This window comes from Salvia splendens, chromosome 22, assembly GCF_004379255.2.
Source record: "Salvia splendens isolate huo1 chromosome 22, SspV2, whole genome shotgun sequence".
Lineage (NCBI taxonomy): Eukaryota > Viridiplantae > Streptophyta > Magnoliopsida > Lamiales > Lamiaceae > Salvia > Salvia splendens.
The window spans coordinates 6,870,775-6,942,696 of record NC_056053.1 but is presented as its reverse complement, the minus strand read 5'-3'; the positions used below and the strand labels follow the sequence as shown (position 1 = coordinate 6,942,696).

At 39.3% G+C, this 71,922-nt stretch overlaps 4 protein-coding genes and 1 pseudogene across 8 annotated transcripts; 2 read left to right on the top strand and 3 right to left on the bottom strand.

The window, feature by feature from the left end:
• Positions 1–19,966: 19,966 nt before the first annotated feature.
• Positions 19,967–24,982, bottom strand: LOC121786656. Its single transcript, XM_042185291.1, has 4 exons — positions 24,813–24,982; positions 24,159–24,231; positions 22,223–22,566; positions 19,967–20,383 (listed from the first exon to the last, which is right to left on the bottom strand). Exons 1-4 carry the CDS (start codon positions 24,980–24,982, stop codon positions 20,134–20,136), a joined length of 837 nt encoding a protein of 278 aa, XP_042041225.1. The 3' UTR covers positions 19,967–20,133.
• A 7,280-nt stretch (positions 24,983–32,262) lies between these two features.
• LOC121787259 (putative E3 ubiquitin-protein ligase RING1a) lies at positions 32,263–42,767 on the top strand. 4 transcript variants are annotated; one of them, XM_042185940.1, is made up of 10 exons: positions 32,270–32,623; positions 32,784–32,826; positions 38,727–38,785; positions 39,643–39,724; positions 39,800–39,920; positions 40,013–40,057; positions 40,298–40,804; positions 40,968–41,075; positions 41,958–42,152; positions 42,404–42,767. In XM_042185940.1, exons 1-10 carry the CDS (start codon positions 32,497–32,499, stop codon positions 42,443–42,445), a joined length of 1,329 nt encoding a protein of 442 aa, XP_042041874.1. In that variant the 5' UTR covers positions 32,270–32,496; the 3' UTR covers positions 42,446–42,767. The 4 variants fall into 4 exon arrangements, with proteins under 4 accessions (XP_042041876.1, XP_042041872.1, XP_042041873.1 ...); XM_042185942.1 differs by lacking the exon at positions 42,404–42,767 and having other exon boundaries at positions 32,263–32,623; positions 41,811–42,096; XM_042185938.1 differs by lacking the exon at positions 42,404–42,767 and having other exon boundaries at positions 32,265–32,623; positions 41,958–42,297.
• A 756-nt stretch (positions 42,768–43,523) lies between these two features.
• Positions 43,524–44,296, bottom strand: LOC121787260 (auxin-repressed 12.5 kDa protein-like). The gene is made up of 3 exons (XM_042185943.1): positions 44,127–44,296; positions 43,837–44,044; positions 43,524–43,738 (listed from the first exon to the last, which is right to left on the bottom strand). Exons 1-3 carry the CDS (start codon positions 44,230–44,232, stop codon positions 43,693–43,695), a joined length of 360 nt encoding a protein of 119 aa, XP_042041877.1. The 5' UTR covers positions 44,233–44,296; the 3' UTR covers positions 43,524–43,692.
• Positions 44,297–48,983: 4,687 nt separating this feature from the next.
• LOC121786554 lies at positions 48,984–55,263 on the top strand (annotated as a pseudogene).
• A 462-nt stretch (positions 55,264–55,725) lies between these two features.
• On the bottom strand, positions 55,726–57,533 carry LOC121785746 (protein NUCLEAR FUSION DEFECTIVE 6, mitochondrial-like). 2 transcript variants are annotated; one of them, XM_042184164.1, is made up of 3 exons: positions 57,302–57,516; positions 57,080–57,204; positions 55,726–56,180 (listed from the first exon to the last, which is right to left on the bottom strand). In XM_042184164.1, the coding sequence occupies exons 1-3, from the start codon at positions 57,442–57,444 to the stop codon at positions 56,173–56,175; spliced, it is 276 nt and encodes a 91-aa protein (XP_042040098.1). In that variant the 5' UTR covers positions 57,445–57,516; the 3' UTR covers positions 55,726–56,172. The 2 variants fall into 2 exon arrangements, with proteins under 2 accessions (XP_042040098.1, XP_042040097.1); XM_042184163.1 differs by lacking the exon at positions 55,726–56,180 and adding an exon at positions 56,476–56,719 and having other exon boundaries at positions 57,302–57,533.
• Between the last annotated feature and the right edge of the window lie 14,389 nt (positions 57,534–71,922).

Below are 71,922 nucleotides of genomic sequence, written 5' to 3'. Positions count from 1 at the left end.
AATAAAACTGTGTTGATATTTTCGTGTACTTGTGTTGAAATACTCATGTCATTGTGTTGATATTTGTAAAACACTCTGTTGATATAAAAAAAACACGAAAATTATGATATGATAATAGAATGACGATCTTACCCTTTTGTTGATATTTTATCTACTATTTATTGAAATTCGTAAGATTTAATCTCATCCACTCATTTTGAAATCTAATGGTAGAAATTTGGTCTTGATTTTGGATTATGAGGCTATAAGCAATAGAAGATGACCCTTATATTATATATATATATATATATATATATATATTCTATTAATTTAATACTCCATATTATATTAGTATATAACATACATATATATATATTCTTTTAATATATTTTATATAATATGTATTATATTTATATTCTATTAATTTTGTATTTTATAGACGTATATATAGAATATATAAAATATTATATATATATATATATATATTAATTTCAATTTTTTTTCGGTTATTTCATAAAATTTTGGTTTTTTTGGTTTAGTTCGATTTTTGAAGTTTGGTTTTCGGTTTTTCGGGTTCGGTTCGGTTTGGATTTTTAACTAAATTAGGTTTTTTGGTTTTGGTTTGTTTAGGCAAAAAACCGAACCGGAACCCCAATACTCACCCCTAGGATTCTGTGAACCATGTATAGCGAAAAATTTTGCATACACAAATAAATCAGATACCGATCTATTTGGTCGATTACGGGATTAATAAATTCACATGTTAAATTGATAATTGCTTATAAGAATGCACATAATTCACGAAAAATGAATTAAACCCTAAATCATGATTACTACTGTTTAGGATTATCGATTTGAATCTGCAAAGAATCGACGATTGTTTGCTACGTCTCACGTGATTATGTAGTACTCAACCATAAATCTTCTAATATGGTTTTCGAACTCAATTTATAATCTTTGGGTGTGCAAAGTTTATCAAAATCAAAAGGACTTGACTAGAAACAAGACTCAAGTTGTCTCGGGAAAGAGAAAAATTTCCTCCAACCCTAGAGAGGGATAGTGTGAAATTTATGAATGATTGATTCTCATGTCTTCTATCTAGTCTCCTTTTATAAAGTTATACTATGCTAGATTAGGGATCTATGGAGGTTGAACTTGAGTCAAGCCTGTTTGATTCTCACTAATTAAATTGAACCTCTATTTAATTCAAGTCCATAGAGAATACTCCCTCCGTCCCAGCTCAAGTGATTAATTTCTTTTTTTTGCCGTTGTTTTGTGAAGATGATAATACATAGTTAGAGTGAAGAGAAAGTAAAGTAAGAGAGAGAGTAATATAGAAGAGAGTCTGATGCACTATTTATTACCACTAAAAATACCTGCAAACATACATGATAGATCTAGTATAGATAAAGGTCAGTACCAGGATATTGAACACATAGAATAAAATTGCAACTGACTATCATATACTAAGCGTCATATATTATTTAGAGACACAAGATTTTTGGGTTGATTTTATAAACAAGACATAAATAAATAAATAAATAAATAAATAAATAAAAGAAAAGAAAACATAAAAACAAAATAATACAAAGCAGGCTAAAGAATGTAGAGTTTTAGGATCCAACTACCTCGACCCTAGTAATGATTAATCTCACAGAACCTTTACATTTATGTGTCTCTAAGATTATTAGGAAAGTCACGATTCTAGGATAGGCCCTCTCTCGAGTGCACCTAGATTAGGCTCTAACTATCAAAGTCTCCTTCCAATAGATTAGATTCTAACTCCTTAAGCTCCTAAGACTCAAGCCCCCACAAAGGATCCACTCTCTCGAGTGCAGATAAACCTACGTGTTGTACTCGTTCCTTTTACCACGTAAAACTAGCTATCCCTCGATTAATCTAGTTAAACGGACAAAATTCTAAAGTTGGCCAGACAAAAGAACAATAAAAGCACAAGAACAAGCAAAACAATCTCAAGAGCTAGGAAAAGGTTCAATCAATAAATCAAAATATGTTCATAATAATCTTCATCAAAATTTTTACAAATGATGTTTAACTACTCATAGAGAAGTAGTAAAAACAATAATAAAGTACGAGACATGAAAGAAATTGATAAAACCCAAAGTTGAATCCTCAATCTTCAGTCTCCTCTTGCCTGGATCTGCAGAGCTCCGCTCCAATGGGAGGTGGAAGTATTTTAGTGTGGAAGATGGGAAGGAAGAATGTGTACATAGGGGAAGGATTGAAGGCTCCAAGATGGAGAAGGATTGAAGGTTCTGAGATAGAGATTATGAATTAGGCTTGAATATTTATAGGCCGGAGAAAAGTTAATTTTTAATGTTTTTCGTGCCATACAAGAAATGTGAGAGATTTGAGCAACACATTTTATTCCTTGAATTTCCGCCTAAATTTCCGTCAGCTTTGACCGCACTGCGCAACGTTCATAGAATGGTCATAACTTTCTCCACAGAACTCCGATTGAGACGTTCAAGGTATCCACATGAAGCACTTTCAAAGGGGAAGAGAATGGTATGCATTAATCACTGACTGAACTCCAAAACTGCCGAGAAACTTGGCTTGAACTGAGGCTGCTGCACCTTGGACTTTTTGCACCTTTTCTGTCTTTTTCTATCTTTTATCAACAAACACATCAAAAATATCTAATGTATAACATATGCAATTTAAGAACATACTTTTCAAGATTGACATTTAAAACGAATCAAATCTAGCCCTTAAAAACATGCAAAATCTGTGTTTGTCAAAGTCATATCTACATTATTATCTTACTTTACTTTCTCTCAACTTTAACTATTTATTATCATTTTCTCCAAACACGTGTCAAAAAGCAGTCAATCACTTGAGATGGGGCGGAGGGAGTATTATTATCAGTCACTACAGTAAACTAATAATGATTGTAGTCCAATATCAAACTATGAGTAATTCGGGCTTTTCTATTTAATTTATTTTTTCTTGTGTTTAATATTTAAATATCCATTAACTAATTTATGTCTGTCATTTTATTTTAATTAATTAATATCTTTTTTCAAGAGTTGTCTAGTTTTCTGAATAATAAAACATTTTTTCGAACAACTCAAACTGGACTCTCTATGTATATGATTAATTGCAATAACAATACTATCACCTCTAGATACTGATCACACTACCGAAGATCAAGATTCTTGGATTACGAGTGACCAACACTTTTTGATTGAGTAAAGTAGTACACAATCAATATTGTATGCTCAATGTTATGTCAACAATAATTAAGAGAAATAACTATCACCGAGACCTTGTTTCTAAATAGTCAAGAAAGACTTATCTCACTGTTAGATCTATTCAGTGTTATACCACACCACTGTGGTTAGTTTCCAAAGGTACAAAAACGTGTGTACTGACACTAGAAACTTTCAGGATGGTTTGCGAAAGCCTATCTAGGTTGTGATACATTATTTCTTTTCTATAAAGAACCGACTGTGTTACTTACTGTGAACATCATTATGTCACGACCGTCATTAGGGCATTCACAATAAGAGCCTATTTCCATTTTTTCATTCAACGTCAGTAGGCCCATCCCAGAGTCTATCTCCCTACAATGAGAGTCCATCCCATAGCCTATCTCAGAGCCTATCTCATGTCTACATCATCACTATTTTATTTCACTCTTTTAATTTTTGTTGATGTAATAATAATTAAAGACAACGTAAAATATAGGACAAAAAACATATTTCATTTTAAAAACTAAATAAAGCATAAATGTCTAAATAATATAAGTAAAATTACATAACAAATTCATTCTTTGATGTATTACAATATTGGAAAATATAATACAACGAGAAACGAATTTAAATAAAACGTTAGCCCCTCTGTGACCAAAGTTCTTCAAGAAGGAAATGGGTGTGTGAAATGAAGGAGATGAGATTGAGGTATTTATAATAGGAGAAGAAAATAAAAAAAATAATAAAAAAATTGAAAATCGGCTCCGCCATCTGCCCGAGCCTCCGTAATGGAAGCCTATCGAGGGCCGATGTGGAGCCGATGGTGGCATCGGCTGAGCCCATTGATCGGCGAAAGGGCGGAGGCGTTGGAGAAGGCCGATCGGCCCTCCCTCCGCAATCGAGGCCGATCGGCTGTGGCGATCAGCCACCATTGCCAATGCTCTTACTAATGATAGTAAACACTGTGGAATCATGTCTGAGGAAAAGTTAGAAGTGGAGAAGAAATAGGAGAAAGGAACATACGACATGAATCAACTCAAAAAGACTTTATATTAACTCAAAAACCTCTAAAGGAATATTCGAACTATAAGAGAAACGAATCAATGTCTTAAAGGAAATAATGTCGCCAGGGTACTAATATTTCCAAACCAAAGACTTAGAATACAAACGAAACATGACAGCAGAATATAGTCTATCTAGAGTCAAGGTGTAACGCTCATGTATGAAGACACGATGCATTCGAAAGTCATCAAAGTTCATCTCAACATCCGTCGATCCATCACTCTCAACTTGCACATAAAGAAAACATATGCAGGGTTGAGTATTTAATATATTCAATAGACATACTGACAAAATATTTTATCAATAGTTATGTCACCTATACCATAGTGAACTCGAGTTTTACTTTTAAGAAATATCAACGAAAATCACAAAATATTTTCAACGACTGATTAGTCAATAGAAAATCTTCTCATTCTCATCCTCTTTCCATAGTGCGACGAAAGTGTTTCCACACTTTTCATCCACAAGACCGGACAACTACTAAGGACGGCTTATAATCCTATCTATACGCAAGCCTAGTAGGGGTTGCAGCCCATACTCAGACTCGAATTCCTTTCACATAGTCGTATAACCTAACAGAGACAAACTCAACGTACTAGGCATCAAACCTTCAATCTCATAATCAAAACAAGCAATGACATGACATAACATTTAAATCACCCTTATATCGCCATAAAAGCATTTTTTGGAAGTTTCTATTGGATTGGATTACTCTCTAATTATATCTTGGTTATCATAATATATCGTTGTATGCTTGATCTTTAATTATTTAATTTTATCATCTTGTGTTTACCTCGAGTTAGCCAATTTATTAGACTAATTATGACAAAATGTAATACTCTCAGTCACGGTCAAAACAAACTAATGAAATAAGCTCAAGATCTTGCACACCTCTTCTTTATCGACTTTCCCCATTGTTATGTTGTCAACTTCACTTATGCACTAAATATTACTCCTACTAGTATTTGATATAGAAACCCATATACTAAGTCAACCGAAACAAAAAAATTGTGTCATCTATCTTGATCAAATTTCATGGAAAGAACTACCTCCTTCCTATATTAAATGGCAGATTTAGTGTGGGCACATATTTTAAGAAATATAAAAAAATAAGTTGAATAAGTTAGTGAGCTATAGGTCTCACTTATATATTAGTTTTATAATAAAATGTGAGTAGAATTGGTTGGTGGAATGTAGAGTCTACTCACCATTTATGGTAAAAATGAAAGATGACTCTTATTGTGGGACATATTAAAATGACAAAAATGTGACACTTATTGTGGGACGGAGGTAGTATAATTAGTGCTACATAGAAATTCCAAATTATTTCGGGACACGTAAATTTACTAATGTGAAATATATAATGATCAAAACAAAATTTGACACGTTGATGCTCTAAAATAGTACCCCTTCTGTCCATAATAAATGGCTCACTTGGATAATGACATGTGATTTTAAGAGATATTGTTTTGTGTGTTGAGTGGAGATAGAAAATATTATTCCCTCTGTGCCACTTTATAAGTCTCATTTTGAATTCGGCACGGGTTTTAAAAAATATAAACAAAAGTTTGTGAAATAAGATAATGGAGTACAAATTCTACTTTCATATATTGATTTTATAATAAAATGTGAGAGGAAAGATGTTACTAGAATGTGAGGCCTACTATCATTAATGGAATATTCCAGCCGGGATTGCTAAAATGGGACGAATGGAGTATATTTATATTACTATGAGTGAAAACTTTTTTCAAAGAAATGAGACATATTTTGTGGGGCAAACTATAAAGAAAATGAGACATTTATTATAAGACGGAGGTAGTATATCTCTTAAATTCTAGCCTATGAGGAAATTTATGTAAAATCCCGAACTGCCAAGATTCAGCGATATTATTATTTACATATTTTTGTTAGGGAAGAATCCATCAAATGGTAAAAGAGAATCATTTCTTTATGGTGGGAACAATATGTTGCATTCACTCTTATTTAAATTGCAGCATAAATTCTTGTTCCATTTTTCAGTGGTTTGTGACTAATATTCAATTAATTCGGACATCTCTTCTCACATGTCCTTTCACATATATACCATATGGCAATCTTTAATAATATTACACTGAACGGCTACTTCCATTTTCATGTTTCACTTTATACTTTCTGTAACAATGTTTAATTTTGGTCACCTTTTGGAAAAAGTTGGGTATGATTCCGCAAATCCATTTTCCTACTTAATGTATATAAGTACCTATCTAGGTAGGTACGTAGAAATGACCTATCCTATTTGTAAACACAATCTTGCAACTAATTACAATATACTTTATTCGTCACCCCGTTAACCACCAATTTCCTTTTTCGTTTGTCCTCAATTAATTGACATCCTTACATTTTACTAATTTTGATAATGAACCTCACATTCCATTAACTCAATCTACTCATGTTTTATTATAAAATTACTACATAAAAATAGGATTCATGTACCATTAACTTTTTCTACCCACTTTTCACTATATTTTTTAAAACTCATGCCAAGTCAACCGTGCTAATTAATGGGGAACGGATGAAGCATTTATGATTATCGAAAGTCAGCAATAGAAAGTAACAAAATTATACTTCTTATACAACTAGTCTAATAAAAAGAATTACGTAAATAGTACTCCCTCCGTTCCTTGTTAATAGATGCGCTTTTTTTGCACGGAATTTTAGAGTAGTGTGTTAAGTGGATAGTGAAAAAAGTAAGAGAGATAAATAGAAAATAAAGTAAAAGAGATGGTTACTTTTTGATAAAAATAGAAATGACTTAATTAACTTGGAACTTCCCAAAATAGTAAAATGACTCTATTAACATGGAACGGATGGAGTAATAAGCTAGCCATTGACTCGACTTAAGCAACTGCATAACAAAAGCACTAATCAGATCACTGAATGACCTTCAATAAACTTAGTAACATATTCTCCTGGGTCTGGCAGATATTTCACGCACTTGAACTTACAAACACTTATTAGTTCACTGAAATCATAGAATTTAACCCCATAACCAATGCATGAAATGAGCCTTATCAAACTGTTTTTGCTCTCTGAAAATAGGATCTTTTAGAATTTGCTCCTCGTTCATTTTTGCTTCCTGCCAGCATTTTCATCATTTCCTCGGTCAAGTAAATTGCTAGTGCTTTTTCACTTCACTTTCCTCATTTTTATTTGCCCGGTTGATTTTATGCATTTCCTGGGTCTGGCAGATATTTCACGCACCTGAACTTACAAACACTTATTAGTTCACTGAAATCATAGAATTTAACCCCATAACCAATGCATGAAATGAGTCTTATCAAACTGTTTTTGCTCTCTGAAAATAGGATCTTTTAGAATTTGCTCATCTTGCACTTTTGCTTCCTGCCAGCGTTTTCATCATTTCCTCGGTCAAGTAAATTGTTGGCGCTTTTTCACTTCACTTTCCTCATTTTCGTCTGCCCGGTTGATTTGTGTGCATTTCCTGGGTCTATCAGATATTTCACGCACCTGAACTTACAAACACTTATTAGTTCACGAAAATCATATAATTTAACCCCATAACTAATGCATGAAATGAGCCTTATCAGCCACTCGGCTTCCTCACAACTTTATCTAAAACTATGAATTCTGATTCCATGGTCGATCGGGCTATACATGTCTGTTTCGTGGATTTCCACAAGATAGTGCCACCACCAATAGTAAAGACGTATCCACTTGTTGAAAGTGAGTCTTTATTGTCGGATATCCAATTTGCATCACAGTAACCTTCAAGTACCAGGGGGTATCTCGAGAAGTGTAGCTCATGATTTTGAGTATGTTTTAAGTATCTCAAAACCCTTCCAAGAGCTCTCCAATGCCCTCTGCTTGGATTGCTCGTGTAACGACTCAACTTGTTCACTGCACAAGCAATGTCTTGTCGAGTACAATTAGTCAAGTACATAATGCACCCTATGACCCGTGCATATTCTTCTTGTGCAACGGCCTCGCCTTTGTTCTTGCTCAAGTGAACGTCGAGTTCAATAGGAGTCTTAACCGGTGCGCCATCATAGGCATTGAATTTCTTCAATATTTTCTCAACATAATGTGATTGTGTTAAGATGATTCTGTCAGGTGTTCTTAGAATCTTCATTCCAAGAATTACATCGGCTAGACCCATATCTTTCATGTCAAAATTTCTCTTTAGCATGGTCTTTGTATCGTTAATCACTTGAGTGTTACTACCCAAGATTAACATATCATCAATGTATAGACACACTATAACATGACCATTATCAGTGCTCTTAATGTAGACACATTTGTCACATTCGTTGATTTTAAACCCATTTGATAACATCATATTATCAAACTTCAAGTGTCATTGCAACGGCGCTTGTTTCAATCCATATAGGAACTTTACGAGTTTGCATACCTTTTTCTCTTGTTCGGGTACTACAAACCCTTCGGGTTGTTCCATATAGATTTCATCTTCTAATTCACCATTTAGAAACGCAGTCTTTACATCCATTTGATGAATCTCAAGATTGTGCAGTGCAGCAATCGCAAGAAGCACTCGGATGGATGTAATCCTAATTACAGGTGAATAGGTATCGAAGAAGTCGTGTCCTTCCTTTTGTTTAAAACCCTTCACTACTAGTCGGGCCTTATATTTATCAACTGTTCCATCGGCCTTAAATTTCCTTTTAAGGACACATTTGCATCCTAAAGGTTTCGCACCTTTAGGAAGATCAACTAACACCCAAGTGTGGTTTAGCAAAATTGAATCAATTTCGCTTTGAACAACTTCTCTCCAATGTAGCCCGTTTGGGCCACCAAAGGCTACTTTTTTAGATGTTGGTTCTTCATCTAACATAAAAGCAATGTAGTCAGGACCAAATGTTTTTGGTGTTCTGACCCTACTACCACGTCTTAGTACTGTATCATTTGGATCGGGCCTTGCACTCTTGCGTGGTTCTGGTTCTTCATCCACTGGTTTAGAACTAGTGGCTTCCTCTTCAATTCTCATCTCAGAATTGGTCAACCTCTTCTTTATCTTTGCAAGGAAATGTATTTTCAAGAAACACGGCATTCCTTGACTCGATTGTTGTTCCTACTGTTATGATCGATATTTCAGACTTGTGAACAACGAATCTATATGCACTACTGTTAAGTGCATATCGAATGAAGATACAATCAACTGTTTTAGGGTCAATTGTAACTACTTTGGGCGGGGGAATCATCACCTTCACCAAACACCCCCACGCTTTGAGGTATTTGTAGGATGGTATCCTTCCTTTCCACAACTCATAAGAAGTGATGTCCTCTCCTTTGAGTGGGATTTTGTTTAAGATATAGTTGGATGTCAAGATAGTCTCCCCTCACATGTTATGGGGCAATCCTGAACTAAATAATAGTGCATTCATCACCTCTTTTAGAGTTTGATTTTTGCGTTCTGCAACCCCGTTAGATTGTGGTGAGTACGGAGCAGTTGTTTGATGAATTATACTACTTGCGTTGCATAACTCCTCAAACGGAGCTACATATTCGTCTCATCTATCACTTCGAATCGTTTTGATTTTACAACCAAGTTGATTCTCAACTTCGTTCTTATAATTTTTAAAAGCTTCAATTGCTTCATCTTTACTTCTTAAAAGATAAATGTAGCAATACCTTGTGCAATCATCTATAAAAGTGATAAAGTACTTTTTACCACCTTTAGTTTGCACCAACTTTAAATCGCATACATCCATGTGAATTAATTCAAGGGGTTTTGTGCTCTGTTCAACCGAGTGAAAAGATAACTTAGTCATTTTAGCTTCAAGACATATTTCACATTTGTCTTGGGTATCCACTTCATTAGCCTTTAGTAAATCTAAAATTTCTAATCTTTTAATGGCTTCTGAATTTACATGTCCCAATCTACAACGCCACCAATTTGAACACTCAGGTAAGAGGAAGTAGATGCTTTATTATTATTAGCCAATGGCTTTGGGACAAGGCGTGTATCCACACTAAGGTTGAAAAGTCCATCGGTTACATAACCTTTTCCGAGTGACTTTCCATACTCGTACAATGTAAACCTATCAGACTCAAATACAAGTTTAAACCCCCTATTCACTAGTATTGATCCTGACACTAGGTTCTTGCGGATGTCCGGGACGTGCAGCACATCCTTCAAAGTGATTGAGACCCCGGACATCATCATAAGAATCACGTTGCCAATGCCAAGGACTTCAGACGATGCTTGATTCCTCATGTTGATCTTCATCCCTTCAACAGCAGTGTAGGAGGCAAACTTGTTTTTGTCCGAGCATACATGAGCAGTAGCGCCAGTGTCAATGTACCAGCCACTCTTGTTATCAACAAGGTTCACTTCTTCGGTGACCACAGCAACGAGGTCATTCTCATCCCAGTCCTTGAACTCCTTCTCAACGACGTGGGCAGCAGGCTCCTTCTTCTTGCTGCGGCAGTCTTTGGCAAAGTGGCCAGGTTTGCCAAATTTGTAGGAGTCGCCTTCAAACTTCTTTGCAGGTTGTTTCCCCTTCCATTTGTCCTTCTGATTTGGGCGAGGGCGTTTGCTGGGACCACCCCGTTCCAACAAGTTGGCTTTTGCCTCAAATGGGTCTTGGCTCTTAGCCTTCTGATCACTTTTGGGCACGTCGGCCTCGATGCGCAGTTTCACAATCAAGTCTTCAAGAGTCATTCTCTTTCGATTGTGCTTGAGGTAGCTCTTGAAGTCCTTCCAACCACGAGGAAGCTTCTCAATGATCATGTACCTTGTGAAGTTGTCAAGCAAGACCATCCCTTCAGCCACGAGTGCGTGGATGCGCATTTGGAACTCTTGAACTTGTTCCATGATGGGTCGGGAGTCGACCATTTTGTAGTCCAAAAATTTGGCTACTACAACATTTTCAGTACCTGCTGCATTGTCGATACTATACATTGTACAAACTATCATCTAAAGCACTTAGAATGAAATTTTTACAAAGATAATCTCCTTTTCGCCAAGCTTCATAGTCCGCAATGACTTCGATCCTTGTCTCTTGATCACTTGGCGCAGGCGGCTCGTCTTCCATAAGGAAATTTGCGATGCCTAATGTCGTTAAATAAAAACACATCTTTTGGTGCCACCTTTTGAAGTCAGAGCCTCCAAACTTTGGTGGCTTCTCGGCAGGTGGCATTATTCTTGGTGCCAAAGGCGCCGCAGTTGGTCCATGAAAGGAACTAATCTCGTTGCCCCCGAAGGAGCCAACAACTTGGTTGGCCCCCCACCATTCATGTTGGGCATAGAGCCCGCCATGGTCATATCGGACCTGAAGGAACCAGCACCCGTGTTGAACCCGAAGGTCCCAACACTCAATCCAAAACAAGATCCGATGGAACCACTAAAAGTGGAACCAACCGACACACCCTAGGTGGATTCACCAGTGTGCCCAAAGGGGAACGTAAACCCCGATGAGGTTGTTGATGAAGAGGTAGTGAATCCGGAGGTAGTGAACCCAGAGGTGGAAATCATCTTCGAATTCGACTACATATTGACCGATGCAGTGGTCGACATGGTGGATGGAGTTGCGGCGGCTGTGGTGGCGCGACAGTGTTAGATTCAGTCGACATCTCCAGCAAAAGTGTTAAGTTTCGAAAGTTTTTAGGTCCAGTTATGTCCAAATTCCTTCAAAGGCAAGTTATATCTCGTCTTGCGATTGTTGGTTTCTGGGATTACAAGATATAAAAATCGGGCGTAAGAGCACCCACAATGGGGCTCCCGATGGCACGCCCGATGCGTGCCATTGTCCTCGGGCGCGCCCGATGGCTCCATTGTGGGTGCCCGTACGATGGTACGCCCTACGCCCACACCCTAAGCTTCGGGCACGGAAGAAGCGCGGACGATAGGCCATCGTCCGCGCCATCGGGCACCATTATGGGCTCCGCGGATGATAGGCACGGACGATGGCACACGTTTTTTATTTTTTTTCCGAATCTTGTCTATTTAAACCTCGTTTCTCATTCACTTGTTCATACGAACATCTCGCCTCTCTTATTTCTCTCATCTCTCACATTTCTACCTCTCTTACATACCAAAATGAACCACGACGACAACACCACTAGTTCCTCGGAGGAAGGTAGTCCGACCGGGGATGCCTTAGATGCAGCCGTTGAAGAGGCCATGGCGGAATGCTAAGCCAGACTGCAGCGCGAGGAGGCGGTGGCGGCGGCAGAACGGATCCACATGCATATTCGACGTCGGACGGTTGTCCGACGCGACCACGAGGCAGCTCACCAACGTCTGGTTGCAGACTATTTTGCCGAGCAACCACGGTGGGGCCTGACTGTTTTCCGCCGCCGGTTTAGAATGCCGCATTACATTTTTCTCAGCATTGTCCGGACGTTAGATTCACGTGATGAATACATGACGTATCGGGGAGATGGCGTCGGCAGACCCGGCCTTATACCGTTGCAAAAGTGCACGACTGCACTCCGTCAGTTGGCCTACGGCACCACGACGGACATTTTCGACGAGTACCTCCACGTCGGGGAGACAACAGGCCGGGAGTGCCTGAAGAGATTTTGTAGGGGAATTGTGGGGGCCTTCGGGGACACATATTTGCGCAGGCCGACTGCTATTGATTGCCACGGCCTGATGAAGATGCACGAGACGGTGCACGGCTTTCCTGAGATGCTAGGGAGCATCGACTGTATGCACTGGGAGTGGAAGAATTGTCCGAAGGTGTGGAGAGGCCAATTCACTAGTGGATACAAGGGCAGCCACCCGACGATGATCCTCGAAGCCGTCGCTGACTATCGGCTCTGGATCTGGCATGTTTACTTCGGTGTAGCCGGGTCGAACAACGACATCAACGTCCTCAACTCATCCACCCTCTTCACCGAGCAATGCAATGGCAACGGCCCAGCCATCGAGTTCACTGCCAACAGGCGCCAATACCACATGGGGTACTACTTGGCCGATGGCATATACGCACGGTGGCCTGTTTTTGTAAAGAAGATCAGCTGCCCAATTGGTGAGAAGAGGGTTTTATTTGCGCACAAGCAGGAGGCGGCGCGGAAGGATGTCAAGCGGGCATTTGGTGTACTCCAAGCACGGTGGGCAATAGTGAAAGGGCCGGCTCGTCTCTGGTTCAAGGAAGTCATCGCCGATATCATGTATGCGTGCATAATCATGCACAACATGATAGTCGAGCATGAAGGTGGGAGCATCACCGACTGGAACGATGATGAAGGTGCATCTAGCTCGTCCGGCACGGCGACTGCGCCCACCGCTAGAGGATTACCGACGGGCTTCAATGAGGTTCTATCTAGACAGGCCTCAATGCGCAACCAACAAGACCATGCTCAGCTCATAAACTACATGATTGAAGAAGTTTGCGTATTTTTTTAATTCGTATTGTAATGTATTAATATTTATAAATGAAATGAAGTTTTTTCCCAATTTTTGTAGTTATTTAAATATTAAAATAAAAGAAAATGCATAGGGCGCGCCTTAGGGCGCCCCATTGCAGGTGGGAGGGTAGGAGGATAAAAATGATGAAGTGGAGGTGCATAGGGCGCGCCTAAGGGCGCCCCATTGCTAATGCTCTAATACAACCCAATGAAGAATGGAGAAATTAAACGAATATAAACTGAATTGAAATTTCAAAGAAGAATTCGAAACAATAAACCGTAAAGATGTAAGCCGAGTCGAGGAGTCCTCTTTACGCAAGACGAGATACGTCCCGGTAGTGCTCTCGGATTGGCGTGTCGTCCCCAAAGATAAAACGGCTTCGTCTTGTTCGTTGTAGCAGCGCAAACAGAACAAGCTCCGGTGAACTGGATGATGGCGAGGGCAAAGCTTCGACGGAAGACTATGCAGAGAGAGGGAGAGAGCTTTGCAATGCTATGCTTGGTGTAGTGTGTAGTATGCAATGCATGGAGTGCCTGCCTATTTATAGGCCAAGTCCACCCATTGGACATTGATGGAGTCAACAGCCATTATGTGTGCCATGATGGCTTGACTGTAACCGTCAGGGTTACAAGCCGTTCGGGAGTTAGAGAGACATGATGCATCTGGACACGCTACATGACGGGATTCATCGTGGACCTTTTGGCACACGGTCCGTCGGGGTCTATCGGGGACCTTTTGTCACCCGCTATGCGTCGGCGTCCATCGTGGACCGTTTGGGACCCGCTATACGTCGGGGTCCGTCGTGGACCTTTTAGCACCCGTTGTGCGTCGGGTCCATTGTGAACCTTTTGACACATGGCACCCGGCAGACGGGGCACCGGGCACGGGTCACGGGACACGGTGCACTGAGCATGGCTCGCGGCTCGTGACGAGGCAGCGTGCACGCGTGGGCTCTACTGCCCATCTTAGTCCACTATAACTATTACACGTAATAATTTATCTTACTAAATACATATTTAATAAGGTTTTCTCCAACAATGTGGGATAATTAACTCTTTTAATTTATCCTTTGGTTTTATCTCATAGCTCCTTTATAGCTCACAATTGTGACAAACTTTAATTCATAATTTCTCACTCACCGGGAATCGGTTTGGAGAAAATGAATATACCACGATCATCACTCCGAAAGTAGATCGTCGATATTGCATTTAATTTTAAAAAATTAAATATCTCGTCACATTTATTATTGGTCAAAGTTAATTGACCAAACACGATTCCAATATATTATTGCTATGTAAAATTGAAAATATTGATTTCAGTTTGATAAAGTTTCGACAAATGCTGTGTTAAATTGAAAAAGTAAAGTTATTGCTATTTCAATATTTGGACAGATTGATTATTTTTCATGAATACTCACAAGTCATAACAGATTGATTATTTTTCATGACAAAGTTTGATTATTTTTCATGACAGATTGTGATTATTTATTTTTCACAATTCTTTTTTTTTAGGTATTGCATTGATGTCTGCTCAAGATTTAACAAATTAATCAATCTCCATTACTTGTTGAAACTTTGGAAAATATTGAAGACTTTGTTATGGAACTTCAATTTAGATTTATTTTGTTATAATATTTGAAACTATTGAAGACTTTAGAGCGGTTTATTTTGCTATAATATGTTGTGGATGTAGTAACTATCATGGAACTTCATTACTTCATTTTGGTTGACATTTGTTATTATAGAATGTGGATTGAATATACTTTTTTGTTGGTTGATGATCATGGATTGAATGTCATGTAATCATGTTATATTATGGTTTCTAAGTTATAACTTTGTATGGCTTTTTTTTCGGTTTTTCGCTTTTGTTTTTTAAATTTCTATAATTTCGGTTTAGTTCGGTTTTTCAATTTTTCGGTTTTCGGTTTTTCGGTTCGGTGTCAAATTTAGTCTAAATTCGATTTTTCGGGTTCGATTCGGTTTGGGCAAAAAACCGAACGGAAACCCGAATGCTCACGCCTATATCCTACTTTATGTCTTAATTTCTGAATTAAGTTTATGTTAAACGAATCTTATTGTGAGTGATGATATTGAAAGATATGAAATTTACTCCATTTATGAGATTTTATATTAAGTCGAATTAAGTTGTTAATGTGTTATGTTGGAAATAAATATTGATATGAAAATATATTTGAATGATCGTGTTTATGTCATGTGGTTGAGTATGTTAGGTGGGTACAATTGGCATGCCATATAACAGTAGTGTTGCACTATGTGTGATCACTAATATTTTAGATAACTACAGTGTGGATCCTCTATTATATATTCTCCATGTCCCACTGAAGATGATCCACTTTCCTTTTTAGTTTGTCTTATCCAAGATGATTCATCACTAAAAATAGAAACTCATTTATCTCTAGTTTATTACATCTCTCTTACTTTATTCTTTCCGCCTAACACACAAAATAAAACTTCAAAAAATCTCGTGTTGCCCAAGGAATGGGTCATCTTCCTTGGGACGGATGGAGTAATATGTCTGATATACACTCTATAGGTAGTATAATTTATTCCCGGAATTATCTGTCTACACCCTTAATGGATAGTATGTCTGGCGTCCTCTCTTAGGGAATCGTCAGGTATGTGTGTGCTTCTAGTCTGGTCAGCCGACCATAGTCTATGACTAAGCAATTATTGGGATTATATGTGTTTCATGTATGATATTGTTAGAGATTTATGCATGCGCGAGTATGTTGATAAGAATATGATATATTCCATCCATCAGCCATTAGGAGTTCCAGTTCACTTTTAAAATAAACGGTAGGTAGGCTACATTCCACTTACTCATTTTACCCACATTTTATTACTATAAAACTAATACACCCTCTGTCCCACATTAAAAATCATGTTTCACTTTTACCATAAATAGTAAGTAGACCCTACATTCCACTAATTTATTCCACTCACATTTTACCATAAAATTAATACTCACTCCGTCGGTTATTAAATGTCTCATTTTTCCTTTTTCGTCTGTCAGCCAATAAATGTCTCATTTCACTTTTACCATATTTGGTAAGTGGACCCTACATTCCACTAACTCATTGCACTCACATTTTATTATAAAACCAATATATAAAAGTAGGTCCCACATTCCACCAACTTTTCTACCCACTTTACTCCATAAAGTCAAACAATTTATTAAAACCCGTGCTGGTCAAATATGGGATATTTAATGGCGGACGGATGGAGTATATATAAGTGAGACTCATATTCTAATACCTTATTAAACCCACTTTTCTTTGCAATTCTTAAAACTCGTGTCCTAATTAAATAGGACTCCTATTGCGGGCGGAGGGAGCATATAAAAATGGATCTCATATTTCACTATCTTTTTTCACTCGTTTTTCTTTATATTTCTTAAAATCGGTGCCGAACTCAAATACAACTTCTATTGTCGGACAGAGAAAGTATATGTTTGGTACTCAACATGATGACCTGTGTGGTTAACTATTGATCAAGTTTTGATTTTGACTTCGTATTTTATAATAGTTCCTTCGTCCTAAGAGCATCCACAATAGTGGAAGAGCTGGTGGACGAGCGATCGGCGAGCCGCTCGTCCGTCGCGCTCATCCACTATTGCGACCGGCGTCCCGCTCACGGACGAGCGGTCGTCCGTCGTATAATGCGCTCGTCCGTCACGGTATCCGTCGGCTCGTCCACTATTGTGGCTCCCGACTGACACCGCGACGGATGATCGGTTTTTTTTATTTAAAAAACACTATATATACGGCTCGTTTCGGTTCATTTTCATTTGCACCACTTGTATTAATGAGTTTCTCTCTCTCTACTATCATTTATATTCAAGATAAATGGAGCACCACAACTGCGACTCCCCAGTCACTAGTGAAACGCAAACTACCACGTTCCCAGTTGGAAGTGGAATGGGCGTGATGCCCCAGATGATGCCACAGTACTACAACATGTACTCTTGGCCCCAGATGGCAGGAATAATGCCCCAAATAGCGGGCATGAGTGCCGGCACGACCCAGATGAGTCGGATGATGCCCCAAATGATGACCCAGATGAGCGGGATGATGTAGCAGGGGTCGCCCGGGGACAATGTCTATCGCCCCACTATTGATTTTTTGACGGGGGCTTCCCAGACCTGTACTCCACTGGAGTCTCAGTATACTGCTGCTGGGACTTTCTCACTGGAGGAGTTGGGTCTATATTCGGTTAGGGTGCCTCCCACTCAGAGTCCACCGGCTGCAAGACGTCGGGGTGGTTCGAAGAAGAGGGGCAGGGGCAGGGGCAGGGGCAACGGCAAGGGCAAGGGGGTGGTGGGTGAGTCCTCGCAGGCAAGGGCTGGGGCAGAGAAGGTGGATGACGATGAGTGAGGAGGAATGTGTGGCTTTGTCAAAAGCTTGGATTAATGTCTGCGGTGATCCCATTCGCTCGAGCAACCAGAGAATCGACAACATGTGGAACCGCATCTCCCAAGCCTACTGTGCGTTTAAATCGGCGGGTGCAAGGTTTCACACGGCTGAAGAGTGCCGGAAGACATGGGACAGACTGAAGATCGTTGTCTCCCGATTTTCCAGCCTATACGAGAACAACGACCGCATGCTTACCAGCGGCCAGACCATGGAGGATGCGAAGAGGATGGCGATGCAAGAGTTCCGCGAGCGTGGCAAACACGGCACGTTTAACCACTAGGACTCCTATGTGGTGTTGATAGAGTCGGCAAAGTTTCAAGCGGGTGTTGTCGCTGGATGGCCGAAACGATAGAAGATCAACATCAACGGCGACTACAACAGCAGTGCCGGTTCCACCGACCTCCCCGATGATGACGAAGATATCCCGACCCCTCCCTCGTTTAACCGCTGTCGTCGCTCGATTGGGCAAAAGACGGCAATGCTGATGTCTAGGGGAGGCGCCAGCAGCGGGTCCCAGGAGGTCCAATCGGCAGCCCCTACAGCAGTCCAGCCGACCCCGAGTTCTCCCGTATTATATCCAATATCATACGAACATGATAGAAACCACAAAGGAGTGGAGAGCGACCGATAACCCCATACACAAGAAGATGTTGCAGGGGGTCATCGACTTGATGAGGCGTGATATTGGGCTCCCACCCATCGGCGGTGGGGGAGCATCTGGGGACTCCGATGTCGCCGCGACTAGCCTAGGGGACGATGAGGAGAGAGAGGGGTTGGGGCGTGTGTCGAAGCTTTGGGAAGGTTTTTTTTCTCTTTGAACTATGTATTTTGTTTATTTCACTATGTAGTTTTTTTTATTATGTATGTTTTTTTATTTATAAAATGTTCGCATTTTGTCCATATTCGTGTCGAAATTTTAATTCCGTATATAAAATGTGAATTTGTTTGTTGGGAAGTCCTAGTGACGTGGCAGAAAGTGTTTTTGGGAAGTCCTAGTGCTAATCCGTGGGGAAGTCCTTTCTATTGTGGATGCTCTAAACTACTTATTCTATATTCCATTTTGGGTCGTTTTAAACTACTTGCATTATTTCCTTTTCAGTCAGAAACTTTAGTATCCCTTCTATTTTGCTCTCTTTTTTTATATCCTATTTTATCTTTTTCTACTTTATTTTCTCTATTTAATTGCTAAATATTTAATTTGTAAACTTCATGTTAAAAAAATGTTTAGCTTGGGATGGGGGAAGTATGAATTATGATAAATGATATATCAGCGATTAAGGTAAATTCTTTGAGAACAAAAGGTGATTATATCATTGTTAGATGTAAATGGTTGTTAATATTGATGACAAATAAATGTTTGTAGGTATGATAAGCATATATGTGTGCAAATGTTGATTTGGAATACAAAGATTAGTTAGTTGATAATATCAAATGCACATAGGTTGCATAAATCTTCTATAACCAATAGTCACTTAATTTATGTAACTTTTGAAAATTTTGTCATTTATTTTAATTTTATAAATCTTCTACTACTAGTAATCACTTATCAATTTTTGAAAACACCTACAAAAATTAGTCTCTTTTCAATTTTTAGTAAAATGGTCTACTATTGCCTTACTTTCTATTAATATAATATTTAAATCATTTTTTCTTTCTCATAATTTTTCATTAAAAATCGAATATTGTGAATATATAGTATTTTGAATTGCAAATTCAGGAAAAAGTAATGTAATAGAAAAACTAGTTATAACACTGTGAATTATTAAAGTCTTAGTACTTATATGTGGTCTGAGAACTGAGGAGTGAGGGTGTTTATGGTATGACCAGATCGGCAATACTTTACCATTATTGCATATTTAAGCTCGTGTCATATACAAGTTTGTCTATTTTCGAAAGACGGGGGAGTATAATTCATATATCTGGATATACACGAGTGAAATATCGAAACAAGAACAATCCATTTAACAAGATTACATAAACACAAGACAAGAAGAAAGTGTGATGAAAATGCACCTACATACACAAAATTAATGATCACTTGAACAACAATTCTTTCCTCCTAATCATCCAAATCACTTCCACAATTCTTCCATGGGGATGCCACGTTCCTCAGCGACTTCACTGAACTGCCTCATCTTCTGCACGGCTACTACCGTGGCCCGGGCGTTGTTCAGCGCATTGTTACTCCCGAGTTGCTTCCCCAACGCATTCTCAACACCAGCCAGCTCCAGAACGATCCTCACTGCACCCCCAGCGATCACACCCGTACCAGGGGAGGCCGGTCTTAGCATCACCCTAGCTGCACCGTAGTCTGCCTCCGATCTGCCGCCCATATTAAGCCAAGAATAAGATGCGTCACACCACAGAAACGAGAAGCTAGTGTCACTTAATGGAATCAAGATATTTCTGCACTAACAACAGGCAACCAAACTCGAGCTATCTGCTTTGAGCTAATCTCATTCTACAAGCAAATGAGTGATACGCTACAAGATTTAACAAGAGCATTTCGACGGGCTAAATCAACAGTAGGACTAATAAGGCATTCATTCTATTCTCTGGTTTTGTTACAATCTTTCTACTTAGTGCCATGAAGCATTGATTGTGTTTGTTCAACATGGTAATGCTTGAATAATTGTATTACAACTTTTCCCAAGAGACGGACTGTAATCCTGTATGTCCCAAAACGAAAAACAAAATTGAAAGAAATGAGCACGACAGAATAAATACATCCCTAAAAAATAAAAACAACTAAGCTACACCAACACAGTTGTCCCGATTAACTTCTTATGAAAATCGGTAAGCAAAAACTATATCTACATACATTAATCTTGTGAAAACTGCAAGGAAGCATCCACACGACCCTTCAAACACTCGCACCTATATAATGAAACACCGTTTTATAAAGCACTGAATCAACTAGCACATGTTCCATTTGCTTACATCAACCTATCAACATTGTATATAAGCTAATCTATAGTAAGGTCGATGTATGTCAGTTATATTTCACCATGTAGCGACTAAGGGCCATTCAAGCACTCATATGAAGCACCGAATCAGTATATCTAAGTATCAACTAGTACATGTTCACACAAACAAACTATCCATTTACGAACATCAATTTGCTATACCACGAAGGATATATGGTGTAGTTCACTAATGTAGCATCTACGAGATGCTTCAAACACCATAGGAACTCCATCAATCCCCATCATCACCACCAAACTCTCAACTTATAAACTCATTAAGCAATCCTATTTACATCATCAGATCAAGAAATCAAACAATGCAAATCCTTACCAAATTAAGAAACCAAATCAAACAATGCAAATCCAACAAATAAATAGAAATAAACACACTCCAGTGTTTGCCTCCTCGTTAAATCCTATATGTGATCAATAAACCATAAGGCCATCCGCAACGCTGTCTCTTAACCGTCTCATCTCTTAACTATTCATGTGCTCCATTGTACTTTTTACTCCATCTCTTAACTAAGAGACAGCACCTGCAACCCTCCATCTTTTATCCGTCTTTTAATCATCTTCTCCCTTAACTATTCATTCAATTTCATTTTTTATTTTTATTTCCAACAAATTCAATTAATAAAAACACACTTCATTAAATAAAATAAAATTACAACTTAAAATTCTAAAAAAATTAAAAACCTCACTAATAAAATCCTAAAAAATTAAAAAAAATACATAATTTAAATAAAAAAACATATTTTTTTTATGGTGGATTAATTTGTGGGAATGATTTGATATTTTAAAAGCAAATTTTAAAATTAAAATTTGCAAAAAAACGCCTATAAACGGCTAGCATATTTTTTGGGATTTTTTTAAAATTTTTGAATTTTTCATGAATTTTAAAAAAAAAAACCAAAAAAACATTTTTTCGAATAAAAACAACGCCCACTCGCGAGCCGGCGAGTGGGCGTCACGGACGAACCGGAGCTCGCCACGTCGCCAACGCGCGTGGCGAGACGTCTCGCGAGCTGTCCCTCCGGGACGGGGATGGAGACGGAAGGCTGCAACGCCGTCTCGTCTCTCCGGGACGAGATAAGAGACGGCTAACGGCAAAGGGATGCATTGCGGATGGCCTAATAAACTGTAATTGGGGAATTCATGAACCCTAATTTTGGCAAAGTTAAATTAGACGCACTACCTGTGAGGAAACGTCTTGTATTTGGTCATCGGCACGGCGAAGATATTCCTCCTCGCATTGACGGCCGATTTTTGCCTTCCAGGAAGGGGATCTCGAAATCGCCGGAGGCTACCTTTGCCGGCGGGAGGGGATGGGGGGATTTGAGGAGGAGAGAGAGGGGGGTTTTGGAAGCGGAGAATAGGAGGGGTTGGCTGTGGCGGTGGGGATTGAGGGAGAGAGCGGAGAATGTGGCGGAGAGAGAGGAGGCAGCCATTGAAATTGTTGGAATGTGAATTGGGAATTGCAGTTGCAGTTGAGAAAGGGGATAAGAAGCTCGAAGATAACAGAGAAGATGATATTAATTTTTTTTATTATTTAATTATTATGGACTTGGTGAATAATGTTAATTGGCCACTGATGCTCAGTATCTTTAATGGGCTTATTGGATAATTATGATAGGTTAAGTTATAAATGCACAAGATTTGTAAAAATATCGACTTTCATAGGAAGTAGGGATGTCAATCGGCCGGCCCATCGGGTTTCGGGTCAACCTTACTCGGGTTGTGGGTCAATCGGGTGCGGGCTTGCGGGGGTGTGATTTCTTTCGGGTTATAAAAGTTCGACTCTAACACTAAAAGCTCGAGTTTCGGGCTAGCCCAGCGGGTTAATTGTGTTGCTACCGATAAGATTAAGAAGCGAACAATCCAATAAATCATTATGAAAATTAGTTATATTAATATAAACTATTTAATGATGATAAATTTGAGATATATGCTTAAACTCAATCATAAACATGATCAAATAATAATATTTGAGATATTTCGTGAAATTTTAATGCATGTTAAAAATTTAAATATTCTTTTAGTGAGTTTAATTTATTTAATAATTATTATATTAATACAAATTCAATATATAATTTATATATTTAATATAAAATTGAAAATTATTTTTTTTAGTTATCTATGTCATAAAATTGGTCAATGTAGTGTCGAATTAGGAGTAAAAAATAGAACAATAGAAATTTTACCGGGTTTTTGGGCCAGCCCATCGGGTTAATCGGGCCCGGGCTTATAGGTTTTTTATTTTATCGGGCCAGAAATTTCCGACCCTAAAATAAGAGGAATGATATGCTACATACTTTATGTGGGCTCCTTACATGAGCATCACTCTCGTTTGACGCATGTTTAGCTTTGTTCGTTTCGATTTATATTTTAGTTTGATTCTAATACATTAAAAAATGTTATTGCAATTTTTAATTTCACAAAATTCATAAATATCAAAGCTCGATTTGCTCGTTTTCTCTATAATTTCAAATAAATTAATAAAACAACAAATTAAGCTTTGATTTTTAGGAAATTTGTGAAATTAAAAATTGCAATAACATTTTTTAATGTATTAGAATCAAGCTAAATATATATATCGTAACGAACAAAGCTAAACGTGCGTCAAACGAGAGTAGTGCTCATATAAGGGATGTAGCACATCATACCTCCATAAAATAATACTTTCTCTATTCTAAAATAATGTATACTTGTCATTTTAGAATATCTTAGAAAATAGTGCAAACTTCTTATTTGGGAATTTGGTCCTTGAACTATTTATTATTGCTTTACATTGGCATCAAAAACATGTTTCAAAGGGTTTGTAACCACACTATATTCAGTCTAGTCTAGATCAAGAAACATTGCTAAAATAAAGGCATTATTTTTACTATAAATTAATATGCTACTGAAGCCTGAAGGAATTATCGATTGGGAATGGTAGAACACACATAAGCAATTAATTGAAGAACACAATAGCTAGAACAAGAAATGTAATGTGAATTCTTTTGTTAATGCAGAGAGAATGAATCAAAATACAACTGCTACAAACTACTTCATTTATACAACTCACTTGAGCAAAATAAACGATTCTCTTAACAACCGAACGGCTAGTCATCCAACGACACTCAGCTTACTCTCGAAGCCCTTTTCTTGTGGTTGCACCGATCAAGCCATGTTGTATTCTCTCTTCGTTCCTCAAACCACTCCCTATGAGAACACAAATGGAAAGAACATTCAAAATCCATGATCAATATCCTGACCATCTTTGTCCATCGCATTCAACTTTCTGGAATTTCATCATCTTCATTGCTGATAGCATTGTTGTGTGAACCAAACTCACTTCGTTGCTTTCTTTTCTAGACATAGCAATCTCTTTTAAGGTGCCCTGGCTTCTTGAACCAGTGGCAAGAACGTGATTCATTTGCTTCTTTACCCTCACATTTGATATCAGAGAGCTTTTTCTTAAATTTTTTATTCTTGAATTTCTTAATGCTCAAATTTTTAGGGTGACCTTCATTCAGCTTTGAACTCCCTTTGAACTCCCTTGCTACAACTCTTTTGACCTCAAAGCAGCTTGAACCTCATAAAAAGTAATCCGCCTATCCCTACCAAACATGGTCGCATCTCTCATGTGGCCAAAACTCTTCGGCAAGACATTTAACAACATAATCACCTTGCCCTCATCTGCATGAGGAGCATCGATCCCCTCCAAATCGTCGCAAGCCTTATTGAATTCTTCAATTTGCTTGCTTATGGGTTTTTCTTCCACAAATCTATACTAATACAACCTTTGCTTCATGTAGAGTCGATTGGCTAGGGATTTGGCCATATACAGCTCATCGAGCTTAGCAAAAACACCGGCAGAGGTTTCCTCTTTCTGCACTTCTCTCAAGATTTTGTCACCGAGGCAAAGAATCACAATGCTATGAGCCTTTTGAAGAATCTTATCAAGCTTCATTGCACCTTCTCATCGAGAACAACTTGTTTCCCCTTCTCCGTAGGATCCGCCGCCTTCAAAGCAGCCCCCAATCCTTGCTGAATCAAGACGGTACGAACCTTCATCTTCCATAGCCCGTATCGTTGGTACCAGTGAACTTCTCTGCCTCAAAGACATGCCTTCAAGCTTTCTGAAACGATCTCAATCGACGGATGCCCTTCCCACAGACGGCGCCAATTGCAAGAATTATCGATTAAGAATGGTAGAACACACACGAGCAATTAATTGAAGAACACGAGCTAGAACAAGAAATGTAAAGTGTATTTCTTTTGTAAATGCAGAGAGAATGAATCAAAATACAACTGCTACAAACTACTTCATTTACTTCATTTATACCGCTCACTTGAGCTCAACAACCGATGGGAAAAACCGATTATCTAAACAACCTAACGGCTAGTCTTCCAACAACACTCAGCTAACTCTCGAATCCCTTTTCTTGTTGGTGCGCCGATCAGCCATTCTTAACAGCTACAATCAAATTTTTGTTAAGTGTCATCGTGGCGGGCACAGTAAGAGGGGCTTAAGCCTTTGCAAAAACATTTTTTTCCTTTTACCTTACTACTAAAATCTTCTGGAATTTTCAAATAACAGTCTCCAGCCCTTTCTAATTCGATGTTATTAAAGACTAAATCGGATGAGATTAATGATAACAAGGGCTGAAGCCACTGAACTGAATCAGAGAATTAAAAAAATGCTGATGCAAATTGAAATGTAAATGACTGTTTTGGGGAAGAAGATGACCCAAATTCCAAAAATAAATCGTGATAATTTTAATTCTTGATAGTGATAAATTTAATTCTTGAAAGTGTGACTGATTCCTACATTTTAAAATTAAATTTATTCTTTAATTTAATAAGTGGATTTCTATTTTCTACGCGTTAAATATTGTAAATTCAAATTTTCACCCTTTTTATTTCTTTTCCTTTTCTTTAAAATTCAGTTATACAAATATTAATTTTTTTATAACTTTTAATATTTTCTTTATTATGAATATTATGAAGGAAAATGTGAAAAATGTGTCATAGATTGGACGTGCAGTCTAAATTATACTCCCTCGTCCACAAAAAATAGTCTCATATGTGGACAACACAAGTTTTAATGAGAAATTGATAAAGTAAGAGACATGACGAAAAAAAGTAGGCAATGTAGCAGACAGAGGTGGAGAAAAAAGTAGATAAAGTATGAAAGGGAAGAAAAAGTGGGAAAATATGAGTGAGAAACTTTTCATTTTTAGAAATGGGACTATTTTTTTGGACATCTAAAAATGACAAAATAAGATTATTTTTTCGTGAACGGAGGGAGTATATAATTAATTGATTTTTATTTGTTTTAAGTTTAAGATGTTTATTTAGAGTTTTTATCCTACAATTAGACTTTGGATGCTCATATTGAATAATTTGAAGTTGTCTCGAGCAATATTTACCCTCTTTTACAACTAGTTAGGATAACATTTTGAGTTATACAATTGGATTAGTATTTTTTTTAATACTATATTTATTTCATACTACATTACGAAAAATATATTCCCTTCATCCCACAATAATTGTCACTCTTATTGAGGCGGGGATCCATGCTATGGAGGGGTGCCCAGCAGGGGGTGCTGTCCCTCACATCCATTATTATATTAAATTTTTTTCTTTAAATTTAATTAAATCAATAAAATATTGGGTGTGAGGAGCAGCACCCCCTGTTGTGCACCCCTCCACAGCAGGGGATCTCATTCCCTCTTATTGTGGGCACGAGTTTTAAGAAATGTAAAGAAAAATTGGTTGAAAAAGTTAGTGGAACGTGAGATCCACTTTTTTATATTAGTTTTATAATAAAATATGAGTGAAGTGAGTTAATGGAATGTGAGACATACTTACCATTTATGGTAAAAATGAAGTGTGACAATTATTGTAAGACAGACTGGAATGAAAAAGGGTGACAATTATTGTGGGACGGAGGGAGTACATATATATTCTTCGTCCGCGATTAATTGTCTTACTTTTTTAGGATTTTAAGAATGTATAATAGAAAGTGAATTAAAAAAATAATATAAAATGAATTATACTTTTATCTATTAGTTTTATAGTAGTGATAAATTGTGATTGAGACGAGTTAGTGGAATATGAAGTCTACTTACTAAAATAAAAGAGAAAATGAGATCATTATTTGCGGATGAACGAGAAAATGAAATATTGTAAGAGATAATTCTTCACAGACGACGGAAGTATGTATATATAGTGCAGCCCCTACTATAATTTTTTTCTACATCCGCCACTAAATGTCAACCTTCATGCTATCCATTTTAAGTTGTGGATACTTTGAGTGAATCCTTACTCACAGGTAGGGCTGGGGAAAAATATCGAAAAAATGATATATCGCTCGTATCGTATTGAAAAATATCGAAAAATTATCGGATTTTTGATATATCGTAATTTTCGATACGAAACGATACCGTATCATAAGTTTTCGATACGATAACGATATGAATTATCTTATATCGCGATATATCGTTTTATATCGAATATACGATATATATCGATATTTTCGATATATCGTTGTATATCTAATATTCGAATATATTGTATATATCGAAACATATTTGAAATCATAATTTTCGATTTACAGTTATTCGATACGATATCGATATTTCGATATATCGTACTGAAATTCGATATATCGATATATCAAATTTCGGTACGATATATCGAAATATCGATACGATAACGATATTGATATTATCCATATCGAAAGTTCGATATATCGAAACTTTCGATACGATAACGATATGAAATTCTTTCATATCGATATTTTCGATACGATATACGATACAACATTTTCGATACGAGACCCACCCCTACTCACAGGAACATTAAAATAAGTTATAGGTTAAGGAAAAGAGATGAAAGTAATTGAAATTCTATCGAGTGTTCAAATGATATACATCAAGGTCTTACAAGTTACAATTATTTATAATTACAAGAAGATAATCCTATCATGAATTATTTAGCTGATGTTAGAGAAAATAAAGAGTAATATGGATTAGACAGACACTTTAGAATGTTAAATTTTGGAAAATTGAATGAAATAAACAAGATGTCCTTCGGACTAAGGCCTCGGCTACTAATGTCGTCCACCAACTAATATTCTAAGCAATATTGTCTCATTTTCTAACTTGTTGGTTTTACAAAGTCATTCGGGAGGAAAATTAAGGGTTTATTTAAGTTTTTAAAAGAGTATGGAATATTGCTTAAAGTTTCTTGCCCCTATACTCTCAACAAAATAGACTTGCTAAAAGGAAGCATAGATTTGTTGTTGAAAATGGGGTTGACTTGTAAGCTTAATGAGGTCTTGCCACGAAGTTCTGGGATGATGCTTTTGCAACAGCTATATTTTTCATAAATCGACTACCAACTGCAACCTTACTATCCCTCTCCCTATTTAAAGTTCTATTTCGGACTAGGCTCATTTTTTAAATTCCTTTCTCACCACCAGTTGCAGCAGAACTCCATAGTCCTCTTCATGATACCTCCCCTACAGTGGCCTCTCCTTCAGTTACTACTTCACTAATCTCTTCTCCTTTAGTTGATCCTTCTAACGATGTTGCTAAAACATTCCACCAATGGTGACTAGAGGGAAATCCGACATTTTCAAGCCAAATTTTTTTCTCATGTCTCTTGATTGTCTTCCTGGATTTGCTATGGGATATTTTCTCATCCTATTTGAAAGGCTGCAATATTTGAAAATACCCTTGCTTTACTATCTAATAAAATATGGATTTTAACATAGCTTCTTCTTGGTAAAAAAATCTCATAGGAAATACTTGGGTTTTTAGATTGAAGAAACACGCAAACTGCAGCATAACTCGACATAAAGCATGGCTTGTAGCTCAAGGTTTCTCACAAGAACCCGATTTTGACTATATAGAGACCTTTAGTCCAGTAGTTAAACCAACAACTATTTGATTAATTCTCTCTATTGTTGTCTCATTTGGATAGAGTGTCACACGTCCTAATTACAATAATACTTTCTTGCATGGAGATTTAGATTGAATATACATTTGGCAACCTCTTGGTTTTGAACAAGGCATTCCTACTCTTGTTTGCAAGCTCAACAAAGATTTATATGGTCTGAAACGACCATTATGATCAGGGTTCCTTACTACTCAAGTTGTTCTTCTAGCTATTGGTTTCTCTCAAGCAAGAGCAGACACCCCACTCTTTTTCAAGATCTGTGGTAAAAAGATTATTTATCTTCTTATTTATATTGATGATATAAGCATACACCTCACATAGCTCAAGGTTTACACTTGAGTCAAGGATACTACATCAAAGAGTGACTAGGAAAAGTGCACATGCTAGGTGCAAGACCTTTTCCTACCCCCATGCTGACCAATTTTAAACTTTTAAAAAATAAAGAGATCATTTCTTGATAGGGAAATTGTATAGAAGTACACTTGCAATATGCAACTATCACTCAGTTTGAAAGTAGCTTAAGTGTTAACAAAGTAAGTAAGTTTATGGCATCACCTCTTGATACTCACTAGATGGTAGAGATGCCCAAGGTTTTCGGTTCCGGCGGTTAACTGCAGAACCATGACTTTTTTCATTAACCGGAACCGCCATATTTTGAACTGCGGGCCGGTTCCGGTTCCAAATTTTACGAACCGAAACTGTGCCGGAACCGCCGGTTCTGGACGGTTCCAAACCGGAACTGTGAAAAACCATCGGAAAACCGTGAAATCTAGCCGGAACCGCGAAAAACCGCCGGAAATTGTCGGTTCGGAACCGTGAAAAACCGTAAAAAAAACTGCCGAAAAATCGGCGGTTCGGAACCGGAACCGCCGGTTTACGAACCGTGGGCATGTCTACTAGATGGCAGTAAAGAGGATTTTGAGATACTTATGAGCTTCTCGTATAGAAATATCAGAATTCAATGTAGTCACTTTCTCTGATTCCGATTGGGTTGTGGACAAGAATGATGGAAGGTCTTAAACTAGTTATTGAGCCTACTTTGAGATGAATCTCATTTCTTGGCCCTCAAAGAAGCAGGCTGTGGTTTCGAGATCTAGCACAAAGGCAGAGTATAGAGGTCTTACGCAAGCAACATGTGAAATCAACTAGATTAGTTCTTTACTTGGAGACCTGAAGGTAAAGCTCGTGGAAGTTCCTTGCTTTGGATAGACAATATAAGCACAATAGCATTGGCAAGATATTCAGTTCTTCATGCTAGAATAAAGCATAAAGTTTGATATCAACTTTGTGAGGGATAAAATAAAAGAAAATGTCTTAGAGCCAAGGCATACCCCAACTTTTGATCAGATTGTTGATGTTCTTGGGTTACCAATTCATCTCACGACTTCGAAACAAGATGAGCATTTGTCCCTTGTCAACGATCGAATTGAGGGGAACTGTTTTAAAGGCAACCTTGAGCTCAACTGATAGAGTAACATGAATAAAGTCTGTTCAACTAATGCAAAGAAGAAAATAAAAAAGCATGCAACAAAGTGTAATACTACAAGCTCTAAGTTGATGTGTCCGGTGAGGTATATAAGGGAGTTGGACTGAGGTTCATAACTTCACAACTTAAGAGCTCGTGACTTGTAGTACACAGTGAAGCAGACTAATTATAGCTTACGATTTTACTAAGTTGGCTTGTAATTAGATTTGTTTGATAGCTTAAATATAGGGTTTGAGTGAGATTCTCGTATCTTGTAACTCATTATATATAGTGATGGAAATGTTCTTTGTAAAGTATCCTTAAAAAATTAGTACTATGTCCCATTATAAGTGATTGACTTTTCATTTTGGATTGTTTTACCATAAGTGGTTGGTTTTATTCTCCCTTACTTTATTTTCTATTTCTTACTTCATTCTCTCTTTATCTCTTCTACTTTTTCATCTCTCATATTTTATTCTCGACACTTAACTCAATAGATATTATTTTCTTAAACACCTTGCCCAAAAGAAATTCCTCATGGGACAAAGGGAGTACTCCATCGAATACAAGAGTTATAACCCATAAAAATTATTTTTACATGCTACCCTCAGCCTTCTTCAATGGCTTCTTGCGATGAATTTATCTTCCGTTTTCAAAACGATTGATCTCATATGACTTATAAAAATTATTTTTACATGCTACCCTCAGCCTTCTTCAATGCCTTCTTGCGATGAATTTATCTTCCGTTTTCAAAACGATTGATCTCATATGAGGTGCATAATGGAATAGAGCGTAAGTGAGATGTACTCTACAAAATAATGATAAATTGCGACGAAATCATTATTGTTGTTCAATGAATATAAAACGCAAACGCTTAATAGCATCCACATCCGTGCTCTTGCCAACGAGCACGGATGTGGGCCCGACTCACTTTTACCCCCGCTCTTAGGCAAGAGCACAACACTCACATCCGTACTCTTCCGCAAGGACATGCTCAAGGGTCCCACCATTCTATTATTCAATTTAAATAAAAACATTTCCACAATATTAAAATGCATTAAAAATAACCGGAATAATATTACAAATTAAAAAAATTAAAAATTACATCATTAAAATCCTAAAAATTAAAATTTTCATAATTAAAGTCTTAAAAATAAAAAGTACATGATTTAAATCCTAAAAATTAAAAATTACATAATTAAATTCATAAAATAAAAAAATCTCACTACTCGTGGCCGAATTTCGCCCAAATGAATGATGAATGTGTGTATTTATAGATGATTTTGGGATTAAATTTTTTTAAAAAAATTTCAAAAAGAATTTCAAAAAAATTATAATAAAATCTGTATATTTTTGGGAATCCAAAAATATTTTTTTTTTATTTTTGGTATTATTTTCAAATTTTTTTTAAAAAAATGCCTAATAAAGTACCGTGCTCTTAGCTAAGAACAGTGTCGTGTCAGGGCAAGAGTGCAGCGGCGAACAAGGTGTCCTTGCCAGCGGCACGGACAGACGGATAGCGGTGTGCTCTCTGCTGATGCTCTAATGAGATTGTAGAAATAAAATATGTAAGATAATAGCGACACCTTTTCATATAATGTGCTAATCTTATTCTTGATATTCAATTTATTTTTCAAACATGAAGTAATAGAGACATAGTTATGAAAAAAAATTAAAGAAAATGAGATAAAATAATTAAAAGTGTACGGTGGAGAATAAAGTAACATAATTATGAAAAAAAAATTGTATTAACCTTCCCCATTGCATGTTTGAAAGGACAACGGAGAGAAGAGCCGTATAGGGAGAGACAAATCATGTGAAAAGGGGCTGGGCTCTAGCAACCTTTACAAAAATTGCAAGGAACCGGATAGGAGCGAACCGAAGGCGAAGAACCCCAATTCTCGCAGTTAGAACACAATGCTCTTCGCATACATATAAACTTATGCATTCTATTTCTACAAAGAAGAACGAATCTACACTCAAATTGCCTCCCTCTTTTCATTGACTTCGCCTCCATCCATCACCCCCGCCGCCGTCACCTCGCCGACCTAATGCCAGCGCAGAAGCGGCCGCGCGACAGCAGCACTCCTCCGCCGTCGCCGCCCGATGCAGAAAAAGGCGACGATTCGCCGCTAGGCAGCGAGAATCACAGCCCTGAACAGCCTCAAGACGCCTCAGGTGCGCGCCGGATCGTTTCTGCGCGTTCGCGTCAACGGACATGCATTACATTCGATACGCTGAATTTCGAGTTTTATTCTGCGTTTCCTGTTCCCGTCTTCGTTGTTGTGTTTTGTTTGTTTAGCTGATTTCGTTTTTTTTTTGTGTCTCCGCTTCTCAGATTCCGACTGCAGCTCCGACTCCAGCGGCGGAGAGAAAGACGAGTAATGTATCTGTATCTCTTTATGCGTGCGGCTTTTATATACATGTTGTAGAAATGGTGAATGTAGAATCCATATGCAACAGAGACTGAACAATACACAAAGGGAAACCAAACCAGAGATGTAAACTCGGTGGAAAACCGAGAGAATTCTTATTGATTATGAACTGAAAATTACAGCTTACAAAGAGAGGTTATTCTCCTATTTATATGACTAAAATCTAGACCAATGAGCTGCAAAATATCTTAGCTCAAGCTCAAGCTCGTAACAGAAAAAGCAACTAACATGACAGCTGTCTAGCTAAGAAATAACAGAATAACCGTCACTAACGGCTAGTTTATTCAAACGGTCTTCTTCTTCTTTCCTTCTCTAATCTCTTCTCCACTCCTTAATTCTGCATTTACAACTTCAATACCCCCCTTCAAGATGGACAATATAAGCTATGGAAGTTCATCTTGCTAAGGATACCTTCAAAGCTTGAAACTCCCAACGGTTTGGTCAAAATGTCAGCCAATTGTAATGCACTTCGTATGGGCATAGGTTTAACTACTCCTTCCAAATATTTCTCTCTTACAGTGTGGCAATCAATTTCAATATGCTTCGTGCGCTCATGAAACACCGGATTAGAGCTAATGTGAACCGCGGCTTGATTATCACAAAACAATGGAACTGCCTTTTCAACCTTGATGCCAAAATCTTTTAACAAGGCTCTTGCCCACACTACCTCACATGTAGCATGCGCCATGGATCTGTATTCAGCCTCTGCCGACGATCTAGACACGGTGTGCTGCTTCTTTGCCTTCCAAGATACTAGAGACGATCCAAGGAATAAGCAATACCCGGTCATGGATCTTCTTGTATCAGGGCATGCAGCCCAATCTGCATCCGAGAAAATACTAAGTGTGGGGCTATTCTGAGCAGAGTAAAACAGACCATGCCCCGGAGTTTTCTTCAAATATCTAAGCACCTTTTCAGCGGCTTCCCAATGCTCATCACACGGCTTAGAAACATACTGACTAAGCTTATGAACCGCAAATGTTATATCCGGCCTAGTTATGCAAAGATAGAGCAGCCTTCCAATTTGTCTTCTATATTTTGATGGTTCTTTCATAAAATTTCCAGTGTCTTGCTTGAGATGATTTGTTGGATCCATAGGAACAGATGATGGCTTGCATCCTAATAATCCTGCATCTCTAATAAGATCCATGGCGTACTTTCTTTGAGATATCAATATTCCTTCTTTGTTTCTTGCTATCTCAAGTCCAAGAAAGTACTTTGGCACTCCTAAGTCCTTGAACTTGAAGAATTCAGACAGGAAGTTCTTGAAATTTTCTATCAAATCTGGTCTATTTGTTGCAATCATCATGTCATCAACGTAAACAACAACTCCAAAGAATATTGAGTCATCTTTCTTGAAGAAAAAGGAATGATCCGAGGCTGATTGTTGGAGTCCAAACTTAGCCAAAACCTCCGAGAGCTTGAGATACCACTGTCTTGAGGCTTGCTTGAGACCATAGAGGGATTTATTTAGCTTGCATACCAATTTTTTATCAGTATTGCCCCCCTCAACAATGAGCCCGGGTGGAAGATTCATATAGATCTCTTCCTCTAAGTCACCATAGAGGAAGGCATTGTTGATGTCTAAATGTGATAAAGACCATCCATGAATAGCAGCTAAAGCAAGTAGAAATTTCACGGTTGAGAGCTTAGCTACGGGAGAAAACGTATCAAGGAAGTCTACCCCCTCAAGCTGTGTAAAACCCTTAGCAACAAGGCGGGCTTTGAACCTTTCTACTGAAGCATCAGCTCTGAATTTCACTTTATATACCCATTTGCAATCAATGGGTACCTTTCCAGGTGGCAGTGGCATGATCTTCCAAGTATGAGTCTTTTCCAGAGCAGTTAGTTCTTCTTGCATGGCTTGCTGCCAGTCAGGAGAAGAAGAGGCTTGGGAATAGGATTTAGGTTCAAACACAGCAGTCATGAGGACTATATACTTGAGGTGTTGAGGGGATAATTTTGATAGAGAGAAATATGAAGATATGGGGTAAGGAGTGGAAGGGGAAACGGAGTTGCAGAGATAATCAGTTAAATGTGATGGTGGTTTGGTTATTCTGCCAGCTCTGGTAGTCTGATTTACTGGGATGGTAGACTGATGTTCTGTATTAATGGGCTGAGAAATGGAAGGATTATCGGAAATGGGAGATGAAGTGTGTGGTGCAGCTGAGTTATTTCGTGGAGCAGAGTTATTTAGTGAGGCAGAAGGATTATTGGATGAAGAAGAATTATTTGGTGAGGCAGAATAAATATGTGTGGCAGAAGGAAAAGTGGAAGGATTTAAGTGTGAAAAAGGGAAAGTGTCTTCATGAAACACCACATTTCTTGTTATAAGTTCTTGCATAGAGTCAAGATGTAAGACTCTATAGCCTTTATAGCCAGAGGGGTATCCCAGAAAAACACATCGAGATGCCCTCGGAGAGAATTTGTTTCTATCTCTGTGAAGAGTGGAGGCAAAACATAGACAGCCAAAAACTCTCATATGAGTGTAAGAGGGTGGTTTGTTGAAGAGGATCTGGAATGATGTATTATTGTCTGGTAAGACTGAAGATGGGATACGATTGATGATATAAGAAGCAGCAAGGATACAATCCCCCCAAAAGGTGATAGGTAAATGAGATTGAAAAAGAAGGCCTCTAGCCACATTGAGAAGGTGTTGATGTTTTCTCTCCACTCTAGCGTTTTGTTGTGGAGTTTCTACACAAGAGTGGTGAGTTAAAGTACCGAAGGCTGTGTATAATGAAGGTATATTGAACTCAGGTCCATTATCAGAACGTATGACCTTGATCTTTTTGGAGAATTGAGTGGATATGGAGTGAAAAAACTGAGTGAGTATGGTTTTAACATCAGATTTATGTTGCATAAGAAAGGTCCACACAAACCTAGATTTGTCATCAACAATGGTTAAAAAATAGGCATATCCTTGTGTGGTGCATGGAGAAAAAGGACCCCATATGTCACAATGTATAAGATCAAATGTATCAGCAGCAACAGAATCAGATATGTGAAATGGAAGGTGATTTTGTTTAGCTAATGGGCAGATTTCACATATGGAATGAGTAGTTTTGGAGAAAGATATTACATCACTCATGGATTTGAGCTTATTGAAAGACAAATGGCCTAGCCTTCTATGCCATAGATCAATAGCAACAAGGGAGTTTACACAAGGAACACAATCAGACTTAGTAGTGTCAGTAGAGACATCAAGAGCATAGAGGTTACCAAGCCTGCTACCCTTCCCAATCACAGTCCCCAGAGAAGCTCCCTGGATGATAAGAGAATCATGAGTAAAGGAAACAGAACATTGTAGGGAAGAGGTGAGGGAACTAATGGAAATCAGATTGAAGGAAAAAGATGGAACACAAAGAACAGATTGGAGAGTGATGGTGGAAGATAAGTGTATGGTCCCCATATGAGTAACCTCTGCCTTTGCACCATTTGGTAAGTTAACAAAAGCATCAGAAACTGAGGTAGAATCAGTGAAGAGATTGATATCACAACAAACATGGTGAGTAGCACCAGTATCAAGCAGCCATAATGAAGATGATAAAGAAGAAATAGCAATAAAAGGTGAGAAGAGAGTAGTACCCGTGAAGAAACTGGATTGAGGAGGATTATTTGGTTGAGAAGAGGGAAGAGGATTTGAGGTAGATGAAGACGTGGCAGCAAGTTGACATTGCAGAAGAGAAATTAACTGTTGGAGCTGATCAGAGGAAGTCAAGTTCACTGGTTGAGATGAAGATGTAGCAGTAGCTTTTTCATCAGTTTCTGTGACAGAATCTTCAACATAATTCACCATTTTAGAGTTTGAAAAATCCTTGGTGTATGGTTTGCCCCTGCCTCTGCCATAACTTTGGGGAAAACCATGAAGAGAAAAACATCTATCAATGGTGTGGTTATTACGGCCACAGTGAGTACATAGTAGTTTTCCTCTGCCAAAATTTGAAGAAGCTGCATTCACATTGAATGGTTGCTCACTGGAGGAGACTGGAGAAATGTTTTGATTACCATCAATAGATCGTTGCCTTTCCTCTTGAATGACAAGAGAGAAAGTCTTTGACAGAGAGGGTAGAGGAACCATGGATAGAATAGTAGATCGAATCTGAGAGTAAGAAGTATTCAAACCAATTAGAAACTGAATTGTACACTCTTCTTCTTGGTGAGTATGCCATCTTGTGGCACTATTGCATCTGCAATTGCCGCATGTACACCAGGTAATAGGTTGTGAATGTTTATACTCATCCCAAACAATACGAAGATTTGTGAAGTAGGTGCTAACATCTGAGTGACCTTGCACAAGAGCCATGAGTTGCTGCTTAAGCTGATAAAACCTTGCTGAATCACTTTGAGAGAACCGATCTCTGAGATCTGACCAAATTTCATGTGCATTATCGAGATACATAACACTAGAGCAGATCTGAGGAGAGACAGAGTTACGCAACCAAGAAACAACCATACTGTTACACCGGATCCAAGCTGAAAATAAGAGATCATCGTCGTTTGGTCGCAGCAATGATCCGTCCACAAACTGCAGCTTGTTTTTGGCAATTAGAGCAGTGGTAATTGATCTGCTCCAATTAATGTAATTGGATCCGATGAGAACGTGAGGAACCAGCTGAAGGCTGGGATTATCACTAGGATGCAAGTAATATGGACTTGCATGATCATCAGCTGGAATAATGACATCTCCATCACGATAGACGGCTCCATCGCGATTGCCGCGATTGCCACGGTTAACCATTGTGAAGAGACGATAGAAAGGAGATTAATGTAGAGATTGAAGCGGAAGAGAGAGATTTACTTCTGATACCATGTAGAAATGGTGAATGTAGAATCCATATGCAACAGAGACTGAACAATACACAAAGGGAAACCAAACCAGAGATGTAAACTCGGTGGAAAACCGAGAGAATTCTTATTGATTATGAACTGAAAATTACAGCTTACAAAGAGAGGTTATTCTCCTATTTATATGACTAAAATCTAGACCAATGAGCTGCAAAATATCTTAGCTCAAGCTCAAGCTCGTAACAGAAAAAGCAACTAACATGACAGCTGTCTAGCTAAGAAATAACAGAATAACCGTCACTAACGGCTAGTTTATTCAAACGGTCTTCTTCTTCTTTCCTTCTCTAATCTCTTCTCCACTCCTTAATTCTGCATTTACAACTTCAATACATGTTGCGGATTTGAGAGATGTATGTTGTGTTAGTCTAGATGCGCGGTTGTAGCTTGAGATCTGCCTGTTTTAAATTGTGGTAGAATTTCCTAACTTAGGGCTGGTTGAAGAGGATCTTTGGGATTGTTCTTCTATTTTCCTTGTTTTTCATTCATTGCGGTGTTTGATGAGCCTCGATTTTGGATTTGGCTGCTGCGATGTGAAATTTTATTTTAGTGATTGAATATGGCACGTGAAATCATGCATGATCTGCTCGGAGCTGTTGCTACTTTAGGATGTTTTTGTAGTGGTTGAGTTCCGAGGTTGCTTTAGATGGAAATGGTAATTTTGCTTCAGTGTTCCAGCTGTATGATCTCTGCCCTATTAAGTTAATTTCTATAGATTGCTTCTTTCATGTTGGTGCTTGTGTTTCTGAAAATTGTGTGGAAATACTCCGTGGCTTAATTAATGTCCACTTCAATGTGGAGGTTTTTGTTGTTTCGCTGTTTACATATAGTATTGAATACTGTATTATATATTGAACTTCTGAATGGCCGTGTCATGACTATATTTCTTATTTTGAGATTGCACGTAGTCTTGGTATGAAGATCTGGCACTTGTGTCCTTGTTTGTATATGATATATTATTGTCTAAGAATATCTCTAAATGCTATGCTGTTGAACCTCAGATTTATTGTAGTGAAACTGGCTGAAGTGCGAAAGGAAGTCCAGTGTCCAATATGTTTAGGTATGTTGTCTTAATTTTAAGCTGCAGTTTTCTCCGCTTTGTTGAGGTTTAATTGTGATGCCTGGTATGATCAAAGTTAATTCGTTCTTCGAGTTAAGTTTGGTACTTAAGATATGCAGCTGCATTTTAGTGCTCTTACAAATTACTGCTGTGACTTGTGATTATCTTAAATATATATTTCTCCAAGTAAGGCACTCAGTTTACAAGCACTGAACTCCTCTCCATGTCTGAGGTCAAAAATTTCTACTGCACACAAGGTTTCTTCATTATGTGGGTATACATACCTTGGTGCATATGACATCACAGCTTGTTGTCCATTCTTTTTATTTTACCTTCAACTAGGTCAGTTTTGCAGAAAAATATCAGTTGCATGAAATTATTTAAGTAAGGCTCCTGTCTACTTCACCTATGTCAGTATGGATGTGAAGTATGCTACATTTAAGTTTCTGTAAAGAAGAGTATGATAATATATCGAAACAAAAGGAGGAGAAAAGGATGAAAAGAAATGCATAGTTTCTTGCTATAAATTGATTTGATGGAATGGTTACTGGAGTAGGCATTAATTTCAGATTTGATGAAATGGTTTGGCAGTAATATCCGAGAGTATTCTCATGAGCTGCTTTATGCTGGAAACTGTACTACTATTTTTGGCAGTTACTTTTTATCCAAAGTCCAAACTATCTGATACATGAAATGGTTAAGAACCACCCATGAAGATTTTTCAATTTTTATTGATCATTAGTTATTGTGCACACGATGCCTCATACTTGTTAGTAGAGAGCTTAGTAGAGATCATCTAAAATCTATTAGTTACAACTTGTCCATGGTGTATTTTGTTTATAAATTTTTATTGACAGGCATCATTAGGAAGACAAGAACAGTCATGGAATGCTTGCATCGCTTTTGCAGAGAGTGCATCGACAAATCCATGCGACTTGGGTACATTCTTGTGCTTCTTTTTATCTTATACCACAGAAGAGTTCTTGCATTTTTATCTAATAATTCTCTCTGCAGCAACAACGAATGTCCTGCTTGCCGCACTCATTGTGCTAGTCGACGTTCTCTAAGAGATGATCCGAATTATGATGCCCTGATCGCCGCTCTCTATCCAGACATCGATAAGTACGAGGAAGAGGTAATGGGAGAAAATATTATCTCTACTCATCTTGTAGCAAATGTAAAATTTGCTTTCGCTTTTGCTTTATCACCTACTGTTTGAATTCACAGCAGGAACTGGCTTTCCATGAAGAGGAGAGAGCTCTCAATAAGCAGGTGAACAGATCAAGGTTTTAGTCTCGGATTTCAAGCATTCATGGATGAAGGAGTTCCATTTAGTTAATTTGTTGCCGTCTTTATTATGAAGTGATCAATGGAAAAGTGTGTGAATGAAAACCTTCTACATTGGTTGTCCGCATCATTAGGATGCTTCATGATGTTGCCTACAAAGTGTTTATTTCTCTGACTTGCCTGAAACAAAACTGAAATATGCTTAAACTCTTTGTTTCATAACAGATCCAAGCTTCTATTGCCCAGACTTTCCGTCGTCAAGCTGAAGCTCTGGGAAAGAAACGAACAACAAGAGCTACATCCGCAACATTTGTCAGGAGGCAGGGCAATCATCGAAATTTGCGAGGACGGAGAAACCGTGCTGCTGAACGCCACGGATCTGATGAAGAGGAAGGTATTAATGGACATGATGAGAGTAAAGACTCATCCTCAACTGACGAGCACTCTGAACCCAAAACGAAAAGATACAAGAGATGGGGAGGAGCTCGGAGATCACAGCCATCACCTGAGGGTAGTGGAGATGATGCTGATGATTCAGAAGCAACCAGGGGAATACTTGGTGCATCTTCTACACCTCATGGCAGTACAGAACTTATTGCCTGGGGAAGAGGCCGCAATCGCAGTAACACCTGGCATGGTGGCCTGAATTGGACAAATGGTAGGATTACTAGGGGTCACCGGTTGTCAAAGCTGACTAATCGTCTCAAATCTTTGCATGAAAGCGATGAAATGGTAATGTTACATATTTTTCCTACTGAACTTGGAAATCGAGTGTTTTAATATAACCGTTTTTGGGGGCTTGTGGTGAGTTGGTGGGGTTATCTCTGAACTTTCCATATTCACTTCTATTGTCCTAATGAAAGGTACTCACAACTTCTTCCCAACTACGTTTCAGTTGAAAATTAGTGTCATGATTGTCTCATTGCACGAAGAGAAGATAACCAACTTGAAGCGACCGTACCTCTGCTGCAGCCCCACATCGTCAGTGAGACACTTATGCCAGGTTCATACTCATGGCCTTGTTCTCTATCTTTTATTCAGTTGTTTGCAGGGATGGAACTAGGATTTTAAGGAAGCCGGTGCTGAATTTAAAAATAATATTAACATATTTAATTTTATTTTTATTTATAATATTTTATAGTTTTTAGGTGACACTAAATTATAGTAATTGTATTAGACGGATCAGCATGACTTTAAACTATAAATATCAACTTTTTTTCGAAAAAATATTTCACTGATATTTGGATCACTTGAATACTCTATATGCTCTTTTACTATAGTATATGGGAGATAAAGGCCTTTAACTTTAGCATTAATATTTTTATAGTAAAAAGGAAGTGATTGTCTCAAAACTTACACTTATATATAATAATATGTATAAAAAGTAGTAGTATATAAATATTCATAATATTGAAAAATAGATGAATATAAAAAAGAGACTAAAGAAATATCCTAAATAAAGTATACACTATAATATTAAGAAGAAGATCACAAAAATATTAAACTAAAAATGGTGCGTGGAAACTTGGAATGTGATAGAATATTTATTATTGCATCTTCTTAATAATGTGAAGCTGTATAAATAAGATTTAATATACTAATTAATTAAATTCTTAGAAATTGGGCTTCGATTCCAATCACTAATCCCTAATTACCTAAGCCCAACATAAAATATAACTAATAGCCCAGTAAAACTATCTTTTTCCCCAAATCAAATTTCTCACACGCACAGTTGCAGAACGACGATGGCGGCCAGGGCGGGGATACTGGGTCCGGCACCAGCCAAGCCCCCGCTGGAGCAGTGGCTTGGCCAGTGCTATCTTCGTCCTGGTTGTTTGGGCCATAATGGAGATCATGAATAGTTTGAAAACCACTTCTCTTGCAGTATGTCGCTATGCAGACATCCATGGAAGCCAGTGAGATTGAGATGCTAATAATAAAAGATTTTCATCCGGTGAACAACTCGCTAATTCTCCCGAAAGAATCTGGTGCCTTAGATCCCAACCAGAATGAGCTGCATTTGCTGGATGAGCAGCAAACGTTGGAGGAAATTAATGCCAGGTTTACTCAGCACCATCTGGTAAGATGTGTCCTCGTCTCATACAGAAAGTTTACAACTGTCCAATTCCCAAACAGTATGGCCTATGAATTCTTGTTTTTGCTTTATGCCTTGGCGATTTGATGTGCAAATTTGTAATTGATAGTAACCATACGACAAATTAAAATCTGCAAAGAATATATGGAAAACTATCAAAATACCGTAAAATGTGAATCTAATAAGTCGATTGCGAGTGACATGATTTATAACGACATTGACTTGTACATGTACAGGTTTTTGCATACCGGCCAAAGGTGAAACACGAAGGGAAGTGATGGTAACTTAAGTCGGTCTTCCTGTGCCGGAACAATGCAGGAAGCAGGAAGTAAGTTTCCTGCAGTTTTTCTAATTATATACATGTATATTCATTCCTGTTCAGCTCAAGTGGTTTTACAAGTAAAGAGAGTTACCATATAGAAGCAATCAGAGCAACTAGATTCTAGAGAGACTATGGTGATATAGTTGCGCATATATAATATATGCATGCCATACAACGTGAGTTATATTTATGAATGGTCTTTTTGTATGCGAAGAAACATCCTTTTTTCAAATGGAGCCTCTCACAACAGTAATTAAACTTGATCTGTTTTTCTATCATGTCTATATCCCTTAGTTTTGCTTGCTTCACTTTCTAATTTTTACTAATTCATTTCTTTTAATGAAATATTCTTATGATGTTTATATTTGTGATTACGTATATTTATTTTTGTTCACTGAATTATGTCACTTTTTTCATCTGTTTTTAATCTCTACATAAATATGTTCGGTTTCAAATTCAATGATGCATTAAATGAAGAACTGTGTAGGGTTGTTGTAAATAATAGTAGTATGTCAATGTGTCACATTGTGTATTGGATTATCATGATTAATCATGGAATAGTCCACTAAACGCCATTAACAATATTTTGCAATGTGGGTGTGGGCCATTTAAACCTTATCTTCTTGTCTGCTGTCAGTAGGCTTTCCCTATCGTCGCTCCTATTTTAATTCAACGTTACATTATTCTTGCATAAAGTTATAATAACATTATCACATAATCGATAAATATAATAGTATCCAATGAAAGACAATATAACTTCGACAGTTGGACTAACTAAAATTTACTGTATTTTGATAATTATAATTACCAACATCTTAATCACTGATGGGATGAAATGTCCTAGCAAGCAATTACTTTTATGTGACGCATCCAATTTATGTGTCCATTCGATTCTTTTTTTTTCTCAAAATCATTATCATCTTTGACTAATTTGCCCATTGAATTATTATTTTCTCTTGATTGACAGCTTTATCTTTTTTAGTGTAGTTTGTATAATCCCCATTACACATGGTATTGAGAAATTAAAAACTAGGTGACGCAGAGAAAACCTTGATTAGCATTAAGTTGCACATCAGAAACTCAAACATAATTAAGTTTGCTTAATCAAACCATAATAACCACAAAAGCAACCAAACCCCTCATACCCATAATACATACTTTTATATACATACAAGTAAACTGTTTAGATGCAAACGCCGCCGCTCACAATTTCTCGTGGTGCTTGCTCCTCGTCTCCCCACTGTAAAGCCTACAAAATTCAAGAATAATTCATATAATTAACATATATAATACAGTAAAATTAAAAAAAAATGAAAAAAGTAAAAAAGGATGTGTGAAAGTGATCACCAGTCATAAACGGTGGGGGAGTTGGGCTCGGGGCGATCGAAGTAGTTAGCTCCGACGGTCTTGGTGGCGATGTTGCTGCCGGGATGGAAGACGCTCCGCCACACGTTGTCCTTCCTGACGGCGGTGGGCGACGGCGTCCCCGGCGTCACCGGGCTGGCTGGCATCGACAGAGATCTCTGGTACTTGCTGCTTCCCTCCCCCCCAATATCTGATCATTTCATCATCATATCACAAATTAATCCCAAAAGAAAAAAACAAGATCACACGCAAAAAAATAGTACTATATATACCTTTGATGTTCAAGGGCTTGGTGTAGACCTTCTTGAGGTGTTTGAGGCCGCGCTCCGGCTGCGGCCCGGCCACCACATCATCCCAGAGATGATCCAAGAGCACCATTTCTTGATTGATTTTTGGTTATACGAAGATGATTAGTGTAACTAGTGGCAAGAGTGATGATGGGTGTATAAATAGAAGTGTTTGAGGGTGCAAAATATCTATCCATTTCTATCTTCCACCTTCTTTTCTCTATTGCCAGGATGGGTTATATGGAGTAATTGTTTATTACTACATGGGTATTATCGTCTGTCGAGTAACTTAAGTACGCAGATGTATCAAATTGAATGAAAGAGAATAGTAAGGTACGTATATGACAAGTGTCGTTAATATGAGTGTTATGGTAAGCTATATGAGGTATGTTATGAGTCCTTGACCAATGAATTCTAATTAATTTTATGTTAGCTAATGCACATTTTATTAGTCATTAAACTATACACTAGTCATGAATATCAATTAAATTAGTACACATTTATTTGTTATAGTTTTTAATAGATTGTATAGTATTTTTTTTCTATATGGTCTCCACTTGTTATTAATCTTGGTAGAGCATTAGCAATGGTGGCCTATCTATGAAGCCCATCTCAGAGTCTATCTCCATTTTTTCCTATCACGTCAGCAAGTCCCGTCAGCAAGTCCATCTTAAAGACTATCTCAATGCAATGAGAGCTCATCCCAAACCCTATCTCAGAGCTCATCTCATTTCCACACCATCACTATTTTATTTCACTTTTAATTGTTGATGTAAATTAAAAGACAACGTAATATACGGCACAAAACATATTTCATTTTAAAAACTAAATAAAGCATAAGTGTCTAAATAATATAAATAAAATTACCTAATAAATTCATTTTTCGATGCATTATAATATTGGAAAACAGAATACAACGAGAAGCGAATTTAAATAAAATTACAATAAAACATCAGTGCCTTCATGACCAAAGTTCTTCAATCATATCATGTTGGAGGTATTTATAGTAGGAGAAGAAAATTAAAAAATTAGTTTTAAAAAAAATATAAAAATCGGCTCCGCCATCGGCCCGAGCCTCCGCAATGGAGGCCCATCGCAGGGCCGATGCGGAGCCGATGAGGTATCGGCTGAGGCTATTGTTCGGCGCTGGGGCGGAGGCGAATTGGGGTGGAGATGGGCTCCCTCTCCACAATGAGAGACCATGAAGGCCGATCGGGTGTCCGATTGCTCGGCTGTGGCTATCAGCCATCATTGTTGATGCTCTACACAGCTGAGCTGATGGCACATCATTTATCCGCTCCAATACAATATAACCTCTGAAAATCCATATTCTATCCAATAGGGTGTAACATTTTCTCCACTTATAATATATTCTAGTATTATTCAAAGTAGTACCACAACTTAATTAGTGTTAGTAGTACTATTTCATGGGAAAGTAAAATTCTTTCATTTCATGTATGTTATTCAATTTTTGTGATTGAGCTTGGTTCATACACTCTCGACTCTCTCGTGTACTATTTCATGAGAGAGTACAATTCTTTCATTTCATGCATGTTATTCAATTTTTGAAATTGAGCTTGGTTCATACACTCTCGAGTCTCTCGTATATACATAAAATAAATATTTGGATTTTTCTTGTATCCGTCTTCACAGCTAATATACTTAATTTGATTTGACATGAGTTTTAAAAAAAGAAATATAAAAAAATAAATATTTGGATTTTTCTTGTATCCGTCCTCACAAGTAATATACTTAATTTGATTTGACATGAGTTTGAAGAAAAGAAATATAAAAGAAAGTAAATAGAAAAAGATATTAATAAGTGAGTCAAAGTTATATATACTTCATTCTTCCCATAAAAAATTTTGCACTTTGCTTTTTTGTTTGTCTCACTAAAGATATTACATTTTTATTAGTGTAAATTTCTCTCATATAAATTAAAAAATTAGTGTAAAGGTCTCTCTCATATAAATATAAAAATTATATTTTCTCTCTCTACTTAACAATCAAAACTAATCTCCTAAAATTATGTGGTAACGTTTATTGTGGGACAAAAGGAGCATTATTTTATAATAAAATATAAGTGAGATAAAATTAATAAATATGAAGTTCATTAGTACTATAAAAGTAAATAAGATACACCCTTCGTTCCCTCTTAGTTAAGTCATTTTTTTCATTTTGGTAAGTTCTATCATAGTTGAGTCATTTCAATATATAGTAATAATCAACACTGTTTTTCACTCTTACTTTATTAACTTTCTATTCTATTTTCTCTATTTTTTTATCTCTTTCTTACTTTTTTCTATCTATCTAACTAACACAGTAGACATCCTCAATTATGAAAGAACGGATGAAGTATTTATTTTTGGACGGATAAAAATGATAAAATGAAACGATTATTACATCTGTTACATAATAAGAGTCACATTTGATGTGGTCACAAGTTTTAAGAAATGTAAAGAAAAGTGAGTTGTATAAGTTAGTTTACTATGACCTTCACTTATATATATTAAGGCATTGTTTGGTAGCTATGTTATGTTTCGACTAGACATGAGTTATCATAGTTTCGATTAGTTTATTTATCTTAATTGTGTGTTTATTAGCTAAGGATAACGGTGAGTTATCATATTTACATGTTTGGTACAACAAGTTATAAATAAAGATAAAAATTAGGATCGCTTATATTATCCTCATTAATTTAATTTAATGGCTAAAATATTCTCATGTTGCCTTAGTTTTGGATGGTTTAGTGATTTGTTAACCGTAAAAAATACTCAAACATACTATTTCTAAAAATTAATACTCCATAATAAATATGAGCATAAATTAAAGTTGTTAATTTTATTTTTTATTATATAATTTTATATTAAAAATATCTAAACATATATACTAGTTCTTATTATATAATTTTATATTTAAATTCGTAAATTTGGTGGAAAGCAAGCTTGTGATCACTTCTTCATTTTCGTAAGAGACGATCCTTTTTAAAACTTAATAATGTTAAGTTAGTTATAAAAATAATTCGTTGTTACCCATATTAATTATAAAAATAATTCGTTGTTCCCATATAACCAACGCATTGTACTATAGTTTAGTTCTTGTTTTATTATATAATTGCATATTATTAATTATATTAATTATTATTTGTTATATTGAAATATAATTAATGTATGTGTCTATAAAAAATAGTGTACATATATATGGTTGATATACCATCGGTAAAATTGTATTTATCAAAATTAACTAGGTAGACTAAATTTTTAACATAGGCAAATGGAGTAGTTACGTTGCTACTTGAAACATAGACTTTTCAGTGGCCTTCATCCGGGCCGGATACAAAACATGGGTCATACAGATTTGTAACATAGCTACAAAACACACAGTTAAACCCTGATAAATCCCATAATCTAATTGTAATATAGCTATTAAATAGTGCCTAATTTTATAATAAGTTGGTGGAATGTAGGACCTATTTATTATTTGTTGTAAAAATAAAATGTGAATTTTATTGTATAACCGATCAAAATTTATATAATGTAACCCTTGTGAGAGGAATGCAATAGTAGTTTACCGAGGGAGGGAGTAAACAATTGCATGGACATGGGGTGGTGAAATGGTGATTGTAAAAATGGAGTGGAATAAGAGAATCTGAAAAGAGGATAAGGATGAAGAGTAATTAAAGTGGGCCCGCCGAAAGGGCAAAACATAGCTATTACTCTGTGTCAGCTTATCTTCCTGCTTGTCCCTTTACTCTGCCTCCGCAGGGGCACCATCGTCATTATCCTTCTGATATTTATCACTCTTTAATAGCGATATTATATCTAAAGTTGATTTAGGGTCGATAACGGGCTTCTTAGTCTTGCTTGGTTTAGAATTTTATACTTGGACTACTTTTTTGACACTTAATTTAAGAAAAAATTATACTATTGAATGAGTTACGTAAAAAATAATAACGTAAGAAATGAAAAAAAAGTAGAAAGATGAATATAGAGTAAAATAAGAGATGGTAAAATAAGAAAGAAAAAACGTATTTCCCCGTCCCATTAAAGATGACTCACTTTCCTTTTTAGTTTGTCTCAATCAAGATGACCCATTACTATAAATGGAAACACATTTATCTATACTTTATTCTCTCTTTTATACTTTACTCTCTTCACTTAACACATAAAATAGAACATCATAAAACTATGTGTCGCCCAAGGAAGGGATCATCTTCCTTGGGACGGAGGAAGTATTACTTTTGGTATAAAAGGAAATAACTCCATAATAAAAAAAACGTATTAAAATAGCAAAATGATTTTATTATTATGGAACGGAGTGACTGATGAGTACCTTTTTCATACTCTACATTATAAATAATGACTTAGGCCTCTTATATAGAATTCTACATTATTTATAATGAGTAAAATGGAATGTGGTTTTACGTATTACTATAATAATAATAAAAAAAAAAGTAGACTAACATACTCCTTCCATTTGCCAAAAATAGATAAGATTACGAATGACACGTATTTTAATGTATAACTGATGAAGTGAGAGAGGAAAAATTAGAGGAAAGTAAGGAAAAAATAGTGAAATGAGTATTAATTAATTGTGGGATTTATTATTATAAATAGTATATAGATTAATTGTGGGATTTATATTATAAATATACAAGTCCAGTCCAAAATGTAGTGTTGTAAAAAAAAGGCGTTACGTAACGACGCCAGGTCGATTCGTTTCCAATTTTCTTTTTTCTTTTTTCTTTTTTAATCATAACGAGAAATTAGAGCTAGGGTTTCATTCGCACCCAAATCGAAGCTAAAACCCCTAATCTCACTCACCCTCACAAACTCAGTCTCTATGGCAGCCAAAGCGCCGTCGTCGGAACCTCAGGAGCAGGGCAGTGGCTCGGCCGGCACCAAGCCGGGGCTGAGCAAGCCGGTGTTCGTGAAGGTCGATTCTCTGAAGCCGGGGACCAGTGGGCATACACTCGTCGTCAAAGTTCTCGAATCGACCACCGTTCTCAGTCCAACTCTTCATCACACAAAATTTCTCTCACTAGAAGATGAAGGATTTGCGGCAGAGCGCTGGGCACCGGAAGAGGGCGCAAGTACAAGTCACGGTGTTGCCTCCGCGCTGATCCAGATGGGCGTACCACGGAGCAATGAATATTTGATCCAACGTTTCGCTGATATGCGTAAGACGACATCACATACCACACTCCAGGCCGATTTGATTGAAGAAGTGTGGGCACGTAGGGGAGGTGGCAGCGCCGTGTGAATTTTTAGTTGTATTTTTTTAAAATTTTCGTTTTATAATTTTACCCTTTTGCAATACAACGAATATTTGTCCACAATTACCTCGTTTTCTAATTATTTACATTGCGATAATTTTAATTATACCTGATTGAAACTAAAAACATTTTAAAATGAAAAATTGATTATAAAATTTGGGGGCTACTGGAAGTGTCACCATAGTGGGCGGAAAAAAAATTTTGGGGCTATGGACAAAAAAACTGGGGCTATGGACAAAAATTAGGGCGGGGCTATTGGGGTGTCCGTCTTATTGTGGACACCCTAAGAAGCCGCGGAATCCGACCTTCCGAGGGCAGAATCAGAACACGGAGAAAATCAGATGCGTGGTGGACTCTACTACTACAATAACAAAATTGTATTCACTTTGTTATTGCTTCCATTTATTGCTTCCATCTATGGGGAAAACGCCAACCGTGTTGCCATTTTATTAAGTAAATACACCAACCAAGAAGGCGTTTTACGATTAATTTTTGATTTTATGTAAATACAATATTTATTGAAACACGACAACCACGTTGGCGTGTTTAAGTAGAAAACGGAAGTCTTATTGGCGTTTTTTATAAGTAATTAAAAAAATTAAAATTTGAACACACGCCAATGAGGTTGTCGTGTTTCCCTCTTCACAGATTCAGGAGAGTATTTCTCCCCAAATCGCGAACCCTACCTCCATCTCTTCTCCCAAATCAAATTCTCCCCAAATCGCGAATCCTACCTCCATTTCTTCTCCCAAATCGAAAACCCTTTTTCCTGCCTGAGCGAAAACCTTCTCCACCCTATGCTCATCAATGGCGGATTCATTACCTGTGGTGATTCCTCTCGCTGCATAGAAGAAGAGGGCCAATCTCCCAAGCCTTCCTTTCAATAACATTTTTGTAGTGAGTGGGATAAGCGGGCGGATTCAAGCTCGTTGAAGCTATTTACAATCTCTCCGTACGTCTTCTTGCAAGCCTCATTAATTTTGTCAAATATTTTGGGGAAGTCATTAGAGCTCGTTGAAGCTATTCGCAATTTCTTCAAGAAAAAAGGGGAAAAGCTGCGCGAATTCGAGCAGAGACTAAACCCTCGAAGTCGAAGTGCTACAGTTAGAGTAATTGAGAGGTATGATAAGGATGTGCATTCTACCATTTATTTATAATTGGTATAATTTTTGTTTTTGGTTAAATGGCCGCATACTTCTGAAAATGTATCGTTGTTGATTAATTCCTTACAAAATATTTGGACAGCATGTTGCAACTAGAGATGCCAACCGGTTCCGGTTCCGGCGGTTAACCGCCGAACCGGAACCGTGACAATTTTCTCGAACCGGAACCGTCGCATTTGGAACCGCGGTCCGGTTCCGGTTCAAGATTTTTCGAACCGGAACCGTCACCGAACCGCCGGTTCCGGACGGTTCGGAACCGCCGGTTAACCGACAAAACCGCCGATTCGGGCGCGTAAAACAAGGTGTCATGGATGGGGCCGCCGGCGGCAGCTTTTCAGCGGCAAAACCGGCCTGAACCGCCGGTTTTTCGTCGGTTAACCGGCGGTTAACCGTGAAAACCGACGGTTAACCGCCGGTTCAGTGGCTTTCGATGCGGCGCGGAACACGAGGCGACAATGGCGCAGCTTTTGCAGACGGTTCGTTGACCGAACCGGCGGTTTTGTCCCGGAAACAGGCGGTTTTCCGCCAAAACCGCCGGTTTTCCGAAATTTTCAATTTTTTTTTCAAATTTCAAATTCGAATTCTTCCATTTTCCCCCTCATTTTTATCTATAAATACCCCCCTCTATCCTCATTTACATTTACCCCACTCTTGTGTTAATAAGAGTTTCTCTCTTCAATCTCACAATTCTCTCTCTTTGTCTCCAATTTATCATTTGTGCTATTGTGCTTCCATTTAATTACTCAAGTGCTACTCTTATTAAGCATTGTTATACACTTTATACTTGTTCCCGTAGTTCTATAAGTTGTCTTTCTTTTTCAATTGCTAAAACAAAAAATATATATATTATTCCATATTTCTACATTTTTACTATATATCAAGATGTCTTCATCCCGAGAAGGTCGTGTTGATAAGGGAAAGGGAAAGTCCAAGAGGCCATCTCGGAGAGCCGTTATTGATGAGATTTCTCAAATGAACATGGATGCGTGGCAGGTTAATATTTATTATCTACTAATTTAATTAATTTTGATTTACATTACATTATTGTTCATAATTTTATTTGATATTTACAATACAAATATTATTTTGTAGAATCGAGAAGAGCAAGATACGGCACATGCTATTACAAATATTATTTTGTACAATTATATTACATTGTTGTATGTTGTATACTTGTAGTTGTAGATGTATATATATTGTAATTTGTAATGTATCGTTGTCCGTTACAACTCAAACTCAATAAAATTGATATCATTTTCTCCTTATTCGCCGTATTTCTATTTGAATTATACATTGTCTTGTTCCAATTTGTTGTATAAATCCAAATTAAAAAAAAAAATACAACCGAACCGCAAAACCGCCGGTTCCGAACCGGAACCGCCTAAACCGCCGGAAAAATCGGCGGTTCCGAACCGAAACCGGAACCGCCGGTTTTCGAACCGGAACCGGAACCGTGAAATAGCCTCACGGTTCAGTTCCGGTTCCGCCTTCGACCGAACCGGAACCGTGGGCAACACTAGTTGCAACATCTGTTTCCCTTCCCCTCTCTCTACTTGCAATGCAATTTTGAGTGTACAAAATGATTTGACTGATTTCTTGTTGAGGACTTTGAAACTTTAGATTACTTAGACTATCATTATCAATGAACTTTGACTTAATTTATGAAATACGGTACTCTTTTACTTAAATATAGTACACGCCAACCTGATTGGCGTTTTATACTTTTAAAAACCGACGAGAAACATTCTGTAAAAAAACGTCATCGAGAACGGCGTTTCAAGCGTTTAATGTTTTAAAATTTTTAAATTTTTTTTAAAAACGCCGACGTAGATGGCGTGTTTAAGATATATTTTACATTTTTTATTTTTTTTAATAACACGCCAACCGGGATGGCGTTTTACACTTGGTTTCGGTTTTTAAAAAATCGACGGGATGAACCATTTTGTAAAGAAACGCCAACCGGGTTGGCGTTTTTAGGCATAATTTTTTTCCTTATCCATTTTCGTGTCTAACAAGCCCTAGAAAGCCATAGTTACAATATAATAAACACGCCAACCTGGTTGGCGTGTTCCAATAAATATTACATTTACATAAAATCAAAAATAAATTGGAAAACGCCTTCGTTGGCGTTTTTACTTAATAAGACGCCAACTCAAATGGCGTTTTCCCCATAGATGGCAGAAATAACAAAGTGGGTACATTTATGTTATTGTAGTAGTAGAGTGCCCCACGCATCCGAAAAACTCCAGAACACGAGGATCGCTGAATGCCTTATCGGTGATGAAACAGGGACGATTCTCTTCACCTCTCGCAATGATCAAGGTCTCTATTCGTAATTGATGCGTAAATGCCTGTGATGTGTGTTTGAGGAGTTCGTTGTCGGAAATCCGGTGTCCGCAAGCGACGTCCGCGTCCGCCGGTCGCTCGCCTAATGGCGGATGTCCGGAACGCGTTGCGGTGCATGGTGTCGTCGAGGAGCCGTTCCCAAGCCGTGCCGGGTGCCGACGGCACGACCCGCAGCACGGTCCGTGCCGCCACGCGCTTCGGCGACGTGGCTCTCCCCGCGTCGTGCGTGTCGCCCACTCGCCGGCCCGCGAGTGGGCGACGTCACGTGCTGACGCAATAATTATTTTTTTAAAAAAAAAATTAACGGTATTATTACCGTTTTTTATACCTTTATTTTTTTATTTTTTTATTTTTATTTTTATTTTTATTTTTATTTTCTTATTCTATAAATACTCCTAATTCATCCTCATTTCACACACAACTACACATCTATTCTTCCTAAATCAACTTCATTTCCTCTCCAATTTTAATATTCAATCTCTTCACAAAATGTCCGGCGACGGCAACTACGGCGGTGGCGGCTCCGGTGGGTGGGATCTCAACGCGTTCGGCGATTGGGAGACCATGTACAACACACTTGGTGGTTCCGGTTCGTCGACGCCGGGCACCCAGGGGTCGGCGACCCCGGGTGGGTACCAACCACCCACTTTCGATGTGGATGCATACGCTCGACCCTCCGCCTCGCTGCCTTCTCAGGGATTGTCCCAGATTCGGGAGGATATCCCCGTTGAACCCACCCAGGGAGGAGGCCGAGGCGGTGGAAGCTCCAGGGCTGCGTCTGAGGCGGCCGAGGAGGAGGAGGAGGAACAGGAGGAGGAACCGGAGGATCTGGGCCGGCACTCGTACAGCAACGAAGAAACAAAGGCGATGTACAACGCCTGGCTCACCGTCTCGTACGATCCCATCGTCGGGAATCAACAAGCCGCCAAGTGCTTCTGGGAAAAGGTCCGTGATGTCTACCACCAGACTAAGCCAAAAGGGGCCCGGAAGCGCAAATATACAATGCTCCGTGCTCACTTTGGCCGAGTTGACTTACAGGTCAAAAAATTCTGCGGCATCTACTCGGCCGAAGCGGCGCACTACCAAAGCGGAGCTTCGGGCGCCAACATTCTGAGGGCGGCTTTGCGCGCCTTCCACCAGGACACCGGTCTACAGTTCAAATTTGTTGATATTTGGCAGCTCGTCAAGGACGAGGAAAGGTGGGCCGGCGGTGTCCGCTCCAGCTCGGGCTCAACCTCAAAGCGCACGAAGCACACGGCGAGCGGAAACTACTCGTCTGGTGACACCGGGGAGGGCAGCGAGGGTGAACCGCAGGTGTTTGCGGGTACGGCCAGCGAATACGGGGAATCCAGCCGTGGGCGCCGTCGGCCGCAAGGGACGAAGGCGGCTAGAGCGAGGAAGGGCTGAGGCGAATCAAGTCAGCCGGCCTCGGGATCGGGCTCGCGCGGAGGCTCGGACACACTTATGGTGGCGTACATGACCGCCACAATGGCGGACACTTCCCGCTTCTCGTACGCTCAATTCGCGGCCTGGTGGAACGGAATTGTGCATATGGCAGCACAACTTGGCCTTCCGACTCCCCCTCAACCTCGACCGCCTCCGAAGGATGATTAGCCGGCGGAGTAGTTTTTTATTTTCCCACGTTTAATTGTGTGTTTTTTATTGTGTGTTTTTTATTTTTTTTAAGTTTAAGTTGTAATTTTTTTTAATGTTGTGTGTTTTTTAATAAAGTGTGTTTGTTTTAATTGAATTGGGTTGGAAATAAAAATAAGAAATGAAATTGAATGAATAGTAATTTAAGGAACAGTTAAGGAACGGCTAAGGAACGGAGGGTTGCAGGTTCCGTTCCTTAGTTAAGGAATGGAGTAAAAAAGTACAGTGGGGCCCGCAAATAGTAGTTTAAGGAACGGTATAGGAACAGCGTTGTGGATGGCCTAAAAACAGCTCTGTCAGTCGGGTTGGATTCAACTCTCATTTTATTCTTGCCTGTCTAATTTAAATTGGCTTTTGTGCCTTCTATTTCTTAATGTTTATTGACCCTTATTTTTAATATTGTGATTGCAATATACCAATTAAAATAAGTGGTTGCTAGTATATACTCCTTGTATTAACTTGCTGCATATTTGATGATGAAAAATGCTCTAATTATGATGCAGTTGAGATGATGAAGCCTAATAATACAATGATACTTCGTAATGCAAAGATTGACATGTTTAGGGTTCGATGAGGCTTGCTGTGGATAAGTGGGGTCGTGTTGAGGTCACCCAACCAGCAGAATTTGTGGTCAAAGAGGAAAACCACCTCTCCCTACGAGCTGGTCAACGTCGAAGAATCTTGATAAGTTTGTGGATTCCACCTTGTGGATATTTGGACGACAATTCATTGCAGCACTATTGGGTCTTGGTATACATGGTTTCCTGGTTATTTTACTATCTTTTTTGATTAACAACATGCTATAGGTCTGATTTATTTATGGCATTAATTTGATGGTGCGTCTCCCTTGATTCTGCCATATAGGATCTCTGGAAAAAGTAAATTTTCAATATTCATGAGTGAATTTCTGGGGTTTTTTTGTTTATTTTAATTTTGAGATCATATATTTAAGTGAAATGTCTAACTGTTGAGATTTGAAGTTGTGTTGCAAATATGTAGGTAGTAATGTGATGATGCTGTTGGTCTGTTGCACTATTGCTTGAAGCATATGTAAAGCAAATTTTCTTGTGTAATTTCTATACATAAAGTTCCAAATGATCAAGCTTTAATTGTCAATCAGAAATGCATTCAAAGAGGGGAGAAAGAGTTGAGCTGAAATGATAATAAACTAATAATAGTGAAATAATGTCACAATACATTCAATCTGTTTTTGAACATTGTACATGTTTCAACCTCTCAAACAATAATTTTAGCTTCAAGCCCTCAAACACTACAGGCAAGGAATAAACACCAACTAGTAAATAAAAGCAATTTTTTGTGAGATCATATGTCCAAACATTTAAGCGATGCTTAAGCACTACACATTTTTTTTGAAGAAAGCGAAGGAAAACACAATTTAGTAGTACTACTAGATCTTCTTGCAAAAGGTTTCTAGAAACACGAAGTAATGAATGGCCGAGAATGGGGAAGACGACTACAAAGATTATAAAAGACTAGCTCTAACGACGAAGCAGAAACGATGCCCCTTGAAGTAGTATTACTTGTCCACTGACAACAATCACAAAAAGCTGTCCATCTCAACACATTCGAACAATCACCGATCTACAATACAGCAAAAAGAAATTATAGAAACTAGTTTAGCCATTTGCTGCTAGAAAACAAGCAAAAAGAACAATTGAGAGATTAAGACTGTGGTTTAAAGTGCCAGTTATCCTCTGAGGCTTATGCAATACTACTATTATAGCTTAAACAAAAACGAGAGAATCAGAAAACCTTCAAGCCTCAAATCAGCCAACAAGCAGGAATCATAACCCTGAACGAATAAAAAGGAAAAGGCCGAGTCAAAGGTAATGCTAGTATTGCTTTCTTTTCTATTCCCTTTATCACTATAATGTCATTCTTGAAGCAACATGAGAATAGAAGACGATAAGTATGCTACACAAAGAACCTGGAAACGACCATACTTGCTGATTTTACACAAAGAAACATTACAAACTTGAAGAATCTTTGTTCGGCAAAGAAATCAGCTAAAACAGTTTCCTTTTTTAACAGTTGATGAACTTATTCTATGCCAAAGAGGATCAAAGAAAATAAAACTTGGCTCGAACAATCCAATAGTCATCATACATCATCGTTGGTATCTGATGAACACAATGTATTAGTACTAAATATCAACAAATTTCTCAAAATAATCAGAAGTGCGATAATCTATCCACAGAATCAAGCTCTCAGATCTGATTAACAAAAATTTAAAATCAATTGTCTAACAACAAACCTCTTAAAATTATTTAAAAATCATATATTCAGAAATGATCACTAAAAACACTTCATGTATCGTAGCTATAACCTAATTTTATCTTCATTTCAGATAACAGCAGAATATCATAAGAGACTTCCATATTTCCCTTAAAATCATTCACTCACAGAAAATGACAGGATGAAAAATGGCATAATTTGATTAATTTCTAATAACATAGCTAAAAAGGCACAGTAGAACTGACCTTCAATGCTCCAGCCGTGGCCGCGAGGCGCGACGGATAGCATAGAATTTAGGACGGCGGTGGCGGTGGCGGTGTGGTGCGGCAACATCGACATTACGCTAACACAGCTCATCTCAACGGGAGACCTAAATTAGGAGAATAGTTAATCGGCAATCGACGAAGCGAGAATTGAGAATGGAATCGTTGAAAGGGGGAAAAATAGCCCTAATTCGGCAGTGAAACCTGAAAATGCGAGCGGAGAGCGGAGTTTGCGATGGGACGCGAAATGGAGAGGGAGCGGCCCTGGGCTTGATGCCGGCGGATACAGTCGCGGAGGCGCTGCGCGCGGCCGAGCGAAAGGCTGATCTGGCGGCGAAGGCGGCCATGGTGTGGTTATTGACTAGAGAGAGAGAGGTAGGGCTTTGTCTGGGTTTTAGCGTTGATACTGATACCCAAATCTGGGATTTCCAAATCATATTAAACCATTTTTGGCCGTTTCGCAAAATTCAACCAAATTTAAATATAATTTTTTTAATCAACGCTAATAATATGGACGGTTATAATTCTTTAACACTAGTTTCACTTACTCCCACCGTACCAAATTAGTTGAGTCATATTCTTTTTTGGTTTATCCCAAGTTACTTGAGTTATTTTTTTTTACTAAAAGCAAAACATCTAATCACACCTAATTTATCCTTTCTTTTACTTTAGAGCATCCACAGTGGCGGACGTCCCGGCTGACGTCGGACCGGCGTGCCGGATGTCCGCGTGGGACATCCGCCATTAGGCTTGGGAGGGACGGATGCGGACGTCCGCTGCGGACGCCGCAGATCTGCGGCTTTCCGACAACGTCCGTCGTGACGTCCTCCATTGCGGGTTCCCGGCGGACGTCCCGATTTTTAATTTAAAAAAAAACTCTATATATACGGCTCGTTGAACTTCATTTCATTCGCACCACTTGTTTTAACAAGTTTCTCTCTATGCGTTTCTTTTATATATCCAAAATGACTAGTGGTAGTGATAGTGGTGCGGGTGGTAGTGGTGCGGGCGGTAGTGGTGGGGGTGTTGATGACGTACGCCGGCGAATTAAAGAACAGTTGCGCACCGTTACGTACAGGGAGATAAATCGCGCGATACAAGCGGTCTTGCAGCAGCAACAGCAGCCGGCGGTACCTCGACCCATCCATCGTCGAACTATAGTACCCCAGGACCACATCGCTGCACACCGTCGGTTGTATGAGGACTACTTCGCTCCGGAGCCGCGGTTTGGGGAGAACATGTTCCGATGACGTTTTAGGATGCATCGTCCGCTATTTCTGTGTATCGTGGACGCTTTAGAACGTCGATACGAGTACTTCAGGATGAGGGAGGATGCGGTTGGTAAACTCGGCCACACGCCCATACAGAAGTGCACTACCACAATCAGGCAGCTGGCATACCGAGGTGCGGCCGACATGTTCGATGAGTACCTCCACATCGGCGAGACGACTGCCCGCGAATGTCTGAAGTATTTTTGTAAGGGCGTTAAGGAGATATTCGGGGATAGGTATTTTCGGAAGCCTACCCCCGAAGATTGCTAGGCTCTGATGGATATGCACGGGAGTCAGCACGAGTATCCGGGAATGTTGGGTAGCATAGATTGTATGCCTTGGGAGTGGAAGAACTGCCCCGCCACCTAGAAAGGGGTGTTCACTACCGGTTTCAAGGGCAAGAATCTCACGATGATCTTTGAAGCGGTAGCTGACTACCGGCTGTGGATTTGGAATTCATATTTTGAAGTAGCCGGGTCGAACAACGACATCAACGTCCTCCAGTCGTCGTCCCTTTTCAACGACCAGTGCATGGGCGTTGGTCCGGCCGTCAGTTTCGTTGCCAACGGCAACCAACACAATATGGGTTATTATTTGGCGGATGAGATATACCCTATGTGGCCCGTCTTTGTGAAGACGATCAGATGTGGAACATACGAAAAGAATATCTATTTTGCGGGTCATCAGGAGGCAGCGCGCAAGGATGTGGAGCGGACATTTGGTGTGCTCCAGGCTCGATGGGCGGCACTGAAGGGTCCATCACGGCTGTGGTATATTGACAACATCGTTGATATCATGTACGCATATATTATCATGCACAACATGATTGTCGAAGATGAAGGTCCAGCACTGACTGATTTGACCAATGATGATGTTGATGCTGCCGGTCCAAGCCACGGCGTGGCCACCGCCAATGTACGTATGGAGATACCCCATGAAGAGGCCGATCGAGTCTGTGCATTTGCCGACATGCGCCAACGACAAGCCCATATTCGACTCTAGAACGATATAATTGAAGAGCTATGGACGCGGAGGGGTCGTCGTTGATATTTATAATGTAATTTGTTTAGACTTTTTTTTTTAAATGTACTTTTTTTATTTTTTTTATTTTATGAAATTATCATTGCACTTTCTCTGTCCGTATTCGTGTCGAAATTTTAATTCTGTAAATTGTTTAATTCCGTAAATTGTTTAATTTAGTGAATTTGTGCATTTTTATTATTGTGGATGTCTGTCTGGTTGTCCTTAGGGATGTCCGCCATTGTGCAGTGGGATATCCTTATGACGTGGCAGAAGGTGTTTTTGGAAAGTCCGTCGGGATGTCCGTCCCACTGTGGATGCTCTTACTCTCTCTTCTTTCTCTTACTTTATTCCATCATCTACTTTATTTAACTCATTAAACACAACTTTCTTAAATCCTGTGCCGAAAAGAAACGCCTCAAGTAACGTGGAACGAAAAGAGTATTATTTATTATCTCTCTTACTTTTTTACATCTCTTCTTATTTTACAATTACACATTAAATTCTGTGCAATTTAGAAGTTTGTCTACTCCCTCCGTATTTTAAAAATAACAACTCTTTCCATTTTAGTTCGTTCCTTAAAAATAGCAAATTTCAAACTTTCTATTTTAGGAAATCTTTACACCCATGTACATCAATTTATTTACAACTTATACCACTAATAAAGTGGACCCTATAATCAACTAATATTTATTTTTCTCTCCCTCTCTCTTACTTTACCACTTTTTTCTCTCCCTCTCTCTTACTTTACCACTTTTTTCTCTCCCTCTCTCTTACTTTACTAATTTTTCTCTCCCTCTCTCGCTTACTTTACCATTTTTCTCTTCTTCTTTCTTACTTTACCAAATTGTGCATTAAAACTCATGCCGTTTCAAATGTTTCTATTTTTAAAAAATGGATGGAGTATTTTTTTTTTTTGAGGGCAAATGGAGTATGAGATAAATAAATCGGAGCGTATCTGTGATTTTATGTTTGTAAGACTAAACTACAATGAAATCGTGCACTATTTGTTTCCAAACCATTGTCACTCTAGGGGCTCGTTTGATACAAACAATGTATGCAACTTTATGTGTGCTAGGAGGACAACATACACAGTATGAAATTGTTTGACAAGAGTGCTAAAAATCAAAACTAACCACCCGCTTCTTTTTATAGTGTGCTAAAACACATAAGAAAATGACCATTTGTTTTCTACTTTACCAAATGCTCCATCGACCAACCCAGCTCCTTCTTTAAAAAGAATAAAAAGTCTCCCAAGATAATTTCGCTTCAGCCTCTATCTAGTCCTGTGATGGAGTACGTACTAAACAAGCCCATCAGCCTAAAGCCCAAGAAAGAGTATCAGTTCGGCATGACTAAAGAGTATCAGTCCGGCATGACTAAAGAGTTCAGTTCGGCACAACCAAAGAGTTCGGCCCCAGCCTACAGCTCGGTAAAAGCCAACCAATCAAACTCTGCTCAGGTCAGCATCAAGCTCTACTCTCAGATCGGCAAAAGCTGCTCGGCAATAATTCAGCAGTTCGGTCTCAGTATTCGACCGAACTAGGAGATAGTGGACTCATGCAGGATTTCCACCTCCACTACACCCACGATCTATTTAGTGGTGTCAAGCAGTCATTAACTCATGCAGGATAGAGGACCCATGCAAGATCGCCACGATCTCCACGACATCCACTACCTAGTAAATGGTGCTGCATGCCACGATCTTGGTTCAATGTATAAATAGAACCTAGATCAGATAGATAAAGTTAAGTTCTGTTAAGTTCTCTAGAGATCAAAGATCAAATAGCAAGTCTGTATTGTAAGCTGTAGAAAACAGATCAAGCAATACAACTCTGCCCTCTTTTCTTCCCGTGGACGTAGATTTACCTCAGTAAATCGAACCACGTAAATCTCTGTGTCGTAGTCTTTATTCTCTACCAGCATTTACTAATATCAGAAATTCGCGAAACCATCACTGGCGCCGTCTGTGGGAAACAGAGAACCAAATTTGTGATAAAGCGAATTTTTGACCCTTTTTCCACCCCAAAAAAAAAAAAAATGCATACCAGATCACATAACACCCATAATACCGTTCGTGATAACCGTGAGGAAGCTAGTCCAGCTCGCAGGTCTGAAAAACGGCCTCGGGAGACATCTACCTCCGGTTCTCACGAAGAAGGAACAAGCCACTCCAGGAGAGATCGCACCGAGTCTTCCCAGCAGCCCGATTTAAATGAAGCTGTCAAGCTGTTCTTGGCCGAGAAGCAGGAGGAGTTCTTAACCTTCCTGCAGAAGAGCCAACAGCCGGAGAAGACAACGGCGGATTCTCCCTCCTCATCCAGACATGAAAGTCACTACCGCAGTAGTGACGTGTCTTCCAGGAGAAAGAATCCTCAACCCCGACATGTTCCTGTTCCTCCTCGGTACCGGAACCACAGGAGAACTCCATCTCCTCCGTACCGAAGAGATGTCGGGTTCGCCATGTACGGAGCATTAAAGACTCCGTTCTCGGACGATATCACCCGAACTCCTTTGCCGCGGAACTACCGGACACCGTCAATGACTTATGACGGGCTAGTGGATCCTCATGACTTCTTGGGATGCTATCAATATAATATGGCAAACCAGGGTCTCAATGAGGTCCATATGTGCAAGCTGTTCCCCGAGCTGCTCATCGGGAACGCCAGAAGGTGGTTCGACAGCCTTCCTCAAGGCAGCATTAGATCCTACCGAGATCTAATGGATGCTTTCCACAGGAGGTTCTTTCAGAAAGCGGAAGCCCGAATTACTTCGGCTCAGCTGCTTTCTATACGTCAAGGTCGCGACGAAAAGATCAGCGACTTCCTGACGAGATTCCATAAGGAATGCCTACAAGTAGATAATCTCAATGATCTACTTGTCATTTCGGCATTCCAAAATGGAATCCTGCCCGGAGCTCTCTACAGAAAGCTCGTGGAGTGCGGTCCGCAAACAGCTCAAGAAATGTGGGACATTGCGGACCAGTTTTCCCGTGCGGATGAGGCAGACCGTCGAAAACGGTCTTTAGACAGCTCATCCCGAGAAGAGAAAAAGAAGCCCGATCAAAGCGGCCAGGTGCTTCCTCGCCGAACTCCTTTTGAAAGAATTCAAAGGGCACCGGTACAAGGCAGATTGGGGCCACGTCTCAATCCTGAGAAGCCGCCCGCTCAGTTCGTACCATTAAACAAGTCAAGAGCGGAAATTTTCGAACTACATTCCGATATGTTCGAAAAACCAAAGCGGATGACGAAATCAGCCGCGCGGCGACCTCAGGATCAATATTGCTCCTTCCATCAAGCCCACGGTCACGATACCGAGGAGTGCCGAAATTTGGCTGCAGGTATTGATGTTCTTGTGAAAACAGGAACGTTAAAAAAATACCAAAGCAAGCAGCCGAAAAAGAACAAAAGGCAGAGAGGTGCGAACTGCAATCCTCAGGATCCGAAAAGGCATGAGGATCCCGAAGATGACGACGAGCCGCAATATGATGGAGTAATCCAGACTATTGATGCTCTCCCTGCCGGGAAGACTAAGTCGTCCCTAAAAGCAGAACGCAGAGGTTCCAATCAAGAGGAGCCAACACATAAAAGGCTGAAGAAAGACGAAGTGATTACATTTTCAGATGCCGATCCCGTCCCAGCCATCTCTCCTCACCAAGACGCTATTGTCATTCAAGCCGGAGTGGCAAACAAACTGATCCACAGAGTATTTGTGGATACAGGAGCGTCAGTCAGCATTCTTTTTAAAGAATGTTTCGATAAAATGGAAGTGGATCCAGCTCGGCTCAGTCCGGCTCCACTTCCTCTGAAAAGTTTCGCCCAGGAGGACACCCGCCCTGAAGGTATTATCAGCCTTCCGATCACGGTGGGAAAAGCGCTTACAAGCTCCAATACGATGATCGAGTTCTTTGTGGTGAAAGCTCGGTCCCCGTACAACATCATCCTGGGGAGAGACTGGCTCAACACAGTTCGGGCCGTTTGCTCTACTTATCACCTCACCATCAAGATCCCCACTAAAGGTGGGATAGCGGTCATCCGAGGTGATCAAAAGAGAGCAAAAGAATGTCTGCAGATTGCGCTTAAAAGTGCCGAGCAATCAGTTCGGCACCATCAAGCATAGCAATCACAGCAACCGGAGTCAGAGGCAAGCGAGATGACCAAAGTCACTTCAGAGCCGAACTCAATGACCGTTCAGTTATACGAAGATGATCCATCTAGAACGGTCAAGATCGGCTTCGCAGGAACGCCTCTACTCCGGGAAAAGACCATTCAGCTCCTCAAGGAGTACAAAGATGTCTTTGCATGGTCTCCGTTGGACATGACCGGAGTGCCCCCCGAGGTAATCACTCATCGGTTAAATATTGATCCTTCAATCCGGCCAGTAAAACAGAAGCAAAGACTCTTTGCGGCAGAAAGAAGCCAAGTCATCCATGACGAAGTCCGCCAATTACTAAAAGCGGATGTACTATTCGAGGTGAAATATCCTTCTTGGGTGGCCAATCCTGTGATGATCAAGAAAAAAGAAGGAGGATGGCGGATGTGCATAGATTTTACCGATCTAAACAAGCACTGTCCTAAAGATTGCTATCCCCTTCCGAATATAGATAAAAAAGTAGAAGCTTTGATCGGCTTCGAAATTTTCTGTTTTCTTGATTTATACAAAGGATATCACCAAGTGTTGATGGATGAGAGTGACGCTCCGAAAACAGCTTTCATTACCGATTTCGGCATTTTCGCTTATAAAAAGATGCCATTCGGTTTAAAGAATGCCGGAGCCACTTATCAAAGGATGGTAGACAAGCTTTTTCGGCACCTAATCGGAAAACAGGTTGAAGTGTATGTCGACGACATAGTTGTCAAAAGCAAAAGCACTTCGGAGTACGAAGACAACCTCAAATCCACTCTCGACGTGCTCCGAAAAGCCAACCTCAAACTCAACCCCCAAAAATGTACCTTTTTGGTAGATTCGGGAAAATTTCTGGGTTGTTGGGTTTCAAAGGACGGACTCAAGGCAAATCCCTCAAAAGTTCAAGTTATTCAGAACATGGCGATGCCGAAGTCCATACACGATGTGCAAAGACTAACTGGATGTCTAGCCGCATTGAATAGATTCCTTTCCCAAGCAGCCGAAAAGCAACTGCCGTTCTTCAAAGTGTTAAAAAAGGCACCAAAGTTTGAGTGGGGAGCCGAGCAGAAAAAGGCTTTTGACGAGCTCAAAAGTTATTTAGCCGAGCTTCCAATTCTCTCTGCTCCAACAGATGCCGAAGTGATTTTCTTATACTTAGCGGCATCCGATCAAACCATTAGCGCGGTGCTTGTACGAGAAGAAGGCCTAAAGCAGTTTCCCATCTACTTTACAAGCCGAGCATTAAGAGGTCCAGAAACAAGGTATCAACCTCTGGAAAAAATTGCTCTGGCGTTAGTAAATGCAGCAAGGAGACTGCGGCCATACTTCTATGCTCACAAGGTATGCGTCTTAACCGATCTGCCTCTTCGGCAAGTTTTGACCAAGCCAGAAGCATCAGGCAGAATCGCCAAATGGGCCATAGAGCTGGGAGAACACTCAATCGAGTACCTACCTCGAAAAGCCATCAAGGGACAAGCCTTGGCAGATTTTCTTGCAGAGGCCAAGTTCGATCAAGCAATCCCTGTCATTGCCGAACAGAAAAATTCTGCCAATGCCGAACTAGCACAGCCCTTGGAATCCGAAGAAGAGCCGCCGGACTGCTGGAGCGGATTCGTAGATGGAGCTTCGAATAAAACGGGAAGTGGAGCTGGTATTCTGCTTATCGCTCCCGATGGACACGAGGTAACCTATTCACTTCGGTTCTCATTCCCAACCACTAATAACGAAGCCGAATACGAAGCCCTCCTTGCCGGACTCCAGCTAGCACAAAGTCTATGTATCAAGTCTCTCAAAATCCATTGTGATTCACAAGTCATAGTGAATCACATGTTGGGTACAAGTGAAGCCCGTGATGAGAGGATGAGGAAATATTTAGACAAAGCGCAAAGCATTAGCCGAAGTTTCTCTTATTTTCGGATAATCCGCATTCCCAGAGCAGAAAACAGCCGAGCAGATACTTTAAGTAGGTTAGCCGCATGTCCAAGCTCAAAGGTGGAGGAATTGATGCATCGAAGCATTGATGAAGCTGAGGTACATTCAGTAACCAGCTCGCCGAACTGGATGACGCCGATCTTACAGTATCTAGATCAAGGACAACTGCCCGAGGATAAGAGAGAAGCTCGGAAAATCACATGCCGAGCACTTCGGTACGAACTTCATGGAGAAGTCTTATACAGAAAGTCCTACCTTCAGCCGTTATTACGATGTATAGGGCCAGAAGAGACGGACTACATCCTCAGAGAAGTTCATGAAGGATCGTGCGGCAGCCACATCGGAGCTAGAGCTTTAGCTAAAAAAGTTCTAAGATGGGGATATTATTGGCCAACCTTGGTACAAGAAGCAGTGCAGCTCGTCAAGACATGCCCGAAGTGCCAAATCCATGCAAATATCCCAAGGATGCCGCAGACCGATCTATCCACTATGCAAAGCCCTTGGCCTTTTATGCAATGGGGTATAGACATAGTAGGACCACTACCACAAGCTCCTCGGCAAATAAAATTCCTAATCGTTGCCGTGGACTACTTTACGAAGTGGGTGGAAGCTGAACCATTAGCTACGATAACGAGCTCGAAGGCATTGGATTTCGTCTGGAAGAACATAGTGTGCCGATTTGGCATACCCCACATCCTCATCTCGGATAACGGGACTCAGTTCACCGACAAGACGTTCAAGAATTGGTGCCAAGAGCTGAATATTCAACAGCGGTTCACTTCGGTCTCTCATCCACAAGCAAACGGACAAACGGAGGTAACAAATCGTATCCTGGTGAAAGGGTTAAAAGCTCGGTTAGAACAAGCCAAAGGACAATGGGTAGAAAATCTCCCTCAAGTCCTATGGTCCTACCGAACTACACCCACAACCTCCAACGGTGAAACTCCGTACAGTCTTGTGTACGGCACTGAAGCCGTGATTCCGGTGGAGATCGGCATACCCAGTCCCCGAACTCTAAATTTCTCAGCAGAAATGAATGACGACGGACTGAGAGCCGAGCTAGATCTTGCCGAAGAAAGAAGAGAATTGGCATGCATAAAAGCAGCCAAGTACAAGGAGCAAGTAGCCCGGTATTATAACCAAAGGGTGAAGAAGCTGCAATTTCAAGTGGGAGATCTCGTCTTGAGAAACAACGAAGTAAGCCGAGCAGAAAAGCTGGGCAAGCTCGAACCCACATGGGAAGGTCCGTATCGGGTGTCAGAAGTCCTCGGCAAAGGGTCTTACAAATTGGCTCACATGTCAGGAGAACAGGTACCCCGAACATGGCACATTTCCAACCTCAAGAAGTTCCATTTGTAAGAGACAGTCCGGTCAGTCAGTCTTGAGTCCTGTTCGGTCAATGTGCTTTCTTTGGTTTGCTTGGTCTTTGTTTGTCTCTATGCGTTTTGTCTGTGTGTTTTGTCTGTCTCTGTGCGTGTCGTCTCTTACAAATGTTACTGAGGTATCTTGTTCTTCGAAGGCTGATCCCCTTCTTAGAACATATACAAGCCAACGATTGTGAGTCAAAGCTTCTAAAGAGGATACAAGACCACAATTCAGCTTAAACAAGCAGTTCGTCTGAAACGAACTGCAATAAGCCAACGATTGTGAAGTCCAAGCTTCTAAAGAGGATACAAGACCACAATTCAGCTTAAGAATCAAGCACTTCGTCTGAAACGAACTGCAACAAAAGTCCGATTCACGCGATAAAACTTGCCTGAATTAGGACAAGGGAAAGTCCGATCCACGCGATAAAACTCGCCGAATTAGGACAAGGGAAAGTCCGATCCCCAAATTAGGACAACGGAAAGTCCGATCCGAGCGATAAAACTCGCCAAATTAGGACACAAACCAAGTCCGGTCAAAGAAGAGTTCACTTCATAAGACCGAGGACAAACATCAACTTACCCCGTACCTTTATCCAGAATGCCGAAGTGATTCACTTCACTTTTCGGGGGGGGTAGTGATGGAGTACGTACTAAACAAGCCCATCAGCCTAAAGCCCAAGAAAGAGTATCAGTTCGGCATGACTAAAGAGTATCAGTCCGGCATGACTAAAGAGTTCAGTTCGGCACAACCAAAGAGTTCGGCCCCAGCCTACAGCTCGGTAAAAGCCAACCAATCAAACTCTGCTCAGGTCAGCATCAAGCTCTACTCTCAGATCGGCAAAAGCTGCTCGGCAATAATTCAGCAGTTCGGTCTCAGTATTCGACCGAACTAGGAGATAGTGGACTCATGCAGGATTTCCACCTCCACTACACCCACGATCTATTTAGTGGTGTCAAGCAGTCATTAACTCATGCAGGATAGTGGACCCATGCAAGATCGCCACGATCTCCACGACATCCACTACCTAGTAAATGGTGCTGCATGCCACGATCTTGGTTCAATGTATAAATAGAACCTAGATCAGATAGATAAAGTTAAGTTCTGTTAAGTTCTCTAGAGATCAAAGATCAAATAGCAAGTCTGTATTGTAAGCTGTAGAAAACAGATCAAGCAATACAACTCTGCCCTCTTTTCTTCCCGTGGACGTAGATTTACCTCAGTAAATCGAACCACGTAAATCTCTGTGTCGTAGTCTTTATTCTCTACCAGCATTTACTAACATCAGAAATTCGCGAAACCATCATCCTGATCAGTAATACCTATCAAATCTGGTAAGATGACTGTCTTGGGTAGGTATGAATGCCAAATGAAAAAATAAGCGACTTGTCTAGTTCTTTCTAATCCGCGTAGAACCATTATTAAGTTGAGACAATTCATGGAGAATGATCATGATCCGTGTGTGATGCTTTTGTAGTATGTCTTGAACCTCCAGTCATAGTGTCAAAGAATTAGATTATAGGAACAAAACTACTCACAACTGAAATGTACTATGACAATATGCATGTTTAATGATGTGGCGGCCATAGCTACAGTAAGCCATAAAACATTGGAGTTAATCCAAATCTATTATCCCAAGTTTTTTATTCGCATGAAACACAAGTTCCATTATGAATTTATATTAATCAAGCAACTAAGATAATTTTTTACACAAGTTGTTGTACAAACAAATAAATCTGAGTAAAGAATTGTCACGACCCCACTTTGCTAATGATAGCAAAAGTGGGAAATCCGTGACTAATAAGCGGAATTAACGAAACGAGGACAGAACTCAAGGGACTTGCCGAAAGGCCAATCAATTGATACCCTAAATTAGAAACCAAGTATTTGATTACAAGATCTCAAAATAGAATAATTCATCATATCAACTAAATCAGAGTTCGAAGGTGAGACTTTGGAATTCTCACTTGACAAAAGTACAGCGGAATAGGTCCTTACTAAACGACTTCGTGTATGAAGACACGAATCGTGGAGAAATCCACTTGATTATTTAATAGCATCGACTTCGATCAATATTCCTTCCTCTTGACGTTCAACCTACACATTTATAAATACATGCAGAGCTGAGTACATGAGTACTCAGTGGACACGTGCCGAAAACAAAACATACATATATAAGTTGTCATCCATCAACAGTATCACACGGGGGTTTTTCTTAAAAATGCCCGAGCATACTAAATTCTTTTGTGATCTTAAAAGTCCGACTGATCAGTCTAAGTTCTTGGTGTATCCTGCCATGTCTGAGAAGGTGGCCACCTTCAACAGTACCCTCACCGGCCAACCTCTCTAGGATGGCTCCCGACTCTTGCGCGCTATATTCCAAATCGTAACGTTTTGGCGTAGCCAAAACCAACAAACATATATCTCTAACAGACAGGTCTCGAAAACAAACATTTTATGGCATGACAACAACTTTAAAATGATCCCATATCCATTTTTGAGAAAAAGGTGTTTCATAACTTCAAAACATTTACTTTATATCCATACTATAGTGCTAGATATTAAAAGAAAGCCCACCTGGTATGCTTATCTTCGATTAAAAATCTTCATTTGGCCTCACTTGCCCTTGAATAAACTCTTCTTTAGAAATAAATAACGTAACACGCTAATTAGTACTTGAACTATTTTTCTGAAAAAGAATGCATGCATCCTATAGGATAACACCTACGTCTTAGTCTCGGCTTTTATAGGATTTTTCTTAAGGCCACCCATGGCGTCGCGGGGCGACGCCGGTCGGCCCTTCACGTCTCAACTTTAATATTTTCCATCTTTGGAAACTCAATAATTTATTCGGGAATTAAATTAATTAAGTTCCAAGCTCAATTCCTTAAATTAATTCCAAACCCAAAAAAAATTCTCAAGCCCAACAATTATTCTCGGCCCAACTAAAAGCACCGCTTGATTAATGAATTGGAATTGACCCACTAATTAATTCCCCAAGTCCAAGATCCTTTAAGGATTAATTCATTGGCCCAATCTCATTAGGTGGCCCAAATACATCCATATACTCCCTTCCACCGTGACTCTCTCTCTCCGATCAGCGGCGGTTTCCTCACGACTTCTCCGGAGAAGTCGCCGCCTTCGCCCCTTCTCTCCGACGAACTCGCGCCCAGAGTGGCTCCCTTCATTCTGGCGAAATAATTGACGGAGAGGAGGTGTCGCCTCTGCCACGGCGTCGCTGCCTGATGCCGTCGTCCCTGGCGGCGCGTGCTCTCTCTCCGGGAACACGTGGCTCCTCCGCCGTCGCCATCGGGCCTCGTGCCATTCTCTCGTCAGACCTCTACTTCGCGCCGCCGTTCGTCGCGTCACTCGGTCAGGCTGCCCTTAGGGCGTAGCCGTTGCGCAAGTGCATGCGGCTGTCACGCCGCTCCGCTCTCTTCGTCGATTCGCAGCAGCTCCAGCCACTCTCTTGGCCTCCTTCGATAGCGCCGCCGCCCTGCGCTGCCGTTCCTGGCAGTGCCGCCTCCTCTGACATCATTCTCCGACCGACGGGTCTCCGCCCATCGCCGTCGTGGCAGCGGCTTGCCCGTTGGCTTTGCCGCCGTCTGTTCCAGCGACAAGAGCTCTGCGGCCCTCCCTTCCCAAGCTAAGTTCTATGTTCATGGCTATGTGTCGTGGTTGAACTACATGATGCGAAAGGTTATAGTTATGGGGTTTACCTCAGTTCGATGAATCCTCTCGGCTTATCCCCTTACTGCCGCCGCACTCCTTGCCTTGTGCAAATTTGACAGAATGTAGATGTGGAGTGGGGAGGGGATGGCTGTATTTATAAGCCATTCCTTTGGCTCCTTGTGGCAGCTTATGGGGCTTTGGGGCTCCTATTTCCGGTTTCAAGCTCAGCCCCCTTTTGAGTTTTATGTTTACGTTATCCTTACTACTTTGGTGTATGTGTGGCTGTCCCTCTTGGCTGTTCTTCCTCAGCCTCGGTGATGGAGCAAGAGGTGCTTGATGTTTCTTCTAAAAGGCTATAGTGATGAGCTCACTTCTTGCCTATCCTTGTCTCATTCCTTAATTGGAAGATTGAGGGGTATCCTACTCCTTGTCCATACTTGAGACCATGGCAGGGTGATGATGTGGTGAACATTCCATTATGGCTTGGCATTTTCTATTTTTAACAAGGTTCCAATCTTTAAATCTTTGTGTAGCTAAAATCTAATACCTTTTTCCTTGTCTTTGCTCCTTCCTTGTAGGTACCTGGCTGACAAAATTTGGAGTCTCTTGGTGCCCAATCTTCGAGAAGATGGAGAGGAAGAGTGGAGGGAAAGGATCTCCTAATGCAGCCCCTCCTTGGCCAAAGAAAACTCAACTTTTATCTCCATTTTTAGCTTTTAATTCCATAGAGTAGGATTGGCTACCATTTCCAATTTTATGCCTCCACAATTATATTTTACTATACACATGTATTCCACATTACTCTAATAAAGTATTTCATTTGCTTTTTATTCTTTAAAACAAAGAATTTCCTTGCACTTTTATTCTCCCAACAAACGCTTAAATCATTCCGGTTTGGAAGATCCAACGAGAGTTCTGCGATTAATCCTCTCCTAACCAGAAATTAATTTATGCTAATACACTCGATTTATTTTATAAGAAGGATTAAAATTCCGGGGCGTTACAAGAATGATCTCTAAAAACAAACACCAATACATTGAAGTAATACATGATTACATTCTAAGGAAATTATTTACCTTGCTTAGTTTGAAGTAGAGAAATATAAGCGTATGTGTTACTTCCTTCAGTAACTCCAATATTTAGAACAAGAAACAGAGCTACTTACCAAATTCAATTTTGATAAATACTTACCAAATTGTGCTGATGAAATTAGGGTGTACAAGCAAGAGTGTCTTCTATTCCACCTATGGACCGTATCAAGATTCCTCAATGAAGCAGATTCGGAGGTTGCTTGACTATAAAATCTTCTAGAGAATCGCGACAGATTAAGTTACACAACAAATGACGATCAATTTCAAACATCAGATAGTTCTATAGAGTATTCCTAGCTTTCTTTCCTTCAACTATTAGAGCATCTCCAATGCCGGCGTCAAAATCGCG

Excerpts from the sequence above, each read along its gene's own strand:
- LOC121786656 (XM_042185291.1), bottom strand. The coding sequence starts at position 24,982 with ATGAAGCTTGATAAGATTCTTCAAAAGGCTCATAGCATTGTGATTCTT. Across the intron at positions 22,567-24,158 it reads ACAAGAAAAGGGCTTCGAGA|AAATTAATATCATCTTCTCT; the intron begins GTAAGCTGAGTG and ends AAATAATAAAAA. Across the intron at positions 20,384-22,222 it reads TACAAGACGTTTCCTCACAG|ATCGGAGGCAGACTACGGTG; the intron begins GTAGTGCGTCTA and ends TATGGGCGGCAG.
- LOC121787259 (XM_042185938.1), top strand. The coding sequence starts at position 32,497 with ATGCCAGCGCAGAAGCGGCCGCGCGACAGCAGCACTCCTCCGCCGTCG. Across the intron at positions 40,058-40,297 it reads AGAGAGCTCTCAATAAGCAG|ATCCAAGCTTCTATTGCCCA; the intron begins GTGAACAGATCA and ends GTTTCATAACAG. Across the intron at positions 41,076-41,957 it reads CAGTGAGACACTTATGCCAG|TATGTCGCTATGCAGACATC; the intron begins GTTCATACTCAT and ends CTTCTCTTGCAG.
- LOC121787260 (XM_042185943.1), bottom strand. The coding sequence starts at position 44,232 with ATGGTGCTCTTGGATCATCTCTGGGATGATGTGGTGGCCGGGCCGCAG. Across the intron at positions 44,045-44,126 it reads CAAGCCCTTGAACATCAAAG|ATATTGGGGGGGAGGGAAGC; the intron begins GTATATATAGTA and ends TGAAATGATCAG. Across the intron at positions 43,739-43,836 it reads TCCCCCACCGTTTATGACTG|GCTTTACAGTGGGGAGACGA; the intron begins GTGATCACTTTC and ends TGAATTTTGTAG.
- LOC121785746 (XM_042184163.1), bottom strand. The coding sequence starts at position 57,444 with ATGGCCGCCTTCGCCGCCAGATCAGCCTTTCGCTCGGCCGCGCGCAGC. Across the intron at positions 57,205-57,301 it reads CTCTCCGCTCGCATTTTCAG|GTCTCCCGTTGAGATGAGCT; the intron begins GTTTCACTGCCG and ends CTCCTAATTTAG. Across the intron at positions 56,720-57,079 it reads CCACGGCTGGAGCATTGAAG|ATACCAACGATGATGTATGA; the intron begins GTCAGTTCTACT and ends TGTGTTCATCAG.